This window comes from Ichthyophthirius multifiliis, assembly GCF_000220395.1.
Source record: "Ichthyophthirius multifiliis unplaced genomic scaffold scaff_1120509251395, whole genome shotgun sequence".
NCBI classification, from domain to species: domain Eukaryota; phylum Ciliophora; class Oligohymenophorea; order Hymenostomatida; genus Ichthyophthirius; species Ichthyophthirius multifiliis.
In genome coordinates this window covers 72,641-142,829 of record NW_004085915.1, presented here as the reverse complement: position 1 = coordinate 142,829, position 70,189 = coordinate 72,641, and the positions used below count along the sequence as shown (strand labels likewise).

The following is a 70,189-nucleotide window of genomic DNA, read 5'->3' as shown; positions in this document are numbered from 1 at the left end:
TATATAATATAGATTTTATATATATCTACTTTTCCATCATTATTTGTATCACTTTCTTTTAAAATTTCCTACCAAGTTTATTCGTCTAAATCTGTACCCCCCATTATCATTTATAATTCACTCTTTTCAATAAATCCGTTTCCATCCTTTTTTTGTATTATTAAAAAATAATATTTAAATAAAAAAACTTAATCAAAAATTTTAAATGCTTTTTCTATTTTATTTTTCGAGAGAAGTTTTTCTTCTTACATAGCTGCAACAATAAATTCTAATATAACAATAAAAACAAAATTTATAATATATATATATATATATACATATATATATATATATATATATATATATATATATATATATATATATATTTATGCCTGAAAAATCAACTTTTCCAGATTAATTTGCATCTATAGCTCCAAATAATTTATTTACAATTTCTTCAGCTTAAGCTCTATTTTTACAAATCGACATATAACCTTAAATTAGTTCTTTTCTTTCCAATGTTCCATCTCCATTTTAATCTAAAACTTTAAAAGCTTTCAAAAGTTCTTCTTTTTCTTATTAAGATACAATATAAGTAGCTATGAAAGTTAATATAGCATTTCTTAGTTTATTCTTTGATTAAAATTATCCTAAATTTTATAAAACTTTTGAATTTAAAGGTTATTTTGAGCATGTTTTAGTAATCCATACATCATCGTAAGCTTATTAAGCAGAAAGTCTTTTAGTAGAGTCCTTTTCAAGCATTTTTTTTATTAAAGATTTAGCTTCTTAGCTTATTTATCCCCAATCTTCGTCATCAAATGTAAAATTACCTTCTTAAACACTTTTAAATATTTCCTTTTCATTAGAACCATTAAAAGGAGGATACCCACATAATAATATATATAATATAACTCCACAAGACCAAATATCACATTTCTCATCATAGTTTTAGTTTAAGACTTCTGGTGCAATATAATAAGGCTAAATAAATAATAAAATAAATATAAATATATATATATATATATATATATATATATATATATATATATATATATATATTTATATATATACAATTAAAAATATAATTTTTTTTTACTGTCCCTAAGCGTTTTGTCATTTTTTTTGAAGAGTCAAACTTTCTCGAAGTTCCAAAGTCTATTACTTTTAAATTTGAATCTGTTTTTTTCGAATCAAAGACTAAATTTTCAGGTTTTAAATCTCTTTTTTTTAATTTTTTTGTTTTTTTTGTTTTTTTATAATTAATATTTTATAATTTAAAATATTATTTTATATTTTTTCATAATTTAATCGAATTTTTTCATAAATAATAAATATATTTATTTTATTATTAATTTTTATTTATGTTATATTTTTTAAATTATTTTTTATTTATTTTACCGATGACATATTCCTCTTTAATGACAATATAAAATTGCTGAAAGTATTTATTTCATATAATCAGCAGCTTTTTTTTTTATATATATATATATATATATATATATATTATTTTATTATTATAATAATAACCTTCTTTTTCAGAAAACTAATCCATTTATTTAATTCTTTCAAATAATTCACCTCCTGAACAATATTCTGTTATTAAATAATATAATTATTCATCTTAATACAATTCATATAATTAAATAATATTAGGATGATTTAAAGACTTTAAAATATTAACTTCAGCAAACATTTTTTCTTCTTCTTCTTTAATAATGTTATTTTTTTATATACATTTCATAGCTCTTAATAATCCTTTTTATTTTTTATTTTTATTTTAATTTTTTTTTTTAAAAAAAAAAATACCCGATTTTTTTTATTCTACTAATCTAACACATCCAAAAGCACCTTCTCCTAATAATGAACCAAATTTATACTCTTATTATATATTAGTTGTTTTTAAAGAAACAAAAATTTCGGGTCCTTGGGATAATTTACCATTTTCTTTTTTTTAAACCACATTATTATTATCTTCTGCTTAATTATTATCTTTGTATTATGAATTTGGGTTTTTTTTTACTGTTGTACAACCCATTATTATATATATTTATATATTTGTTTATATTTTTTGTTTATTATTTAATAGATTAAAAAAATTTATTTATTATTTAATTTATAGGCGTAACTATTTTCTATTTACTTATGTTTTTTTACTTTTTATTATATTTATATGAAATAGGCTTTTTAAAAAAAATATTTACCCACAATTTATATATTAATAAGTTGCTATTTAATGTAATTATAAATTAAATTAAAAATAATAAATTGTTATAAAAAAAATAAAATAGAAATTTTTTACAATATAAAAAATATTAAAATACTATTTATTGACTATTTATATTATTTATTAAAATTAAATTTATATTTATATTTATAAAATTTATATAATTATTTATATAATATTTATTTTAAAAAAGAATTATAGTTTTCATTTTTTTTTTAATTTTATATAATAAAATATTATTTACTAAATAAAGTAAAATTTTTATATTTTTAATAAAATATATTTAATTTAAAATTAAAATATATTAGCCTTTTACCTTTTATAAATTATCTATTTTTAAAATTTAAAATTAATATATATATAGAAAAATTATTTATATAATAATTTTATATTTAATTTAAAAAAAAAAAAATATTAAACTCAATACATATATCTTATTATATTTTATTTTTTTAATAAATAAAACTATATAATTTTAATTACAAAAAAAAAAATTTTTTTTTTTTTTTTTTCTTAATATCTCATTTTACATTTAATATTTTTTTTTTAATATTTCCATGAAAAGCCACATATTAATTTTCTAAATCTCTTAATAATCTATTAGTAATTTTAATACTATTAATTTACTCTTTAATTCTATCCGCATTTAAAAAAATACCTTTTTCAATAAGTTCTTCTTTGGAATTAACAAAAACTGGATTTCTATACAAATCAGAGATATTATTAAGAATTCCATCGAAATCTAGCATAATAATTTTATTTTAAATAAACCCTAAAACCCAAATAACGCATTTGAAAAATCCCTTCCACCCTTAACACATAAAAATATCCCAAATACAGCAAAGTAAATAGGAGTTCATTGCGAATTAAAAGACACTTGAAAAAAGTGTTAAAAACCAACTCGGAGCATAATAATTAACATCAACTTTTTCTTATTTAAGTTTTCTGGAAAGTTCAGGAAGGAAAATATCAATAAGCCTTTCTAATTAGTAAAAAGTCTGCTTTAAATCATCGAAATTTGTAGTAAGGATATTATAAAAATACTTATTCATAATAACTTAAAAAATTTTATATGTATCGATTTCATTTTAAATAATTATATATAGAAATCCTGCTATATAATTCATACCTTAACAATAATTTATTTATGTATTATAATATGCAAATATTCTCAAAAGACTTTATAATATACTAGAGCTTATCTTATCTTTATGTATATATATTGATCGCTTTACATCAAGGGCTATTATTTCTTCTATACTTTCGTTTATTTGGTTTGTTGCTACGTTTCTTTTCATTTCTATATAATCAATATTTAGTTTTGGGACTTTTTGTATTTATAACCATATTTGTTTCCTGTTTTTTTATAAAAAAGAGTATACTTAGTCATTTATTAGGTAGAATTTAAATATTTTATTATCTATGTATTTATTTAATTGCTTATTTATTTACATTAGTTTAAAAGGAGAATCTTATAAATGTAAAAAAGGGAGAGCTTTTTTAATCAAATATGCAATTTTTTGAATATAAAGAAAGTTTTTTTAAATAGAAATATTTTTAATGTTTTCTTTATTTTTTTTATATAATAATGAATTGTGCTCTTTTTTAGAATTTTTAATTTTAAATTTTTCTTAGTCTTTTATAAAGGCAATAACTAAACTTAGTTTAATATTTGTTTTTTTAGCTAAATTTATTATTATTTCACTTTAAAATTCTACGCTTTTAAAATTAAAGTTTATAATATATTTATTTATTTATTCCAAAGCTGCGAAACTTAAAGCCTCTTCAATATAAAAAGCATCTTCTTTACTTTATTAAATTTCTGTGTTTTTACTCTTTTTTAGTAAATCTTTTTCCTTGTTTTTTTTCTGGTAAATTATTTCTTTGAAAATAAACTGAAATAATTTCTCCCAACGGTTCATTTAATAAAATATCCCACTTTCATTTACATGAAAAGCTATATTTTCCTCAAAGGAATCATTTTTTTTTACATTTATATACGAGTACATATATTTATTAAATTATGAAAATCTTATGAATCATTTATATTATTATCAGAACTCATTAATTTTATTATTAATTGAATATATTATAAATAAAATTAAAATTATTTTCTATTCATAAAGAAATTATCTTTTTATTATAAATATTCAAATGAATAGCTCAAAAACATTTTTCTATTATTAAAATTGAGTAATAATAAGGAATTTTACTGAAAATTTTAATCTAAAAATTATTAATTTTCGAATAAAGCTTTAACTAAATTCTAAATTTAAAAATTGTTGATTTCTTTGAAATTTTCTATAGTATTATTAAATTCATTAAAATTTCCATCAGTGGTTAAAGTATCCAAATTATCTTTTATTATATAAAAAAAAAAAAATCATATATTAAAAATTATTGATAATATAAAAATATAATTGAAATATTAATAAAATTTATATATAAATATTTAAATAAAAAGTATTTATATTTATATTTAATATTAATTTATATAAATTATTTGATATTTTTATATATATAAAATAATGAATAATTATTATTATATTTTTAATTATAATTATTTAATTATCTTTTTTAAGCATTATAACTTATATTTAATAATTATATAGGTAAAATATTTTAAAATAATATTATTATTTTATATATAAAGTTAATTTTTTTTTTTCTACTAACTATCTTAATTAAAAAATATATTGATATTTTAAATTATAAAATAATAAAAATATATATATAAAATAAATATGAAATTATAATAAATATAATTAATATAAAAATATAATAATAAATATATATATTATATTTAAAAATAATATACTATTAATAATATAATTATATTATAAAAACCTTATTGATCATTTTTCTGCTAAGTTACATAAGGAATAAAAACTTCTTGATAATTTTTGATTTTTTCAATAAAAATTTATTATTAACCTTTAGTAATAAATTTAAAAATATCCTACTTTTCGTCTTAATTTATAAATTTTTTCGATTCTGATATTTTTTCTTAATAACTTTTTGTTTATTAAAATTCTTATTACTAAAAGTTTTCATAAAATTAAATTAATTTTATTATTTATTGCCTTGAAAATTATATTCGGCTTAAATCATTTGAATCAAATTTTTTAAATAAAACAGGAAATTAATCATGAAATTATTTCCATTAAATATTCATAAATTTTATATTTTTTTAGCATTCTTCCCTATTATTATCTGTTTTTTCTTTCATTCGTATTTGTTTCTTAGCTACTTTTTCTAATATTTCCTCTTTTTTTATTCCTTTTTCTACTTATAAAGCTGTTTTTAGAAAAATTTTGTTATAATTTTCTACATCTATTCTGCTTTAATAGTAATTTTCTTATGTTTGTATTAATTTTTGTCTATTTTATTCTTAATTAATTAGCATTTATTTTGCTTTATGGGATGTTTAGCGGTTGGTTTACCTAAAATTTTCTATGAAAATCTTTAAAGGGTCTATTAAATCATAACATATGTTAGATGAAAAATTTTTAAAGTTTTAAGATGACTTAAATAGTAAATTAGATAAATTTTAGTAATAAAATAATAATTCTTCATCTTCTAATTGTTATTTAGTTATTTCTTCTAAAAATTATTGTGTTACTTTTTGTAAATTTGTTGAAAATTATTCATATTATTATTAAAGTTATTCGAATAAATTACATAAAATAAAAATGTTTGAAGTACTCTACATCATACATGAATACAATTCTTTATAATAATTCCATGATTGTTCTAATATTATATTCATTTTTTGTTAGTTTATTTTTAATAAATTTAATATTTAATTTATTTAATTAATTAATTAATGAATTAAATATATATATTATAATATAAGAATATATATATATATAATAATATATATATAATATTTATATTTATTATATATATAATATTCATATTTTAATTATTTTTTTTATATTTATTTATTTATTTAGAAAAAAAAAATTAGATTATTTCTTTTAAATTAAGTATATTATAATTGATATATATATCCGATGATATTTTATAATTAATCAATATGTCCAATGTTATTTTTATAATTAAGCTTTTTCTAAAATATATTTTCCTTCTTTATATTTTTAAGATTCTTCTCTAGCAAAATCCTTTATTTTTTTATAAATTAAAAAGTTTTTTGTCTTTTTTTTATTAATTAAAATATTATAAATACATATTTCCAACCCAATATAGTATGACATTTTTTACATAAAATATCAGATACAATATGTAAGCCGCTCAATAATATTCTTTGCTCTTAGGGACCGAATTTTATATTTAAACTAAATTTTAATTATATAAATTTTTATTATATATATAATTAGTATATATACACTGAATTAAATAAATAAGCTTTTCCATGTTTTCCTTTAAATGCCTTATTTTTGTATTATTTTTATATTTATTTTTTAATTTTACTTTTGAAATTAGTTCATTATATGTTGTTAAATGTAATTAGCATGTACCACATGCAAATACTTAATTTCCTTCTAAATAATCTAAATTTATTCTTCCCATTTAATAATTTTTTCTAAAAATTAAAAATGATCTTTTTTAAAAAAATTAAATAAAAATATAATTACTATTATTTTTTATTATAAGTATAAAAATAAAATCAAAAGTTTATTTTAAATATATAAAAAAATCTATTAAAAAGTATTTAAAATATAAATAATTTTCTTTATACAATCTTTTTTTTTGTAAATTAAGAATAAATAAAAAATAAATAAATTTAATATAATTAATTAAAAAAAAATTTAAATAATTTTTAAAATTTTAAATATGTATAAATAATCAAATATAACTTTTGTATATATATTTTTTATAATTTAAATAATAAATATTAAATATAAAATGCAACTATAATTGCTACACTTATAAAAATACTAAATAATAAGAATTTAAGTATATAAAGCAATAATGAAATAGAATAAAAGAGAAATATAAATGATAGTATTAAAAAAAAAATATATTTTTTTATTTATAAAATTATATAATAAATAAATTTATATTTTTTTTCATTTATTATAATTATATTAATTTACTTTATATTTTATATTATTAAAATTAAAATTATTTTAAAAAATATTATTAAATATAAATACAAAATAATAATAATAATTAATTTATATAATGCAATAAATTTATATTTATATTATTTTTAATAAATAAGTTTTATGAAACAAATATACTATTTTTATTATACTTTTTTTATATTTTATCAAAATAATTGTTTATTTATATAATAATGTTAGTTTCATAATCTTAATCAAAATTAATTATTATCATTTTCATTTTAATTTTCTTTTTTTTTTAAATCAATTTTTTATATAATTTATATTTTTTAAAACATTTATATTTGGTTAAAGGATTATTGACAACATAATCTTAATTTTTTATCAATTATTTTGTAAATTTAGGAAACTCGAAAGAAGTAACTATAAATAAATTAAAAAAATTATAAAAACAATTTTATATATAATTAATTAGTTTACTTTTAGATTTATTTTTTGTAAGCATATTTTTAAAAGTCTCTGTTCTTTTGATTTCAGGAATCCACATTTTTTTACCATATTTTGATGTTTTTTAGGCCGTTTATAGTCTTTTAAACATTTTCTTTTTATTTTATTTTTTTATTAAAATTTATATTTTATATTTTTTTTTAAAAAAAAAACTAAATTTTTATACACTATTTTATTAATTAAGATTTTATTATCCTATATCTCTAAAATAATTAGCCATACTTTTAATATTATAATGTGCTTAAGAAATTTTATATTAATTTAAATCTGATTTTGTCTTATCTATATTCATCATTTTATTTAATAAAACTTTATTTTCATTAAAGATTCTTATATTATTTTCTAAAATTTAATAATAAATATTTTTATTTTTTTTAAAAAAAATAAAGTAAAGTTTATTACAATTTGTATATTTGTTAACTTATTTTGATAATGAATAAGAAGGTTACCAAGGTTTATTATTATCTATAGTAGGCTTTATGCTTGCTATTTTTTTTAAATGTTATCTTTATGCCTTTTTATTTATATTTATATTTTATATTTATATTTTATATATTTATATATTTATATATTTATATATTTATATATTTTATATAAATTACTTATGTTATTATTCTGTTTTAACAAACATCCTATGATAAGCAATGCATAGTATTCCACATATTATATTTTATTATTTAAATTTTAACTCTTTTTTTTTAAATATAAGTTACTTTAATTTAATTTTTTTTAATTTTATATTTTTAAATATAATTTTTATTTTATTTTCAAAAATTATATTATTAATTTATTTTTTATAATATTTTTTTGATATTATTAAATTAAATATCTTTTATTTAAAAGTTATATATTTATTCGTAAAATAAAAATAGTAAAACATAAAAATTATTAATGTTGCAAAAAATAAAAGAAAATAATAAATGATTTTGAAAGTTTTCATGATATTTAATTAGCTAAATGTTATTTAAATATTATGAGCTTTTAATAGTTATTTATTATTTTTTCTTTTACTAATTTCTATTTAATCTTTAAATATTATTTAGAAAATATTATTTGCAACTAAATTAAAATGTGGAATATCTGATTGAATTATAGAGTAAATTATAATCTCAACTCGTTCCTTTCACAACATTTAATTATATTTTATTTTTAAAAAAACTAATATATAATCAATTTTAATATTAATTTTTCATATTGTTTTTATTATAAAAAAATTTGCTTTATGTATATAAAAAATAAGTCAAAATATAAATAATTAGATAATAGAAATTTTAATAAATATTTATAAAAAAAATATATTATAAATAATTTAATAATAGAAATTTTAATAAATATTTAAAAAAAAAAAAAAAAATTGATAATTTTTTTTTTTTTAATTAAATTCTAAAATATAATTTTTTAGCTATTTTTATAAAAAAAAAAAATAATCTAATTAAAAAATGAAAAAAAATAAATAAAAAAAAACTCAAAAAAGCAAATAAACAATCAATTAACCAAATATTCTTAATGCTATAAGGGTATTAATAGCTAATATTTTTAAAGTAAATTTATTTTTTTTCATTAAAAGGGGGAATTTAACCAGACTTAAGCCTTAAAATAATACATAGATTAGAATTATTAAAATATAGAAATATATATAGCTGATAGATAAAATGAGGTAAATAAAATATAATCATTTTATTAATATTAATTTAAAGAAAACAGTATTACTTAATATTTTGAAATCAGAAATAAAAAAGCAAAATAATTATATATTAATTAGAACTTTAGAATTTAAAAATAAACAAATTTTGTCCTTTGTTTTTATTCAAAAAAATAGAATAAGAAAAATTTACATATGAAGGGCCTGTTTAATCAGTTTAATAAATAAACTAATATTGCATATCTCAAAAACAAGAGAAAAATAGTATAGATTTTGATCCCATTGTAAATTAAGGTAATATTTTATTTTAAAAAGGCGAAAAAATTACACTTGATAAAAAAACAAAGGAGATATCGAAATTAAATTGACTTTTGTTTTATTTTTTTAAAAAAAATAAAAAAAATTTCGAGTTAAATAATTAAATTTTTATAATAAATATATAAAATATTTCTATATAATATATATATTTTTTTTTTTTGTAATTTATTTATTTACACTCTTTTTTTTTTAATTTTATACTAGTCATATCAGTTTTAACTATTTGACCTTTACTACTATATTTTTTTATTTATAAATAAAGCTTTTTAAAAATTATAATTGCTTTTTGTTTTCATATGTTCACTTATAAGATTTTTAATAAATATGATTATAAGATTTATTTATAAGAAAAATACTCATTTTTATTTATAATGATTAATTTTATATTCTTTTTAATATTTATTAAAGTATATAGAATTTATTATTTTCGGCTTTTTATAATTCTTAAAAAATTCCCGTTAATTTTTCTATGGGTTTTTGGTATATAAATTTTTCTTTTAGGATTTATTAAGTAATTCTTTTAATTTAATTACTTTAAGAATTATTTTATTGGTTTGTTAAATAATTATCTTTAAATTAATTGACATTATCATCACTGTAAGATATGCTTTCTTTAATTCTAATTAAAATTTTATATATAATTATTAATAATTGTATTAAATATAATATTTAAACTTTAGTATTTTTTTTTATATATTTATAAAATAATACTATTTTTTTATTATATTTTAATTTTTAATTATAGCAAAATATATTTAAGGTTTTTATTATATATATCGAATATTTTATAAAGCTTTGTTTACAAAATTATTACATAAAATATTATTGTATTTTAAGAGATATAATATATATAAATTATATTTGTATTTTATTTAGATTGTATGAATTATTGTTTTTATTATTATATTATTTTTATTAGTTATTTTATCTATTTATTCTTTTATATTTTATTTTTTTTAATAATATTAACTATTCTTCTTTTACTTTTTTTTCGATTTTAGTCTTTAGTTATTTTACTAATTTGAACATTTTTTATATATACTTCATCTAATTAAAATAAAGAAAACATAACATATTGTTTTTTTTTATTTACATTTGAATATTTAATTTATAAAAAATCTTTAAAAAGTATTTAATATATAAAAATTATATTAATTAATTATTTTTTATTATATTTTTATTTTATATATATACATAATAAATATAAAATAAAATTATTTATATAATATTAATTAATTTTAATTTATTTTTAAATATTAAAAATATATATATTTCTTAAACAACATATATATATATATATATTTATAAAAAAAAAAAACTAATATATTAAAAATAAAATAAAAGCAAAAGAAATTTTTCATTATATTTTCAAGCTTTACTGCCCTAATGAAATTTAATCATTTTATTAAATTTAAGAAGAATATTATTAGAAATTATTCTTATCATTTACTTCAAATTCATTTTCAAATTTATCATATTCATCAGTCAATTTAGTAATTTTCTACTTTTAAATAAAGTAATACAAAATAAGGAAAAATAAGAGTACGAAACCTATACTAAATCCAATAAAAAAAGCTTAAACATCTGATTCAAAGAATTATTTTCCAATAGAAACAACTATATTGACAAATTTAATACATATTTTTTCAACAGAAATATCACAAGTATTTGATATATACATGACTTTATAATTATTATTTCTTTCATCTGAAAAATCAGTAATATTTTATTTCAAAGTACAAACCATTTATACATTATTTTTTATAGTTTAAAAAACCTATATAGAATTAGAGGTAAGAGTCCAAATTATATTTTCGTTTTTTTCATCTATTAAAAAATCTTGTAAATTTTATATTTCAAATTAAAAAGTTTTATAAATATTCTTTATTTGTGACAAAGGAATATTTCTATATAATATATATATATTATCCTCTGCCTAATAAATTAAATGGTTTTATGAAAAATTCATTTTTTCAACTAAATATGGAGCATCTTCGTTAAAACTAATATTATTTCCATTAAAAATTTCATAAATATAATTTTTTTGGTTATAAATTCCTTAAATAACCATATAATTTTCATTATATTTATTAGATTTTTTGAATGTAATGCCCCCCTAAAATTAATTAAAGATCAATAAGGCCACTAAAACTTGATTTTATTCTGCATTTATTAACTTTTCGATATTATATTTTAAAATAAACTAATTTTAATCCATCAAAAAGATGTCCTATTAATCTATTTATATTGAGTTTAATTTTTATATATTTTAAAAAGATAATTCTTTAAAAATTTAAGGTTTTATTTCGTTTTTTTGATTTTTTATATTTATTATAGTTAAATTATTTTTCGAATTAATAAAGTAAAAAAAGTTATTTTAATAAACAAAATCAATGTATTTTTCCTCGTTATTATTGCTAATTTGATATAGTGTTTTATCAATAAAATTTTAATTTAAAATTTTTATTATCATTATTTATTAATTGTTACAAATTATATATATATAATCCTCTTCTAAGAATGATCTTAAATATTCTTAGCAATAATTTTAGGTGAAAATCCCTTCAGTAGAAGATAGAGGATTTATTTCATTTTGATTTGTTTAAAAAGCGTTTAATTTCCCGTTAATATAATCAGTAGTATATATATAGTCATTGTATTAGAAAATATTGTTCTTATATTAATTTTCTTATAAAGTTATATTTAAGGGGTTTATATATTGTTTAATGGGAACAAATCTGGCTGTTTATTATTTAATTTCACATTAAGAGTCATATTAAGTATCATTTTTTTAATCGTCTTATTATATTTTAGCGTATAAAACGTCTTTGGAAAAACCAAATATTTATTTTACATCTGGATGATCTTTATTTAGTTAAATTAAATATTATTCTTATATTTACTAAATATATATATAGAGTTATATAAATATAAGTAAGTATAAAATTATTTTATAATACTTATGTAGATTAAATTAATATAAATATTATTGTTATAAAAAATTGTTAAAAGATTAACATTTTTTATTTTATTTTCTTGACTTTAATTTATTATTATTTTAATTTAATATGTATTATTATATTTAAATATATAAACATAAAAATATAATATACTTCTGTATAAAAAATATTAATATTATATTACAGAAGTAATTTTAAAAATACTCATAATATAATTAAAAAAAAAATTAATAAAACATTTAAATATTATATAAAAGAAATTATTATGTATAATATAAAAAATACATTATATATATAAATATATATATATGTATAAATATATATATATATATTTTATATACACATATTTTTTATTTATTTTTTATATTAAAAATTTAATATATTTGTTTAATAATTTAATATATTTAAATAATTATTTTGTTTTCTATTAATTTAATAAAATGTTTATCTTTAATTTTAAATTTAATTATTTATTTTCTATATATATATATTTTTTATTAAACATTATATTTATTTTATTAAAAAATAAATAAATTAATTTTAACTTTTTTTTATTTCAATTAAAAACTTAAGATTTATTATTTTCATTATCTTTAATATAAATCTAGCAGTTTTTCATCATTTTTTTTAATTTAAAATTAGAATTTTCTTTTTTCATAATTATATCTTTTGATATCTTTATTTAGAACATTATTTTAATATTATAATTATTTTATTGTTTTCTAACTATTAATTATATCATCCCTTAATTTTCAACTTCATCAATAATCTATAATTTTCATCATAATTTAATTTATATTTATTATTATTATATTTAATTTAATCTAATTCATTTTTATAATCATTTATAATTTTCAAACATTTTAAATAACATAAATTTCTGAATTTTTTAAACCTTTCAAAAACTTCTAAAATGCTTTAATTTTATTTTTAAATTTCCTCAAAATCATTTATTCTATCCAAATCATTATCTTATTATAAGGTTATACTTTCACATTCGCTTTATTTTCTTGAATCTGTTTTTTTTATACTCATTAGTAATTAATCTAAGTTTTTTATTTTAGTATATTATTATTATTTAACTTATTTTTTCTATATTTTTCTCTTAATAATTTACTTTTTTATTATTATTGTGATTATTATATCTACTAAGATTATAATATTTATATTTAATTATTTTTTATGGCTTCAATATTTAATAGAATTTCATTAATAACTTAATATAAAATTAAAAATATATTGTATTTATATATGTATTATAAATATATTTATTAATTATTTACTTTTATCTCCTTATAAAGTATTGACAATAGTATTTTTAATATAATTAAACTCTTCTTCTTTAATAATATGTAACATATTATTAAATTACAAATTTTCTTTTTATTTAAAAGTATTAAAATTTTTAAGTTCATTTTATGTTGAATTGTAGTTTTTTTTATAATTTGTTAATTTTGTATATTTATTTCAAATTTGTTTTTTCTTTTGTTAAACCTTTTTTAGTTTAAAATATAATCGACAAGTTTTTTTAAATATTATTCAAAATAAATTTATTTAAATTATTTTTATGTTAATTATGAAAAAACTATATTTTATATTAAAAATTCCAAAAAATTTATCTTTTTTTAAAGTATTAAATTATTCTGTTTTTTTTCAATAACTTAGTTTTCTAAATTTAATGAATTTTCCTCAGTTTTTTAAAAAACATAGTTATATTGTTTTTCTAATAAATCGATTAAATTTAAGTTCATTTTGTTTACTTTTTGATATAAATCATCTTTTATTATCATTATTGCGTTTTCTTTATCGATTGTTTTAAACGAATAGGAATTTTACATTAATTTTTATGTAAATTCTGATAAATAACTTAATATATTTAATGTATTTAAATTGTTTTTTTTCATCTATTTTTGTTGTTGTTGTTAAGTATTAAAATATAATATTATTTTACATTTTTCTATTTTTGCCATTTTTCAATTTATTTATTTTCTTAATCATAAAATTAAATACCTTCTTAATATAAAAGTTTTAATAAACAAAAAGCATAAATAGATAATTCTTTTATAATCTTATTATTTATTTAATAATAGAAAAAAACAAAAAATTATAAAAAATAAAATATACCAAGTTTTCATCTTCTTAAGTATAAAAATCTAGTAAGTTTTAATTCAAGTTAACTTCTTTGCCTATAATATTCTAAGAGTTTTCTATTTTAGATTAAAATCCATTAATATTATTCAAAAACTCTTTTTATTATTATCCATTAACGAATTCAAAAGGGAGAATATTAAACATTTTAACCATACAAATCTCTTTAATAATGTATTTTCTAATTTCTAACTTGATTAATTTAACAAACATTCTTTCATATTTAAATGGATTATCTTCAAAGACAAAATTTTTCCTTAAAAAATCATTTACCCGGCTTTAAATTTTATTATTTTAAATAGATAATTCTGTAATTCTTGATTATTAAATATCGACAAGTCCTTTTTCCAAAATATTGACATATTTCATAAAATACTAAAAATAATGTCTATTAGGATTTAAAATAGCCACTGTGGAATATAAATTATCCTCCATTTATATTTTTTTATCAAAAAAAATGAGATTTATTAAACTCATGTACTTAGAGTTTTATTTATAAATCTATTCTTCTTAATTTTTTTCTTCTTTACAAAATAGGTTTTTTCCTTCTTTGAAAAAAACGTTTTTCCCTAAAAGAATTTCCCCGTTTTCGAAAAAAGCCAGTTTTTTTATTTATTAAAAATTTAAGTTTAAAATCAGAATTCTTAATTAATTTAAAAAATTAAAATCTTCTTTTAAACGTGATTCGTTTAGTTAGCTTATTAATAAATATAAAATACTCAAATAATACCTAGTTTGCATTTTTTCTAAATAGCCAACAATCGCCTCATTGATGTCGGCAATGTTTTAGTTTGTTTTTAATCTTAGAACATTTGTGTTTATATTATTTATTAAAATTCTTAAAGACTCCATTTATCTTTTTATTGTAAGTTAATTCCTTTTAAAAATAGGAACTTCATGACTTTATCCGTCATTATTTTCGTTTATTATTCTTATTTTACATACTTCGAATCCTAAATATCCATGGTTAAAATATATAGTATCTAAAACATTCGATTCTAGAAAGCATTCAAAAGTTTTAAAAGTTATTAAGTTTATTAAACTTCCTAAAACTTTCCATAGAGCAAACATTTGGGACTTTTTTAAATATATTAACTATTTATGTGTAAAAAATTGTCGTTTTCTAAATCCTTTTAATGTTTCACTCCCCTATATTTTATTTATTTGTTTAAATAAAAAAAATATATATATATATATATATTTTAAAAAAAATTGTATTTTTTTATTAAACTAAAAATAAAAATAATTGTATAAACCAATAATAAAATTATGTATTTTTTTTTTTTTTTAAATATTTTTTTTGTTTAAAAAATAAATAAAATAAAAATATTTTTTATATTTTTTTTTTGTTACTTTATTCACTTATACATATATATTAGGTGCTATTAAAGGAATTTCTTATTAGTATTTTTTCAATTATTATTATAACCAACTTTTACCACCTGAAAAATGGCTTTTTTCGTATGCATTATCTTCATCGTCTGAATATTCATCACTACTATCATTTTATTATTCATTTTCTTTACATATGTACTTTTTATTATTTAATTAATTTGTGCATTTATATATATATATTAACTTTATTCATTCCATATGTTTCTATTATTTATTCAAAATCATCATGCTATATATTAATGATTTATTCAATAGACGGAATACAATAAATTTTATAGATATTTCCTTTTTATTTGGTTTATTTATAAAAATAAAATATAATTTAAATACCTAGACTATCAAAAAAAAAAGTTCTTTAATATTTTTCATTTTCTAATTATTCTTTTTGTTAATTATTTTAAAATATATGTGCGTCATCTTCATTTTAGATATTATTTGAGATAGTACTTTCATATAAAAAGTCAGGTGGAGTGTTTGGTGTAAATTAAAAGAATTAATCTTCAAAAGGAAGTTTTTTGGAAAATCTTTCAAGATAATTTCTCGAATGTATAGTTTAAATTTTTAATGCGTTATATTAAATTTCCCTTTTTAATCTTATATTAAATATTTGGATTAAATTTAAATTTTATTTTATATCTTATTATTATTTAATATGATCTATATATATTCTAGTTTATTCCGAAATTAATTTTTTAATCGAAAAAATATTCTAAAAATACATATAATTATTACTATATTAAATTTTCATACAAAAATTTTCAGGATTTTTTTCATTTAAAATTGATTCGGCATATAAATTATTCAAAATTATTGAGTTTTGGGTCAATTGGCAACATAAAATTAGAAATTCTAAATTTAAAATATAAGTTTTTATGTTTTTTTATTAAATTATTAAATTTATCCAATTTTCAAAAAGCAAAATCTCCTTTGAGAATTTAATTAAGTCGTAATCTAATAAAAAAACTAGCCAATTATTATCTTTTTCGCCTATTTCTTTTAATTAGAAATTAAATTAAATTGATTATTCTTTATATAATTAAATTAAATAGGATAATCCGAATAAAAAATTGAAATATTTTTTCCTTAATTTCATAAACTCGAGCATCGAAAAAGTATCAAATTAAAGACTTTATTATTCTTGTTTAGAATATCTTTAATCAATATATATTTTTACTTTATTTATAATCAAATCGTAGTTTTCGGGGTTGTCTAAAATAAAATCTTTCTAAATAAATTTAAAACAGATTAAATCTTTCAAAAATTCAAAACCTTCGTTATGGTATATATATTTTTTAGTCTCTGATAATAGTTCTTTAAAAAAACTATTTTCGCATTATAATATTTCTAATTAATTTGGCTATGGATGTGTATTACATGTTTATATTATACATTGTAATTTCTTACGATTTTGTTCTATATTTATTACTAGTTTTGCTAAACTAGACATATAAAACATTATTTTTTTCTAGTTTTTGGAATTCCTATATACAAATTTAAATTTAAAATAAAATAAATAAAAATGTATATATATATATATATATATATATTTACATATATATATATATTTATTTACTTTAGAATATATTAAAAACGTGAGAATTCATCAGTTGGATCTGGATTTAATTTTTATTTAACATAAAAGAGGTTATCTTCTTCTTTTGATAAATCAATAAGAAGTTCATTAATAACAATATTAAAAAGTTTAAGATTTTCGATTTCGTAATGATAATAAATAAAGATATTATTATCAAAAATATTAAATCTAACTCTTTTTGACATGATATTGGAAATAAATAAAATTAGTTAATCTCTTAAATCCGGATAGTATGTATTTTTAAGAACTAAATGAATATTCATTAATAATTTTACTTTAAAAAATTAAAATTATGCTTCAAAATTTAAAACTTAATCAATTAAAGCTTCTCTATCGAAATTATCTTTTAAAATTGCGTTTATTTAATCAGTTTAATTAACTTCATGTTTGATTTAAAAATGAAGGTAAAAAGCACATTATTTATTTATTATTTCTATTAATTCATGAAAGTCATGTAAAGAAGCGTCATATATTATTTTTATGTTATTATGATCGTATATTTAAATTAATTCGTTTTCTATTTTTATATTCTCATCTTCATATAGGCAATTAACATCCTCTTTCTTATTATTTTTAATATTATTAGTGTCTTTTTTGAATTCTTATGTCATATTTCCCATTTTGGGTAATATAGGATTTGTATGTGAATATTATTTATCAAATTAATATTTAAAAAACTTGTCATTTTATTAAAGAAGGGGTATTGAGGCATCAAAAGTGCTTTTTTCTTCCTTTTTTTAGGTTTTGATGATTTCTTCAGTGACATGCTCTATATATAATATGTTAATGTTTTTTTATAAACATCTAAAATAATTTAAATAGGAAATTAATTTAATAATTGACTATCTGGAATTTAAAATAAGCAAATATAAGTATCTCTAATAATATTAAAAAAAATCATCAGTTTATTATTAGTGATATAAGTTTAATATTTTATCTTTCAATACTGAAACATCTTTTTACATTTTTCTATTTATTTATTCCTTTTTATTTGATAAAAGAAATTTTATCCAAACGTTTATTAATGAATCTTAGTATTAATCTAATATAATATCTTATTCTTTTGTGTTATTATCTTTTTACTATAATATTTAAAGTTTTCCTACCCTTTATATATATATTTATATATATAAATATCTTTTTAAATATTTATATATATATATATATAACTTTTTATAAATAAATAATTTTGGTTTTATTTATATATAAATATTTTATAATTTATATATATATATATATATATATATACATATATATTTATATAATAACCATTATTTGCATGATATTATGTATTTTATTGCTTTATTTATTTTTCTTTTTCGGTTTTTTATATTATTTCATGAGCTTATTCATAAAAATTTAGTTTTTTATTTTATTATATTAAATTTTATTATACTTCATTATTTTTTAAAGGTTTTTTATATTCATAAAATTATAAATATTTTTCATTTTATTCTTCTATTTATTAATCGAAAAATTTATCAATTGCAAACAAAAAATTAGTACCATAATCTGCATTAATATCTTCATATATATTCAATTTTTATGCTAATTATTATAAATTTAATTTTATTAAATCATTATTATTTGGTATTTCGTATTTTTATTTAAGATTATACATAGTATTTAATAATTAAGCAATATTTTCATTCTCATCTTATTTTTTTGCTTTTTTTATTATATTTTAAAGTTGAATCTTATATGGTAAATAGTCATTTATGAGTCTTATTTTTTTAATTTTTCTATTACAAAAATGCTAGTTTACATATTCATTAAAATACCTTTTTAAATGCGAATTTTCTAAATAAGTGAAGTTATTTTATTTTTTTTAAAAAAAATTTTCTATTATAATTTTTTCTGTACAAACTACGGAAAGTTCAGGTAAATGTCTTTTTTCTTCTTAAATATTCTTAAAGAATTACTCAGATTTTAATTTCTTTAAAATATTCTCAATTTCAGAAATTGCCTTTTCAGTTTATTTTAATTACTTTTATATTTATTAAGATTTTTAAGTATATTCCTTAATATTATAAGTAAAAAGAGTATAATATTCCATTTATAACTCCTTATATACAAAATTAAGCATATTTACTCTTTATTCATACCATTTTATTAATGCATCACGGATTTATTCATTTTCATTGTTTAGTTTTAATACTTCTTTATATCCATCTTCTAGTATATCAGGATATTGTTTTATGTTTTTTTCTACACTGTACTTCAATTCATGCATTAATTTATATATAGTTTAAGATCTTAATATTTCTTGGTTCTTTAAATTATGATTAAAAAATGTTTTTTTATTTTTATAGATTATATCTTATAAATTAGTTTATGATGAAGATTTATTTTGGTTTATTTCTTTTATGTTTTATTCATATAGTGTGTATTTTTAATTATATAAAATTTTTAAATCATTAATTTATTTATCTTAATTGCTTATTTATTATATTATTTATCTAGATATGGATTTTATATCTATTTATGTTTAAAATTTTTAACCTTTATTTATATTTTAGTTATGTTATATTATTGAAGATAATATTTCCATTTTATTTTTATTTATTATATTTTTAAGGTTTATTTTAAAAGAAAGAAAAAAAAAAAAAATAAAAAATGAAAAATATTTTCTGTTAATATTTATAAATATATATATATATATATATTTATTTTTCTTAAATATTTTTTTTATAGTATATATATATATAAATTAAATTAATATTTTGTATATTTTACTTATATTTTTTTTTTTATATTTAAAATTATTCAAAAACTTAATAATAACTTATTCATATTTTTATAAAGAAAAATATTGATATATCTTAATCCATATCTGTTAAAAAAATACTAAATATACACCTTCTTAAAGTCTTTTGAAAGTTATTTATTCACATTTATTCATATGTAGCGTTTAAAAATAAAATAAATTTATTATTCTTTTAGTTTTCAATAACAATCTAAATCAATTCTTTTAAAATTTCTCCTTGTAACGTCTAGTTTTTATAAAACTTAGGCTCTATATATCACATTTTGTACTATTTTTAATTTATATTGGATTTTAAAATAAGCTAATCAGCATCTTTTAAAAATCAAAATAAAGTTCGGAAATATAATTTATATTTAAATAAATTACAACACCCTTATTGTTTTAATCAAAAATTTATTATAAAGAATATAAATAAACTATATAAAGATAAAAATTGTAAGTTATAATATTGAAAATAAATAAATAAAAAGAATATGAATATGCCTTAAAGATTTTAAAATAAAATTACTTAGTTTTATTATTCGAAAATAATTATAAAAAAAAAAAATTGTTTTAAAAAAAATATGAATAAGTTTACAAAGAAAATTTATTTATATGTGTATAAAACATTTTTTTAAATAATTTTTTTTTGTTTAACTTAATAAATTTTATGTTGTAAAAATATTTAGAAATAAATTTATATAAAAAACTAAATTTAAAAATAAACATAAAAATATAATGATAATAATATTAATTTATAAATGATAATAATAAAATTTAAAATAAATATATATTAAATAAAGATTAAAGAAAAAAAAAGATAAAAAATATAGTTTTAAAAGTAAAAACTTATAAAATATAATAATAAATATATATGTAAAAATATATAAATATAAAATAATATATAAATAAATAAAAAATATATAATATATATATTTATATTTATATATATTTATATATATAATATAATATATTTTTTTTTTATATATATATACTTAAATATAATTTTTGTATAATAACATATGTATAATTTATTTTATATATTACTAATTAATATATATTTTTTTAATAAATTTTTTAAAAATTATTAATATATATATAAATAAAATATAAAATATAAAAAATATTTATAATTAGATATTTTAATAAAATACATATTATTAATATGTTTACTTTTTATACTTTTTATATTATTTTTTATAATTTATATATTTTTTTTTTCTAGTTTTTTATTAAATATATTTTTACAAAAAATTTATTATTTAATTATTATTATTATATTAAATTATATTTATTTATTTTATTATATAATTTTTTACAATGAATATATTAATTATTAATATTAAAATATATATTAACTAATTAATTAATAATTATATATATATATATCATATTGTTTATTTTTATTTTTTATAAAATTTATTTTGCATCAACTTTTTTATTTTATTTTTATAATAGTAAAATGTATACAAAATTATTAAAGATAATAAAATTTTAATTTTTTTTTATATATTTATTTATATATAATATAAATAAAATAATTTATAAATATTTTTTTTTATTAAATTTATCAATTTCCATAATATATATTAAATTTTTTATATCTTTTCTTGTATTATTTTTTATTATAAATTTTTATTTATTTAATTAATTTTATAAATGTTTTTTTTATTATTATCAATAATTAATTTTTTATTTTATTTACATTAAATAAAAATTATAATATATTTTATCTAAAATAAATTTTATTCTTTTTACTGGATTAAATTTATTATTTTTAATTATTTTTTTATTAAAATAATCTTTTAAATTTTTAATATACACTACAAAAAAAAAAAAAATTGATAATGTATATAATTTCATTAAAAATTCTTTTTTTTATATTAATTATCATATTACATTAAACCTAAACATAATGTCCGCAGTAATACTGCGCCTTATGTTCTTCTTCATTGTCAACCTGTTTATAATGTGAAGAAAATTTATCTTTGACAGATTTAGGTTATTGTGAATCTAAAATATGCAAAATAAATTAATATTATACAAAATAGAAAACATGTTAAAAAACCTGTCAATAAGGTGAAATCGCAAATTATTTTTTTTAATACTGCGAATAAAAATAATAATGTGACACAAGTTTCAAAACAGGCCAAATTACTTTTAAATTAGAGACGTCAGAAAGAATTATTCCTGATTTATAAAGGTTTTATTACATTCATGCGGGTCTTATTTAAATAGACGTGCGAGATTTGGAGACTTTTGAATTATTATCGACTATTTAAGTTCGAATGAGTACAATTACATCTGTTTAATATTTATAGAAGAGTGGTATTTTATTACTTTCAAATTTAAATGGGGAAATCGAGATTTGGTATATCCCGGAAAGTAAGTTAATTGGCAATATGAAGCTCGGAAATAAAGAAAACACCACTATATTTTATTTAGAGTAAAAAAACACACTTTTTTACACTGATTTTTTCGGTTATATAAACGTCATAGAGAACTTCCTTTCTTAAAAAATCCTTTTTTTTTTTCAAAACACATACACTGAGCCAAAAAAGCTTAGTTTTAAAGTCGAAAACAACATAATTAGATATTCTTACAATTTAAAAAAAAACTCAATTATATTATCTGGCGATAGACTAGAATTAATAGAGATTTCATTCACTGATTACTCAGTTTTATTTTAAAATAGTCTATAATAAGACCAGTAGGCTAATGGAGCATAAACACAAAGACCAATAACGGGTGAAGGAATAGTTATTTTTGCGGCTATAATAGGCAGTAATTTCCGATTATATGTAAGCAAGACTTAAAAAATGAGTTCTAGTTTAAATTTAGGTACTATTATTTAAGCCATGAGTGTTATAAATGAAAATATTATGATTAGAGTGGGCAATGTATTGAAATTTTTTCAAATTGATTTCGAATCGGTTACTTTGTTGGAAGTTTATGCTTTTTAGACTACTTTATTAAATTGGTTTATTTTTAATAATAATAATGGAATTTTGTTATATTTTTCAAGTGCTAGTAGTCTTTTTGCACAAGTCTATGAAATAGATTAGTAGAAATTATTTACTTCGGAAATGTTTAAGCTTAAATATACAATTGATACAAGCAGTTTTACGATTTTTAATACTGGTTTGTAATATGATTGGTAGAGGGATATACTTATTTGTAAATAATAGAATAAGTAACTAGGGTTTTAAGTCGTGGATGTGAAAAGTAATAGAATATTGTTCATTTTTAAAAGACTTTAGTAAGTTTATACACCTAAAATTACAACTTTTAGTGTTCAAAGGAGTTGGGAATTGAAATCTATTTATTTTGTAATGGTTAAATAGCAGCTTTATTTGTTAAATGAGGTAAAAGGGTTTACTGTTCAAGAAGTTTCGGCTGATTTAGGGACTGCTGCAGTTGATTATACACAAATTGTACTTAGTTTGGTACAGACTTAGTCTTTTTGGGTGACTGCGAATGCTATTGAGAACTTCAGTGTATTAAATAAGAAAGATTTAAGCATTTTTTCTTAAGTAAAAACCACAGGGATATTATTTAAAATGTGGAAGAATTTATTAACATTCAATAAATAATAATCTAATTATTGGTTTTTGCGCAAATTTCTGTAAATTTAGTTGATTTAAATAACAATAATAATATATTGAGGAAATATACACATATAGTAACTGAATTCGTCTTTAATTTATAAAATAGTTTTATAGTCTGTGATATTTTATGTACTTCTTATTCTAAAGAAAATAATGATTTAGTATTATTTAAGACTTTTAAGCCCGTTTCTTCCGTATTTACTGTTTTTCCAAAGGCTTATAGTACTTTAGTTATTTAATTTATTTAAAATAGATTTAGTATTATATAGGGGAACTAGATTAGCTATTTAGATGATAAACTAAATATAGTTTTCTAATAAAATCTAGTAAATTAAGCAGGGACTGTTTTCAGAATCGCGGCTATTGATGAAAATACACTTATGTTAATCTGCCAAGATTGTATTTAGGGCGTAAATTTTAATTTATATGTATATACTAGAAGTACTGTTTCTAACTTTGGATTAAGTTATAATGTAATAGATTTATACTATTTGAATAATTTAGCATTTATTTTACTTGAGAATATAGGAAATAAGTATTTTATTAATTAATATATGTTTAGTCCGAATTTTAGCAAGGTTTTTTTATAAATGAGTTATAAAAGGGAATATTCAGACAAACCTTTTAATTTATAATTTGATTTGAGAAGTAATACATTCTTTTTTGAAAGTAGAACTAATGATTTTTCGGATTAGGGTTTATTAAATATAGGAGAAGTATATATGTTTATATATATATATATAAATATATATATATATATATATATATATATATATATTTAAAAAAGTATTATTTAATGAAAGCTTAATTTAATGAAAGATATTATACTATATTAAGTTAATAAAGTTAAAATAATATATTAAGGGTAGTATATGATGATTTGAATTTAAATCAAATAATAATTCGTTAATAAACAATAGAATTCCATAATTTCTACGATAAAACAACTAAATAACTTTAAATTTAAAATATATAAGACGCCTATATAGACAATATGTTAAAAATATGTATTTTTTTAACCAAAAACACTTTAATAGAGAATAACTTATAAATTCTCCATTTAAAAAGTTACCAAATAATAAAAACTTACACTATAAAAACTCCCATAACAAATATTTTGCCCATAAATTAAACTGTTCTTCCTAATATAATAATCCTATATGGAATAAACGATAAGAATTTCTGGACATGTAAATATACTGCAATAGATATAATGTGTATATAAACAATAATCCCTGAAATTTTAATATCTATACAAACACATAAATAACTATAAATCATAACCACAACAAATAATCATTTTATATATTCAGTACTTTAATAAGGACAAGTAATTTAACTTTTAATAACAGAAAACTTAGCTTCTTAAAAGAATTTTTTCGTGATAAAACTTTTCGATTTTCTAGTCTTTTAATAATTCTAGAAATAAACAACTGGATCTATACTTTATACTACATATAGTTACGATGATATAGGAATAAGGAAATAAAATACAGCAAAAATAAATTGTTTAATTATATAGATTTTGGAGATTTTTATAATAGAAAATAATGATTGGGGTATACTTTTAATATGTCCTGATACAATGCTTTTAATTGATAAAATGCTGTTAGTTTTAAAAGAGTATGCTTTAGTTGATTTCTAGGTTTAAAAAGCAGCATATTTTTAAGATAAAAACCTTATTTTATTGATTTCAAGACTTTTTAATTAGATTGGATAGTTGTAGATCTTCGATATGAATTTGTAAACGTAAACTTTGAGGATTAATTTGAGCGAAAACCCAATGATGGGGTTTTTGTATGATGATGATGAGAAAGTCTTCTATGTATATAATACTAGTAGGTAGGTATATAGACTGGATTTTACTTAAAGTAATTAAATTGATATTGTTAGGGGTAGAATGGAGGTGGAAGTATAAAATAACGGGGCTATTTAGTCTAATAGTAACATTTATCTAGATAAATAATTGAATAGTTTAATCGTTTATGATATTGATAGCGTCTATAAGTGGAATTTATACTGTTTTTTAGGATCTGGATTTTAGATTAATGTGGGTTATATGTATAAATATTATAGTATATTCTAGGAAAATAAAAACTAGAGCATTTTATTTATAGATTTATAGAATTATTTATGGTAATTTGTAAATAATTAATAGAAATATATAATGTTTTTAGATTCTATGACAAAACTATTCGATTATAATGATAAATACTACATTATTTTTTGCGAATAACATATATATATATTAGATATAAATAATTTTAGTGTAGTCTTGAAATATTAATAAAAAATAAGAATAGCTTTGAAATTAAACGAAAATAATTTCGTATATAGTAATGAATAAAATGTCGTTTTTTTAATTGATCTGAGTTTAGGTATTTCAAATTTAAATGGCTTTTTGAAAAATAATCATAGAATTTTAATTGATTCTATTTAATAATTAATTGTGTCTATGGAAATGTTAAATAATTAGGAATTCTTAATTTCAGATAGATAAGGTAGTTCTATTAAAATAAATATCTAATAATAATAAAATAATAATTAAATCATAAATGAAAAAATATTAACTGTTAATAAAATTTATTTAATTAATTCTTAGTATTTTTTAATAGAATAAAAAGCTATATTTGTATACGATTCATAGTTTCATTTAGTATTTTAAAATAGTTTTGGTAATTTAAGTGAAAGAGTTTTGGTAGAAAGCTCAGTTTACGATAGTTTATATAATAATATCTTCGTTCATTTCCAGTTTTTGGATCATGTTTATGTTTTTAATACATTAAATATATAAGAGTAGTTTAGAATAGTAGGATGTAATAGTAATTTATATATTAATTTTTTATTAATTGATAATTATGTGTTAATTTATTCGAGGTTTTAAATAAATTTTCATTTAAGAAGTGATCTTACTTTTAAATTTTCATTTAGGAAAATTTACATAGTTAACAAAATAATTAATTTATTGCTTGTATAATAATAAATTTTAATTATAATATAATAAAACTAAGTTAATATTTTAACTTTCTCAGAATTCAAACTAATAAAAACAATTAATATAACATAAGCAACAGTATATAATTCAGAAATAGATGTAATTTATAAAAAATATGTTTAAAATAAAGAAAATATAATTATATAAATATATATATATATATATATATATATAATTTTATATATATTTGTATAATTAACATATATATATTAAATAGATTAATGGTAATTTTAATATTAAAGGAGTAGGAAAAGAAGGATTTTTTAATGAATATATTAATAATAGTAACTCATGTTTTTATAAATTTGATTTAATAAAGAGTTAATTATAATTAAGATCAAAATATAATAAAATATCTATATAGAAAACAAAATTTTATTATTTAGATTTATAATTAGATTCATTTATAAATGATTAATTACTAGTTTTGAGTGATTTTTAAACTGATTTTTCTAATAATTTATCTTTGTAATATACTACTCAAACAACTGAAAATTAACTTTTATATTTGAAAAATGAATTTTTTATAAATCTTAAATTATAAAAATTAACTTTATAAAATTTTAAATTTAAACTAAAAGACAATTTAGACAATATTAAATTTTCTGATGATACTTAAAGTATTTTCATTGATTAAATTTTGATAGATTCAGATACTTTAAATAATGTTTCTTTTAAAATTTACAATAAAAAAACTCTTAAAATTAATAATTTGGTTATTGTCGGAATTACCTTAAAGAATAGTATTTTTTTTGATATTTTTGACATTCATACTGTTTAATTTTCCAATATAAACATAAATAATTGCATTATTTACGATTCAGTGCTTTTTTAATTATAATAAATATAAAATATAACCATAGATGAACTATATATATAAAATTCTACAATAGAATTAGGTAGAAATCCCTTAATTTGGCTTAAAGATATATAAATTTTGTAATTTTCTAATTTCCATATATAAGACATAAAGCAAAACAAAGAATAAATTCAGAGTTTTTTAAAAATAAGAAATTTATAAACCAAAGAATTAAAAATAATTGAATAAACAGACGATTTTTTCAACGAAAATACCAATCATGTGATTTACATATAGAAAATTTTGAATGTAAATATATAAAAAATGACCTTTAAATAATGCTAGAACATTTCCTTTATAAAATGTGTTTAATATATATAAATAGGTAATATGCTTTAAAAAATAGACAATTCTGAAATATATATAGAATCCTTTTTTTGTGATAATAATGTGACTTTATACTCTATTATATATATACAGGCTAGAAAAATATCAATAAATAAATTAATTTCAAATAATAACTCATGTTTTATTTGCCATGGAAGCGTCATATATATTATTTAATCTTCCGAAATTCTTATCCAATCTTCCACTTTTATCAATAATAATGCTATAAATGGAGGTGCTATATATATTACTAAGTGTATTAAAGGAAATAACCTTATATAAGAAAGTTCTTTAAATAATAATTCATGTGTAGGCAGTGGAGGTGCTATATTGATAAAATAATGTAACTTAGTACTTAAATAATGCTCTTTTTTGAATAATAAAGCATCTATAGGAGGTGCTATTAGATATTTTGATTTAGTTCCTTAATTTATAGGGGAAATATAAAAAGAAGTGACTTTCAAGAATAACCAATGCGAGATTTTCGGGAAGAATTACGGGTCGTATCTAAAGGGGGCATTTATTAATAATGTGAATTTACTGGAAGAGTCTTTTAATTAATAAGAGGGAATTTTAAGCCTTTATGAAATCAAAAATTTTAAGAGTGGTTCGAATTTAGAACTTATATTCGATTTAATAGATGAAGAAGGGGAAAAAGTAAAGATTAATTTAACTAAAATGTTCTTAAATTAAGAATATCCTTAGAGTATAAACGAGGAGTTTTCGAAGTTTTATCTATAGATATAGGGAGATAGTTAGAAAATATTCATTGAGGGAAATAATATATTAAAAATAAATGATTTTATTGATAAAATATAGAAAATAAAAATCTCGAATATTAATATTATCTCCTAACCTAATTAAAATGGTAAAATATATATCAGTACAAATAATAACTTCCAGATTCCTTCCTATTTATTATTAAAATCAACTAATAATAATAATTAATTATCTTCATAAAATATACTTACTTAAAAATTCGTGATTTAAATCAATATGTATTTCAGGAAATGTATATAAGGAGAAATCTACTAAAATATTACATAAACTAAATAAATTTGCTATTAATGTCTTTCCGGTTCTTATTCATTAATTGAACCCTTAAATAATGTCAAATAAGAATGCAAATAATGTCCTTTTGATAAAGCTAGAGAATGTGCAAACAATACTATTGTTTTAAAAGATGGATATTGGAGATTAGGAAATGATTATGATTTAATTGATTACTGTGAAAATAAACCCGAAAACTGTCTTCCATAAGAACCAAATTAATGTTTATTAGGACACATAGGACCTTTATGTGAATAATGTGATGTTTTAGGTATTAATTTATATAAATATATATAAATATATATAAATAATATAAATATATATATATATATATATATATATATATATAAAGGTGAAAAATGGGATATTTCTTATTCTAGTACAGGTGATTATGATTGTGCTCCGTGTAATGATTATTTCCGAACTTATGCAAGATGGGTGTTATTATTTTTAGGTTTAAACTTTTATGTATTAATTACTTTATAGATATTCTTTATGATCTACCAAAAGAAAGCTACAGTATACTATTTACGTCAAATGGGCATGATAAGTTTCGGTAATAGTGCATAAAGAGACTAATCATCTACTTATTTAAAGTTTTTGATGAGTTATGTATTAATATAGAATAATATAAATAAATTTCGTTTTGATTTCGTATTTTTAAATATAACTGGTTTTTTAGGAGAACCAGTAGGTAATTTAAACAACGCAAGTGATTGTTAAATTTTCAAATATTAAAATAAACTATTAGTGAAGGCCGTAGTAAGTTTCTTACTTCCCATAATCGCCTATTTGTGGATTTGTATAGTTTATTGTATAAACGCTTTTGTTTAAAAGAAAAATTCATTAACTTGGAAAATACTGATGATGAAGCTATATACTTTATTTTTATTTTCTTTTACTTTATTTTAGCCTAGTATGGTATAATTTATAATAAAAACAATCTCTTGTAGAAATATAGCCGGAATAAAATATGTAACTGCCGATATTACATTGTAATGTTATAATTAAGAACATTTTTTAGTCTTAATAGTATGCTCTATAGGCTTTTTTTTCTGGATTGCAGTTGTACCTTATTACATATATAAATGTTTAAGAAATATTAAAAACATGAATTTAATACACATTCAATATAAATATGGCTTTTTCTACCTCGAATATAAATAAAAATGTATATATTGGGAAATAGTGAAATTATATATGAGAATTCTCATTGTTTCCTGCTCTAATATACTTACGGAATAACCAGTGACTTAGTTTTTGGCTATAGGGTTAGTTTTTTTTACCTATTATGTGCTTATTACTATAAACTAGCCTTATGAAACCCAACATATGAATTAAGTGGATAAGTTTATTATTATTTCTTGTTATAGTTAATTGTTTTTTAACTCTCTTTTGAAAGATATTGGAGAGAAATATGTAGGTAGTTATGATATGGCAATTAAATTGATTATTGTAGTTATTAATATGATTACTTTTGTGTATCTTTTTAGTACAATTTTATTGTAAAAATTGGCTTTTATTAAACTTAATTTTAATAGATTTAGGGTTCTTATTATAAAGTGTCCTTGTTTGAAAAATATGGAATTTTTGAAGTAAAATAAGGATGAAAAAAAGGGCTTTAGAAGGCTTAAATTGTGGAAAATATTAAGCGATAATTTACAGAATGCAATCCAAGAGTGTTAGAAGGTCAGATTTATGTAAATTTAGAGCAATTATATAGAAAGACAGGAAAAGATTATTAATTAAAGGTCAGTGTATTTGTAATAGTAGTCGAAATATCACTAAAGTAAGTAAAAATTATTAAAAGAAATTATTTCTTCGGAACAATAAATGATTAATTAGAAAATTAAGAATAAAAATACTTAACTTAATACTTAGGCGGAAAATAATTAATTAAGGCCATCTCATAGTCCTTTTTAGGACGCTACAATGAATGATTGTATAGTTAAGAATATGCAATTTACTAAAAGAAATAATGATAAAAAATTTTAAATATAAAAATTAATAGATTTTAAAAAAACTCCAGAAATATCTTTTAATAATAACATTTGTGATGAATAAGATAAATTAAGTAAAATGTAATTTTAATAAAGAAAAACTAGAGACACAATAATACTGAATTCATAAATTAATAATATGGAATAAAGTAGTGGTAATGAAAGTTAAGTTGATAATGATGAAAAAATCAATGGAGTTCAAATTAATTTAAATAATTATAATTACCCTGAAAATATACTTAAACCTATATCAAAGAAATGATTTGTTTATTTTAACATTTATTTAATATATAAATATATTCTACATATATTTTATACAATGTTATTGTATTTTTTTGGTAAGATTTTTTTAAAAAAATTATTCAAGTTAATATAGCAAAAAACAAATTTAAATGAATGTAATTTATAAAATTAAATATAAAAAAAAGATACAAAAAATTATAATAATAAATAATTTATAAAAAATATTAATAAAAATAATTAGTATGAAAAATATAAATTAATATATAAATATATATATATATATATGTTATATATATTTATATATATATATTCATATAGATTTTATTTAAAAATATTATATATTAAAATATCTTTTTTTAAATTACAAAATTTTTATTTAATATAAATAGTTATATAAAATTAAAATTATTTTTTTAATTATATTTATTAAATATTCCTAAAAAATTAATAATATTTATATTTTATATATTCATCAATTTTTAAATATTTTTATTTATTTAATTTTTTTTATTTATTTATATATATATATATATATTTTCGAAATATATAAACTTTATTTTATATATTTCGAAAAAATACAATAATAATTATTTTAATATATAAAAAAAAAATATTAAAAAGAACATAAAAAAAAATGAAAAAAATAGTTTAAAATAATAATTTAATAAATTTGGTTTATTTTTTATTTTTTTAAATTAATAAAAAATAATTATTTGGTTTTATTATAATAAATAAAAAGATGAAGATAAAAGATTAAATACACAAGAATTAATTAAATTATTAGAAATGACATTTCATTCATAAAATAATAACATCAATCATTAACCAGAAGAACGTATTTTTAAAGAATTACAAAAAAACTTTGAATTAACAGTATATAACTTAATATAAATAATAAATGAAAATAATGCAAATATTAATAATTAAGGTTATAAAAATAATATATATATAACATACTTAATATTTATATATATGTATATATATAGAATAAATAAAAGTAGCTGCAGCATTATAATTAGGATAAATACATAATATATTAGATAAGAATTATTTATGTGAATAAAAATAATTGACAATAATTGAAAATATAATGCAATTACTATTAAATAATAATATATCAATATATTTAAAATATCATATATGCAAATCATTATCAAATATATTAAATTATCAAAAAGGTTATTTTTATTTATTATAAAAAAAAAACAATAAAAAAATAAGAATCTTTTATTTTAAGTTTATGTGAAAAAATAAAAATTAATTAAGAAATTTAAAATTAAGATGTTTAAATTAATTCTTTGTTTTATTTTTAAGTTATTTTATAATCTGAAATTTCTAAATAAATATATGATTATTTAATTAATTAACTTTTTAAATACTTACTTAATATTGGAGACTTTTTAACATAAAGTTGTAAAATTTATTTAAATTAATATGCTTAATAAGTAAATTTATTAAAAGAAAAAAATAATATTCTATTTTTTTTCTCTTTAGATAGATTAATTACACGAATAAGAAAAAAAAGAAAAATAAAATGATGAAGAAGATGATGTTTTTACTGAAAAATCACTCGACAGATTTAAATTGTCGGCAGCAGTTTAATTAAGGATATTATCTTATATAGAAATATGGTGTTAAATATTTCATATTTTAATAGTTTCGGGAAATAAATTAAATTATTTAAAGGATTAATACAGTATTTAATATTTTTTAAATAATACTTAGTTTATGTAAATTTTAAATTAAATTATTTAATAAAAACTGTTTGTATAAGAATAAATATAAAATTGTGTAATTTCTTTTTGTACCTAATATGAACTTGATAATATTTTAAATAATAATTTAATTTTGTGTTTAAAAATTGTGTAAAATTTGATTAATACTTATTTATTTTTTTAAAAAGATTCATTTTTTGACGAAATATCTGATAATTTAGTTTTTATTTAATTCTTAAGGTTAATATTTATTTATATATATATTTTTTTAAATAAAATGGATTTTATCATATATTTTATTTAATATAAATAAAAAAAATAGAAATTTATTATAATAGTTATTAATTTCATTAAATTAGTTAGATATTTTTTTATTAAATTATAAAGATTTTTATAACGAATATAAAATACAATTAGTCAAATGCTAAATATTAAAGCTATTAAAAAAGTCTTTGGCAATATACAAATTTTAAAAATTCTTTTACGATGAAAGACTAAATATTATTTTTCATTATATAACACCTTAAATGATTTATGATTCTTTAGAAAAAGAAGATTTTGAAAAATTGCCTTTAAATTATATGTAAAATTTACATGAGTTCCTTTTATAATAAGACAAATCAAATTTAAAAATAAACGCTTCTTTATTTTTTTAATAATTCTGTAAATATATAGACGGAGCATTATATTTTTTCACTTAATTTTTCTTAGAATTATTCCATTAATCAGTTTGTAGATAATAAAATTTAGATATATATTAAGTAAATATAAATGATATATATATATATATATATATATATATATATATATATATATATATATATATATATATATGAATTTTAATATATATAAATAAAGACATTAAATATAGCTTAAAATTCCCATTTTATATAAAATTATGATATAGAATAATAATAATATGCTTCATTAATATCTCTAATATGTTTACGAAAACAAATAAGAAAAAGGCCTGATTTAATGTATTTAATATCAAATTTTTTCGAATAAATTATCGAAATATTAAAAAAAAACGAAAACTAAATTAGTGAATTTATAAAAGGCCAATTTCTTTTATTATTTACTTTTTTATAAGACAGTTCTTATATAAATTAAAAACAATCACTTTATTAAGATTTTTTGAATCAACTTGTTATTTCTATGGACCATCAAAAAGTAAAAAATAAAGGACTAATTGTCCTTTCGTAAAAATGTGTATATGATATTATTAAAAATAAACAAAATAAACCTGTGATAAGAATTTATTCAAAGATTTTGTTCCATTAAATGATTAGTTAAATTTACGCAAATCAAGATTCGATATTTTTTGAATGCTTGAATATTATTATTTATTTTTTTAAAGAAGATATTTTTTTAGACTAGAAAGATATAGGGTCCACTATAGAACTTCTTGTTGGAAAAATTATAAGTATTGAAGAATAGGAAACTATTAAAAGCAAAATCCATATGGATGGAATTAAATTTCCTTTAAAAATACTTTAGGTAATTACTAAATGGAATTTTTTAAATTCAGAAAGCAAACTTATTATTACTATGAAACTTATTCCTTTATATAATTTACTTTAATAAGGAAAAAAAATTAATTATATGGAAGAAATTTTAAAGATATTTATTAATTAAATTGAAATTTGTAAAAACGATGTTAGTTGTCTGTATTTGTAAAATTTAGACTCTCTTTAAAATGTTTATAATCAAGAAAAAATTATCACATATGAAATATTTAAAGTTATTTATAATATTATTAAATATTTTCCAGATTTATTAGTTTAAAATAATTTATATTATTTAAATAAAGTAATAATTTAATCAAATATATTACTTGTTCTGATTTTTTTTTTAATTTTTTTATAATTTTTTCATTTTTTTTTTTTTTTTTTTACAATAAAATAAAAAAAAAGAACAATAAAATAAAAAAATATCAGAATAAGTCATAAAAACATAATTATATTTTTTTTTTATTTTTTTAGTTTCTTTTTATATGCAAATTAGGAATTTAAACTGATTCTAGATTTAGTACTTGCTTTAATAAATCTTTAGGGGCATTACTTACACATATATTAATAGATAATTATATTTAATATATAGATGATTAGGAATAAATTAATATTTTACAAGTTGTTATATAATAATTAAAAAATTATTAAAATAGTTCATTTTTTATAGCAAGGTTTTTTTATTAAATTAAAAGAATATGTTTATATTATCCATTAAATTATTATAGATTAATAGAAGTAATCTTTAATATTTCTTAAATTTAATTTAAAAGGACATATTAAATATTAGAAAAAGAAAACATAATAAATAAATAGTAAATATATATATATATATAAATATATATATATATATATATATATATATATATATATATATATATATATATATATATTTATAATGTATTATTATAATAAAGTTTTAATTATATAACTTCAGATATAAGAATTTTCTAAGAGTAATATGATAAGAAATTTTATGTTTTTGGAGTTTGTAATTTGCTTTTGAATTTTTAAGATATTTAAATGACATAAAATATATTTAATTGTTTATTTAATAATTTGATAGAAATATTAATTTTAATTGAAAAAGAATATCAAATACTTCATTAAAATTAAAATGTAAAATATGAAAAAAAGATAAAAGAAAAACATTAGTATTTCTCCAGTTCTGATTTGTCTAATTATGATGATGAAAGCTAAGATAGTGATGAAAGTATTGAAATAAAAATAAAAAAGATGAAAAAATGTAAAATACTTAGTTTATGGAAGATTTTTAAGATTAATAAATAAATAATATAATAATAAATAAAAAAAAGATAAATAGTCTAACTTATAAAGAGATATTCCTGAAATGTATGACAATATTGGAGAATTTTAAGAATTATAAAGATATACACAAAACTATTAAGAAAATTTACATAAAGAAAATACTGATTATTAAAAATTGTAAAACAAAGAGTTTGAATCATTAGAGTCTCTAGAAGATTTTTAAAAGAAAAAGTTTATTTTTAATTTAATTTTTATGATATATATAATTAAAAAAATATATGTATAGAAAGCATCTGAAAGTGTAAATATTATAAATAGTAATTTTAAACAAATAGATGAGTTTCAAATATTTAAACAGATGGTTAATTACTTTAGAGAAAATTAAATATAAATCTATTTAAATTATATAAATATTATTGATAATTTTAAAAACGATTAATTACATAATATTTTAAAAACTAAAATAATCTATTCTAAAGAAAATTAATAATAATTAATTAGAAAAATTGTTAAAAGAATAAATAAAAAAAATTGATAATGTTTTTTTTTTTTAAATAATAAAAAAAATATTAATAATAATTATATATAAAAAAATAAATATTATTAATCATAGCAGTATTTTATATAATATATAAACTTATTTTTTAAGTTATATATTATAATAAAAAAATACTTTATTATTTATTATAATTTTTTATTATATAATTAAAATAATATGTATATTTAAATATATAATAGACAAAAAAAAACAATAATAAAAATATTTATATAATTTTAAATTATATTAGATATTAATTTATAAAATTAATAAATATTTTTTTTAAAAAAAAAAAATATTAATTTTATAATTAATATCTAATATATTTAAATATATAATAAAATTGTGATATTAATAATTTAAATAATATTTCTAAAAATGTTAATATTAAATAAATTAAATTTTAAATAAAATATATTAAAAATATATTTAAACAAACAAACAAAATAATATAAAAGTGAAATAAGTTGGTTTTTATTAAAAATAGTTCTTGAACAAATGCTTTTAACTTTTTTTTTTAATTTTTAATTTTTATGGGATATTTTTTTGAATATATTTCATCTTTAAAAACTTTATTTTCTATCTTTAATTTTAATTAATTAAAAAAAAATATATTATTCAATCTAAACAAAATATATATATATATATATATATATATATATATATATATATATAATAATATTTTTTTTATAAGAAGCTATTTAAATTTATATATTTAAAAAACCGAATTAAATAAAAAAAATATACGTAGATAAAAATAATATTATATTATTTTTATATTATATAATTAGATAAAATAAAATAAAAAATATAAAATTCTTTATAGAAAATTTATATTTACAAATTATATATATATATTTTTTTTCTTAATATAATAAATAAAAATAATCAATTTTATATTATATTAGTTTTTTCTTTAATTTAATTTTATATTTATAATATTTTTTTATTAATTAATTAAAGATAATCAACATTAATTTATATTTTTTATAAAATAAATTTATTTTATGGATTTCTTTGTCATGAAAAGTGTCATAATTTTTTTTTAATATAAATATAATTTTATATTAATATTTTAATTTAAATAGACCGTTTTTTTACATAAAAAAATTTCTTATTTTTTTCAACACTTTTATTTAAAACTTTATCAAAACCTTTTATGATAAATCCCTTAATACAATTTTTTAATTCCATATAATATTCTTAAAACATATTTATATCTAGCACAATTATTAAAATTATTAATTTTAATATTATTTTATATAGTTTAAGAAACAATACAATATAAATAATATTTAATCAAATTAACATATTATAGCTATTCTTCTATTTAATCATAACTATTATTGGAAAAATCATTTCCAAATATTTATAGATGTAAATCTATATCCCTATAGCTTTTTTAAAAAACATCAATAGCCTTTTAATTTATTTACAAAAAAAGCACATTGTAATGATAATGGCAGAAATAATATTTTTTTGAATTAACTTTTTTGCATTTCTTAAAGGATTCTATTTTTATTTTATTTAAGATTCTAGTTATATCCTTTTAAATAAATAAAGGGATTTAATAAGAATCTAAATTTTCTAAAGAAAGCATTTTCACTATATAATGCATAAACATTCTGTTTAGATTATGAAACTCAGGAGTTTTTCGTTATTATTATTAACCTGATTATTAGCTTTTATATTTTTTATGATAAATAAACATCTAAACATAATTCTAATTAGGTAAGCAATTTTTAATTTAATTACTTATAAACTTAAATATTTAGGTTTTTTTTAATTTTTAACTATTTATTAATTTAGATGTAACTTCTATTAAATTTTAAGGTTCGATTTAATTAGTTTATATTATCTTATCTAGATTTAAGTAATTATTTTCAAAGCATTCTATAATGTTTCCGAAGTTTTTTATAAATAATTCTTTATCTTTATCCTCAAGGTAAAATTTTTTTTAATTATAAATATAAGTTCTAAAGTAAAAATTGTTCTGTTAAATAATTAGTTTCTCAATGTCTTTATATATTAATTGATTCCTATTCAAAATTAGATCTTGATATTATTATATAATTCTAAATGTAGATCTTAATTAATTAGGATTATTTTCATTATTTCTACAAATAACTTCTATATTTTTAGATTATTAATTTTCTTTTGAATTAATTTTCTATATTTTTTTTTATATTTTTTTTATAAGTATAGAAATTTAATTATATATTTTTAATAAAAATTATAACCTTTATTTAGGCGTATTTAAAGTTTAATTAAGTTTTTTAAGGATATTGTAATGTTAATTGTATTTGATTTTCTTTGTAATTTTAAGTATTATGTTGTTTCATTTTATATAATTAGAATATTTTTATATTAATAAAAAAACTTATATTAAAATTATATAATTAATATTATAATTATACAATTATTATTAATATTATTTTCATGTGAAAATTAAAAATTATTTTATATATTTAATTTAGAAAAAAAAAAAAAAATTTTTTCCTCAATATTATTTTTAAATTTATTTGAAAATATTTTATTAATATTATTTTAAATTTTTATTTTGGCAATATAATTACAATAAATAAACAAATATATTGAATTCAAGAATTTATATTATGTTCTGTTTAAATATAAAAAATATTTAATAAAAATTATTATAATCATTATTTTCTTTCAATAGAAATTCGAATATATTTAAAATATTGATAATTTTAATTAATATTTTTATATTTTTTTTTTTTTTAAAATAAATAAATATTAATTTAAAAGATAAAAAATAATTTAAATGTGAAAATATAAATATATGCATATAAAATTATAATATATTTTGTTTTAAATATAACTATAAAATTATTTTAATTCGTATACTTATTTAAAAATAAATCAGAAATAAAATATTTATTTAAATAAAAATATATGGCTTTAATTAATTTTTAGTATATTCAAAATAAATAAAATTAAAATTAAAAAACATATTTATTAAACCATATTATAATTAAAAATAAAAATAAATTAAAATTAGATTAAAAATTTTGTAACAAACATATTTATACTTTAATTTTAACATTTATTTTTTATATTTTATGTATTATCTTTGAAAAACACAAAAAAAATAAAAAAAAGCGAGAAAAAACGGATTATAGACTTTTTTTGTTATTATGTTTATAAAAAAATTAAAGAAAAAATAAAAAAGCATTGCTTTAAAAAAAAATATTTTATATAATTTTTAAAATAAGAAAATTAAAAGTATTTTCTATTTAATTTCTGAAAAATATATCTTTTTTAAAAATAAATAAATATAAAATAGTAAATATAGTTATAGAAATATTTTATTAAAATATAATTTAATAAAATTTTAATAATACACTACTTACAATTAAATAAGTCATAATATATAATCAAAAATTTTTATAATCCTTTTTAAAGATATATAATTTAGTCTATTTTAACAACAAAATAACATTTTATAAAAATTTTACCAAAAATAATATGTTTCAAAATATAATACAAAATTTATTTTATTTTTTTTAATTTTATTTATAAGTTTTATTATAAAAAAATAAAAAAATATTATTAATATTTAATCAATAAGCATCTTTGATTATTTAATAAGCTTCAATAAAAATGTTTTTTTTATTATTCATTACATCCATAACTTTAACTCCACTATAAATTTATGATAATAAATCCTCTAATTTACAAACACCATCAATAAACCTAAAAATAATAATATTATATTATTTTAATAATAAAATATAACCCATATTAAAAAGCATGATTTGAATCAAAAGTTTAATGCTCGATAAGATTTTAATTTATTTATTAATTATTTAATTTTAAAAGATCGAATTTATTAGCTCTATTTTTAATTATTTCGCTTCTTAATTCATATTCTCTTTGTAATAGAATTTTTTTATACCATTCTATATCTTCTTATTTTAACATTTCGTATTGATTAAATTTTACTTTATTTTAACCTTAGTATAAATATTAACTTTTATTTATATTTGGTCTAATAACTTTTTAAATCTTAAAATATTATATGTAAATGAAAGATCTCCTAAAACAGAAAATTAACCTTTTTTTTAAAAAAAAATAAACAAATTAATGAAATAAACAAACAAAAAACCTGCAAAGCATTTACTTCCAGATGTTAAAATAAAATTTGCACTATTTAAGCATATATCTTAAGCAAATGTATAAATAGGAGCACTTATTTATATTATAAAATATGATTTATTATAAATTAAATAATATAAAAAATTTAGAATTTGATAAAAATTAATATATTAAAACTTTAATATATAATTTCATAATCTAGATAAAAATTTATATATATATATATAATAATATTTATATATTTATTTTTAAATATATATTTACTTTGTTTAACTTTAGAACTATTTTAGCGCTTGTGAAATATTTTTTGATTATATTAATGATCCTGTATTATATTTTTTATTTAGCATAATTTTTTTTTCTTAATTTACCTCCCTTTGAATTTATGGATACTGCGATCAATTATACATTATAAAAACTCATTATATTTAATGCTTCAAATAATTTTCTAGTCCTTTTGTTAATTTTATATTAAATCTTATTTATTTTTTACATATTTTATTCTATATTACCATATAATTTAACGTGAACAACTCTTAATAATTTTTCTAACATTTAAAATTATTATTATATTTTTGTAATTTTTTGTATTTATTATAATTTAAAATAATAAAAACTAATATATAATAGATATTTTAAAATATTATAATCTATTATTATTTTTTATCTTTTTTTATATTTCTTATAATCATATTTTCATTCTGATACATTTTATAAGTAAAAAAAATTAACATTAATTTTAAAAAAAAACAAATTTAATAAATTTTTCCTCATAAAATTACTATTTATATATATTATAATTTTTTTTTTTTAAAAAAAAAATAAAAAAAATTAAAAAAAAAAAAAAAAATAATAAAATAAAAAATAAATGGTTATAAAAATAATATATATGTATAAAAATATATATATATATAAAAATAGGATACAAAAAAATAGATAAATACACTTTTAATGCTTCTTAATTATTAGGTTAAGGCTCTTTTGGCAAAGTTTTTAAAGGAAAAAACAACGAGAATAATTAATTAGTAGCAATAAAAATGATCGAAAAAAAGACTATATAAAATGACGAATACTTGATGAACGGTTTATTTTCTGAAATAAAAATAATGAAAAAACTAAAAAGCCCTAATGTAGTAGAATTAGTGGATGTATTAGAAACTTCAAACAATTACTATATAATATAGGAATTTTGTGATGGAGGAGATTTAAGATAAAGTCTTAAAAAACAAAAATCTTTTTCAGAACAGGATGCAGTTAATATTTTAAAAGACCTTCTTACGGGCTTTATTGAGTTATTAAAAAATGGGGTTATACATAGGGATATGAAACCGGAGAATATACTTGTTAAAGGAAATACATATAAATTAGCTGATTTCGGATTTTCAAAAACAGTAGATAATTTTTAAAGGCAAATGCTTACTTCATTAGTAGGTACACCTTTATATATGTCACCTTAAATATTGAAATAAGAAAAATATGTAAATTTTGATTTTTTTATTATTTTATTATTTTTTCTTTATTTTTTTTTATTTTTTATTTTTTTTTATTTTTTTTATTTTTTTATTTTTTTTATTTTTTTATTTTTTTTCAAAAAATAAAATATTATTTATATGATGTATTTTTATTTATTTAAAAGACTGCTAAAAGCGATTTATGGTCAATTGGATTTATTTTTTATGAAATGCTTTATGGAAAAACACCTTATACAGCAAATTCTTAATATTAATTAGTAAAAAATATAGAAACTAAGCCTTTAGAATTTCCTAATGAATTTAATGTATCTGAATTATCGAAAAACTTTATAAGGAAATGTTTATAAATAGATGAAGTAGATAGAATCGAATGGACAGATGTATACTAAAATCCCTTATTTTAGGACTATTATATATAATTTACAAGCCAAATAGGGCAAATGAAAGATAAAGCAAAATACATAATAAATGAATTAAGATAGACTATATATAAAAACAAAATTGATTTAGTAACTTTATTTTAAAAATATGATTTTTCCAAAGATTCGAAACTTGAAATTAATGAATTTTCGAAATTGATGCAAAGTATTGACAAGACTTTAGAAAGAAGCGAAATCGAATATATTTTTAATAAATTTGATGATGATAAAGATAATACTATTTCATTTGAGGAATTTACAAAATGGCTTTCTAATAATTCAGTTAATATGACAGTAGTATTACCTGATAAAGACAAAATACAAAGGTAATTTTTTATTAAAAAGATAAAATAATAATATATTAATAAATCTAAAAATGTATATATATTAATTTAGAAAAAAATATAAAAATATATATAAATATATATAAATATATATAAATATATATATATTATATCATTTAATCATTTAAATATATATATTAGATAATAAACTAGTACTGATATACAATCTATGAATAATAGTGCAGTTTTATAATAATAATTATTATAATAATAATAACAATAATAATAACAATAATAATAATAATAATTTTGGTTATAATTAATAGATAAATCAATAATAATATAATTAACAATAATATTTGAATTAATTACAATAAGCTAATGCTTTAGTTTCTAGTGGAAATATAGCTTAAAGAGCTAATTATGCGATTTAAAAATTACATTATGCAATTATAAAATACAAAATTAATTTAGAATAGTTATTTAGCAAATATGATAAATCTCATGATTAAGCCTTATGCTTTACTGAATTTTCTGTTTTGCTAAAAAGAGTAGATCCGGAACTTAATACTGAAGAATTAAATTTTGTTTTTACTATTTTTGATAAAAACGGAGATAAAGAAATCACATTTGCGGAATTTTATGAAACTTTATAACAAATTTCGAATAAATCTTATTCTTATCCATAATAAAATGACTAGTATTTTTTTTTATATATATATATATATATATATCTTAAAAAAAGTAACAATTATTAATAATAAATTAAAAATTAAACTTACAATAATTAATAAGGATATTAATAATATTAATAAGGATAATATAATTCATATAATACGCATACGCCTTAAAATAATTAAATATATTATTAATAATAAGGTTATAATAGTTAATAATACAATAATAAATAAAATTGGTGAATTTATATTTATATTTTTTTATTTATATTTTAAATGCATTTTTATTTTTTTCTTTTATTTATTTTTTGTTTTTTAAAAAAAAATAAAATTAATATTTATTTTTTTTACTTTTTCTACTGGAAAATTCTATTTGTTGCTTATTATATATTTTTTAAGAAAGCTATTATTTTTAACTTTTATATATAAAAAAATAATAATAAATAAAAAAAAATATACTAATTTATTAAAAAGCATATAAAATTGATATTTTTTGTTAAATAAAAAAAAAATGTCATTTTTTAATTTAGAAGTAAAAGAAATAAATAATAATTAAACAAAAATTTGGTAAAAATTTTCTGATCAAAATAACTGTATAAAAGATATATTATTATAGGACGTATTTTTCAAAAAATCAAAAAAAAATTAAAATAATAAAGAATATTTGATTATATTAGATTAAAACGATAATATATATTATAAAAAAAACGAATAAATAGAAGGTTATTTTCCTTTAAAATGTTGTTTTTTGGAATTCATAAAATAACAAAATGAAATAGAAAATAATTCTGAAGAAAAATGCGGTTTTTTATTTAAATAAAATAATCAAGAACTAAAAATATATACAAACAATTAATAAATATTTATAAATTGGAAAAAAATATTAACCTAAAAAACAATTTTATTAACTTTTCATGATGATTATTTAGTAACAAAAATGATAGGAAAAGGATCATCTTCAAAGGTATATTTAGGTACAAAAAAGGAAAACGGATAGTAGTATGCAATTAAATGTTTTAACAAAAAAAACTCGACAATTCTTCTTTTGGAAAACAAGCATTAATAAATGAAATGGAAATAATGCGAAAAGTAAATAATCCGTATATTATTAAATTATATGAAGTATATGAAAGCTAAAATTCGATTTATTTTATATTAGAAAGTTTAATTGGAGGCGAATTAATGGAAAGATTAAAAAAATATACTTCTATAAAAGAATATGATATTTAATAAATTATGAAAAATCTTTTAATTGGAATAGAACATTTACATTCTATTGGAATTATGCATAGAGATCTTAAACCATAGAATTTATTACTTAGGTGTAAAACTAATAATTATGGAATTGTTTTGGCGGATTTGGGATTAGCGACTTATTAAAAGAATGAGAATTAATTCCTTAAGAGATGTGGAACGCCTGGTTATATAGCACCTGAGGTATTAAAATATAAGGTAATTTTTTTATTTATATATTTATTATAGAGCCATATATATATAAATTAATATAAAAGAATTTTTTATTTTTATAATTTTTTTTTTTTAATTAATTAAAATAAATATTTAATTTTCTATTAAATAAAAAATATAAATAAATATGTAAAATTATAATAAATAAATAAATAAATAAATAAATAACTAAAAACATTAATTAAAATATTTAATAAGAATAACAATATTATAGGTGAAAACTTTTCTTTTTTTTTTTAAAAAAAAATAAAATATAATTTATATTAATTAATTTAAAAATTTATTTATTTAAAATATAGGATAATGACCCCATATATGGATTAAAATGTGACATATTTTCTGCAGGAATTATATTTTATTTACTTTTGACCGGAAAAGTTCCTTTTTAAGCCTAAAACTATAAAAATGTAATAACTTTAAACAAATTTTGTTAAATAAACTACGATATTCTTGAATTAAAAAATGTGTCTTAATTAGCCTTAGACTTACTTTAAAAAATGCTTTAGCCAGATCCTAATTGGCGAATAAGTGCTTCTGAATGTCTATAGCATTCTTTTTTTAATAAGAATATAATAATATTAGTTCATCACTTCCTAACTTAGACAACTTGATAAAATATCAATAGAATAAAGAAATAGAATAAAATAATAAAATACATTAGTTTGATTCTTAAGAAATAATACTATCCCCTAAATTAAATAAATTAAAAACCAATTTTAGCTATTAATTTGGAAGTTCTAACTATTTGGATACTCCTTTATCTTACGAAAAACAAAAAACTTTAAAAATTGATCTTTCGCAGTTAAAAGCATAAAATTAAATTGATAAAAATAAAGAATAAAAAAAATGAATAAAATAAATATTAAAAACTTAATATTAAAATGCAAATAAAATTTAAAACGAATAACAATTATTTAAAAAGATTATTGTATTTATCAATATTTTTATTTTATGTTTTAAATGTTTTAAATATATATAGTAAACCTTTAAGTAACCTTTTTTGTATTATTTATGTATTGTGTAAGTAAAATGAAAATAATAAGAAAAAAAAATATAAATTATAAAACAAAAATTTATAAATAAAAAAATGTATAAATGTATAAATATATAAATATATATATATATATATATATTTAATTTTTTTAAAAAATAAATTTTAATTTATAAAATATATATTTAATTTTTATAAATATAATTATTTTTTTAACTTATTATATAAAATAAAATAAAATATAAATAAAATAAAATAAAATATATATTGTATATTTAAAAAAAAGAAAATTATATTTATTTTTAATATATATATATAATATTTTTCTTTTGATTATAATAAAAATGAAAACAAATTAAAAATTAAGAAATAAGTTTTAATATATTTTTTTTCAACATAATTAAACTATATTTTATAAACAATATTTTTTTTATAAATTTAAAAGTATATATATAAATTTATGAATATATATTTTTTATAATATTAAAAATTTTTATGTTTTTAATAATATAAATTAAAAAATAATATTTATAATTTTTTTTTTATAATTATTTTTTATTTTTTTCATACTATTTTAAAATAATAATTAAATATTATATATTTTAATATATATTAAATTATTGAAATAAAATTTATTAAAAATATAATAAATTATTTATTATCTTTATAAAGACATTTAAATTTATTTAAAAATTATTATTATTATAAATTATAAATTTTATTTTATATCTTTTTTATTTTTGTAAATTTTTGCATTAAATTCTCTTTATTTTAATATAAATATATGTTTCTTTAACCTATTTTTTATAATTTATATTTAAATTTGATAGAATCTTTTTTTTATTATTTAATAAAATTAAAAATAAAATATTTTGATATATTGGATAATTATATATATTTCTTATATAAAATATATTTAAAGATATTTTTTAAAAAATTAGTCTATTTTATATATTAATATTAAAGAATATATATATATAAAATAAGAATTTATAATTTATATTTAATATATTTCTAAAATAATATATTTATAATATAAAAATATTTATATAAATATATTTTTTATTAATTTTATATCAAACAATTATTGAATTTTTATTTTTATTAAATAAATTCTTATTTTTTATTTAATTGAACTAATTAAAATAAATAAATATATTTTAATTATTATTAATATCAAATAATTAATTTATTTAATTATTAAAATTTTATATATTTATATTTTTTTAAATTAAATAAATAATAATATTGAAAATAATATTTATATAAATATACTATCATTTAAATTAATACTATAAAATTCTTAGATTAAATTAAATATTATAATTTATATAAAAATACATAGAAAAAAAATATTTATTATATAAACAAAAAAATATTAATAATATAATCAAAATCCAAAAATTAAAAAAATTATAAAATTATAAATTTAAAAATAAAATATTTATTTAAATTTTTTATATATTTATAAGAAAATTATATATAAATAATTAATATAAAATTAAGTATATTCATTTAGTATATATTTTTATATATAAAAATAATTATATTTATATTTACTTATTTAATATTTATATATAATTAAAAATTTCATTTATTTTCTTAAGACTACTATTCTTATTATATTCTTATTTCATCAATATCTATTCTATCATCAGGCAATTTTTCATCGTAATCCTCGATATTTTTTTATTTTCCTTAAAGGACTTCATTTTATTTAAAGTAGCTTTATGCGACTGCCATTTAACCTTGACTATTACTATTTCCATAAAAACTATCACTCATTTCTTTCTATTAGTGTTTATTTAAATCTTAAAACTCTTTTTCTATTTTGAAAACACTATCATCGCATAAACAGGCTGAAACAAAAAATTTTTCAAATATAAAATTCTCACAAAAATAACTGCATTTTTTTTCTATCTTTAAAATATTCGATTTATATGGTTTAAAAATCATTCCAGAAAAAAATTTATATTCAATAAAAGAAACACTGAAAATTCCTAAAATATGTAAACCAGGAAAACTCAACAAAAAGCCTATTCCAAGTATTAAAATTAAATGTATTTTTCCTATCCTAATACCCTATAACTATACTATATTATTAATGAATATAGATACTATATCGATTAAAATAACCATCCATATACCTTAATATATAGGATTTAATTCAATTTACAAGCCTTTTAGTAATAAAGTGCTTATTTTGAAATATATAATATTTATTATTTACAAAAGAACTGCTTTTAAAAATAGGTGTACTATATATGTGATTGTTCCAAGTATATTTTCAATTACTGTAGATTAGAATATTAGTAAATGTATAGAAAAAAATAATTCATAGATGTTATTATGAGATAAATATGATGTAAAAAATACCCAAAAGTTTTTTTTTGGAATATATTTTGGTAATTTATATCTAATTAAAGGTTTTTTTAATAATTTTGTTAGATTATATATATTGAGATTATTGTAAGGTTTAAAAACAAACTTGTTATTGAGAATGGATTTCTTAAGTAATATAATTTTTTTATACATGGAATGTTTTTTAGTTTATTTGTTATTATTTAACACATGATTTTTTATTTTAATTTAACAATTTTTTTTATTAAATTATTTATATAAATAGTATTTTTTTTATTAATTATATAAATTACTAAATATTAAAAATAGTAAATATATATAATGATAATTCATTTTTTTTTGAATTATTGCTATTTTTAATATGATTAACTGCTATTTTCGTCATCTTCGAAATTTTAATCTTTATCGATATTATAATAACATTTTCTTATATTATTATTTTTATCATTCTCTTTTTATTAGTTTTCTTAATTGTTTTTATAGTCGTTAGAGACTTAAGATTTATTTAATTTAAGAATTTTTCTTTTTTCTTTTCCATTTTCAAAAAAAGACATAGAAAAATTTTATATATCATGTAAAATCTATTATTCTAATGTCAAATTATTTTAATATGCTCTTTTTCTTAGACTTTTTCTATAGGGCTGTTTTTCATACTTAACATGATTCTAATGCACGTTTGCTCCCATTTCATGAGCTATTTTTTTATTATGAATTGGATTATAGGAATATTTTAATAAAAGATGTAAAAACTATTTATATTAGTCTTCTGACCATTTAACTCGATTTTAATTGTCATATATATATTCTCTTTATTTTAATGTTAAAGGATGATTTATATGTTCTTATAATTATTATAAAATTATGTCTAATTATTCCTATATATAATTATAACTATATAAAAAATGAATATATATATATATATATATATTTATATATATTTATATAAATATTTATATTTATATGTATTTATATTTATTTGTATTTTATAATTTTTTATACCATAATTATATTTTAATATATATATATATATATTCATATATTCATATATTTTTATATTTATATATTCATACATTTATTTATTCATATATTCTTTTATATTCATATATTCTTATATTCATATATTCATATATTCATATATTTATATATTTATTTATTCATATATTCATATATTTATATATTCATATATTCATATATTCATATATTCATATATTAATATATTCATATATTCATATATTCATATATTCATATATTCATATATTCATATATACATATAATCATATATTTATATATTCATATATTCATATATTCATATTATCATATATTCAAATATTCATATATTCATATATATATATATATTTTCATTTATTCATATATTCATATATAAATATATGAATATATTCATATATTCATATAATTATATTTTTATATATTCATTTATTCATATATTCGTATATTCATATATTTATATATTTATATATTCATATTTCTTATTTTTATATTTTATTTTACTTTTGTAGTTTTCGACTCTATTAATTTTTTTTCTTTTATTTAATTATTTAATTATATGTATTTATCTAACTTTTTTTCATAATTATCGACAAAACCTTCATAATGTTATATATAATGTTATATTAATTCTTATTTATTAATTTCGAATAAATCAATATTTTCAATATCGTCAATTATATTTGAATAATTTATTTTGTTTTGTTTTATTCTTTTACTAGTTTGTTGTCTTTCTTCTATTTATTAGTTTAAAAATTTATCGTCTTTTTCTTAAATATTAAACAAATAATATATAAAAAATTATCCTAATTTTATTGTATTAAAAATGAGATTTTTTTCTCTTTTTAAAATTTCTTAAGAAGAAGAAAAATAGTCAATTAAATTAAATTTCTTTTTATTTTATATATAAAAAAAAATGAATTATTTTATATTACTTATTCTTAAGCACAAAATGATATAAATAAATTTATTATTTTATTTATTTATTAATTTTTATCTTATTTATTTTTCTTATTTTTTAAATATGTACTTAGATTTTATTATTGTTTTATTTATTATTATTCAATATCCAATTGACTATTTTCATTATCTAAATTTTCATTAATACAGTCATATTATTATTAATTATTTTTAATAATATCTAAAATTTTTATATTAAATAAATTTTTCTTGATCTAGGTTTTTTCTAAACTAAATTTTCACTTAAAAGTAATTAAAAAATAAAATTTTATAATCTAAATTTAATACTATCATGTAATTAGATATTTTATTTCTATCAAAAAAAGAAATTAAATATATATATATATATATATTATATATATTTATTATATATATTTTTTTTTCTTATATATCTTATTTTTTTAAAAAAAAATTTAATCATTAAAACATTTTATAACAAAAAATTGAATTAACAATATTTTTTTTTTTTATCATTTTATTTTTTATAAATAATAAATTATAGTAAATCTTAAATATAAATTAATAAGTTATATATATATCATATTTTACTTTTTTTATAATATCTAAAGTAAATTAAAAAATCATTGGAAATAAATAAAAATCAATTTTAGGATTTTTAAAGAATTTGTCTGATGTAATAATATTTTTCCCTTGAAAGATTTATAAATATGTTTATTCTTATATATTTTCATCAACTAATTTATTATTTTTTAGATTATTATTTTTTTTATTATTATAATTATTTTCAGATTATTATTATTATTATTCATTATTATTATTATTTAAATAAAGACTATTCGGCCTTATTTTTTTTATTTTTTCTAAAAAAGGACCTTAATTATTTTTAAAATTATTATTTTTAATAAATAAAGTTTCTTTATAATCTTCTGGATATTAAGCATTTTTTACAAAATTATATTTTTTTTTTATTTCATTTGTTTAATTTATATATTCATTATAAATTTTACATGCATTTGTAACTTTTTCTTACTTTTTTTTTTTTTTTTTTTTTTAAATTAAAAAAAATTAAAAAAAATACTTCTTCTTCATTATAATCAGTTTCTTAATTTTTTTTTTGGCTGTTTTTATTCATATTTTCTTGTTCTTCGAATTCTTTTAAGTCTTTATTAGGATTTTCTTATATCCATTTATGTTTTCTAATTGCAATTGCTTCATTTATTTTAACTTGTTTTTAAATTTGTGAATTTCTAAGCCAAAACTAAGGACTTTCTCTTATATATGTGATGACATAATTTTGTAATTAAACTACATTATCTATATAAACTTCATGTAGTGAAGTTTCTATTAAAAATGTTTATAATACATGGTCTTCGAGAGTGGCTTTTTCCTCATCAGTGAGTAATTTTTTAACTGATTAGAAAAAATTGGATAAATAATTAGTATTTAATACTATCTAAGACTTATTTAAATCGAATTTTATTGTTTAAAATAAATTTTTGTTTAAAAATGGCTCATCTATTCTAAATCCATTTATCGTTTAAATTTATTATCGTGAATTCATATTTTTTTTGTTATATATATTAATATTATTATAATAGTTATAAATAAATTTAATATAAATTTTATTAAAATTTAAATTTAATTTTAGTTTAATTATTTTTTTATTTAAATAAAAAATAAAATAAAAAATTTGTCTATTTAGATATTTTATAAAAATATTTTCATACATTAATAGGATATTTATCTAAAGGTTTTAACCACCATTCAGAAAATCTTAAGTTTATTTTTAAAAATAATAATAATAATAATAATTAATATATAATTTATTAAAATAAAAATACTTTTATCTTTCTATATATCCGTTTCCATTATCTAATATTTTGGCAGCTAAACCTCTTAAAACATCAAAATATTTAAAATGATATGACAAATCATCAGAAAGAGCCATTTAAGTTAATTAAAATTTATCACATAATTCTCCTAATTTTTCTTCAGGTATAGTTTCCTTATAAATATAAAACAATTTAAAATATAAATATAAAAAAAAAAAAATTAAAATATAATATAAATATAAAATAAATATATTTTATTTTTTATACTTTTCCTACTGAAAAAGAATACCAAAAATGATTTATTTAATCTTATGTTTTTATTTATTCGCCTATTTTTTTCTTAAAATGTAAATAATCGTTTTTCTTGAAAAATCTCATAGCATTTACATTTGGCCATCTTTCTAATTTTTATAAAGAAATTGTTGATTCTATTGGTCCTATATTAATTTTCTTTATAAAAAAAATATATATGTATAAATATACCATTATGATATGTTAATTTACAACCTTTTGCTTTCCATTCTCTTCTACAACAAGTCCATCTTGGTCTAATTGCATTTGCATGTATAGTTTTATTATCTTAATTCTATATTAATGTAGCTATAGATTACAAGCTTTCTCCTAATCTTTTTACACTTCCAAAATCAAAATATCCAGGATGGTAATTGCAAGTTTTTTATTTAATTTTCATGTCTGTATTTTTATCAATTTCTTTAAATCTCATATTTTTTTCTTCGCAACCCCAATTCATACATATTCTTATTTCATTCTCATGTGCTTTTCTTTCTTCTTCTAATTATGTTTTTTCAGTTACATAAGGCTTTTAATTTTATATTATATTATATTTATATATATATAAATAAATATGTAATTTTTTATATATATTAATTTATTTATTTTTAACAGTATATTATTCATAAAGTCTATATATACTAGATTTTAAAGCAGTTTTATCAAATCTTTCAATTTCTGTATTTCTAACTATACCTGGATTCTTTTTTTTTAAAAATGAATAATTTTTATAATAATAATCTTAATAAAATTACTTTTAAAGGTTTCTCTACAAAATATATTTTCGCTTTTACATCAGGCCAAACAGCACATTAATGCTCTTAAGTATAACAGCCTTCAGCTGTTTAAGAACACTGATTGCAACAAGTCCAATAACCAGAATCTTTGTTCCTATTTTCTATCTTAAAATAACCTCTATGAAATTTACATTATTCAGAATCTTATTCTGTATAGTTTTTACCACAAGCAGAATCTGGATGACCTGTTTCAGGGTTAATATCACCTAAAATTTTTAAAAAGAAATATAAATAAATATATATACGTATATTTATACATATATATATATATTTTAATAATTTATATATATATATATATAAATTTATTTATAACATTTTTATACTTTCAAAAATTTTGTTATAAATTATTTTAATAATTATCTATCTAATATATATATATTTATAATTTTTACCATGATTTATACATAATCTAATAATTTTTCTTTCTGTTTATCCGTTATGATAACCTATTTTACATCCTTTATTTAAATTTTTAATTTTATCAACATATACAATTTTTTAATAAATTTATATATATAAATATATATTATACCTTTAGATTCCCATTTTCCTCTACAACATACCCAACTTTATGGCCATAATCCATGGCTTGAGCCTAAATCAAAAACTCCAGGATGATACTAACATTTTTTATTTGCTTAATTAATATCACTTTTATATATATAAGTTTATCCACATCCCCAATTTTTGCATATCATTACAGTTCCAGCCGATATTTCTTAATCTTTTTTTTTATCATCATTTTGCTTTTTCTATCTTTCCATTACGGAAATAGGAAAATCATGCGCATTTATAGATTTTTTAGGATATAAATCATTAAAACTTTAAAAATATAACTCTTAAGCTTTTTACATTTAAGTAGAATCGCCGTATCCTTAACTAAGTAAAATTAAACCATCATAAACCTTAATTAATTAAAAAATTTATATTTATATACAAATGTATATATATATATATATATATATATATATATATATATATATATATTTTTATATATGCATTTATATATATATTTTATATCTTTATAATTTTATATATATTTGCCCTTAACATTCTTTAATCAAAGTAAGCTAGAAAAGAAGCTATACTTTCATTTTTTCTAAAAAGCCATATTCTTCCTTATTAATCTCTCATTTCTTCAGGTCCAACTCCTCTTATATATACTTCAAATGCTTCCAATTATTATGGGTTTTCATAATTTCCTATAATTTCTATATTTTCAAAAACGGTATTTAATAATATTCCTAAAAGATTAAACTTTTCACAAAAATCAGCTTCTTCATGTCTAGTGGAAATTTAATGTGATTCGCACTATGTGCATTTATTTATTACTACTTGAAATTTTCCTTGATTCCAGTTTGAGCATAAAACAGGATAATTTTCTTGATTTTCGAATTTTTATGTTGTCGTTAATAAATAAGTAGATTGAATATCATCTAAAGGTCTATAAGTGGAAACCGTTTCCTGTTTAAAAGATTTAACATTTTTTAAAGGAACGCATATTATTTATAATTTATAATAAGCATAAATATTTTGTGTATCTTCATTTTCTGTATTTTAGTATATTTTATATTGTTGATCTTATTCTATTTATAATTCGATTCCAATTATTTTCTTGTTTTCATTTTATTCGATTATTAATTAAAGGTTATCTTGTTGTTCAGATATTTCTTATTATTTTATTTATTATAATTGAGTGTTTTTTCTTTATAAATTTTAGTTTTCTATATGTTTATTTTATTTTAATTAAAAGAACAAATAAAAAATATATATATTACCTTATTAATTGACACTAATAGAATCTCTTTATTTATTAATTGATATAGTCATTGTTTTTTTTTCGTTATTCTATATCTTATATTTTGTCAACCATAGATTCTTATAATATAGTATGTTATTTATGTAATTTATTATAACTTATAAATTATAGAGAACCGAAAGGAAATATATTAATTTTTTATAAATTAGTGACTATTTTTAAATTTTATAAATTAAGAATTCCTTTATTTTCAACAAAAGCCGAAAATCCTAAAAGCTATTCGTTTTTTTCTTTATTTAGGAAAAAACAGAACTTATATAATAAAGGGTCTGGAATTTCATAAAAAGTATCTACATATATAACATCTTTATTTTCCTAATGTTCGTAAATAACACCAAAAGCGCAATTATTATTTAAAAGAATATTTAAATCTTCTTATTAGAAATAATTTGAGTTGGAATAAGTACATAACATTTTGAATATTTCTTCAAGTTCTTTTTCTTTTTTTTCCATTTACAATATATTAAATGTAAAATGTTAAAATTATTCTAAATAACATTTTTATATTCTTCCTTTACATATACTTTTAAATATTTTACTTATTTTATTTTCATTTACATATTTTTCTAGTCTCTATATAAAATTATTATAATAATCTATGTGTTAGATACCTTTTAAAGGAGGAAATGAAACATAAAAACCATTTATCTAATAAAAATTCGATTCGATTTAAATATTTTTATCCCTATATTTCAACATTTTTTATAAATGGTGAAAACTACTATATAAAAAATCTTTTTTTTAATTATTTTTTCTAAATTCGTTCTATGTAGAGGCCCATTCTCTTTTTTCTCGTTCTATTTCTTATTCTTTAAAATGAGGATTAATTTTACATTATTCCTTTACGAGGATTATTCTTCCTAGTTTAGCGTAGTGTCGCGAAGAATTTAAAGAAATTAATCGTAAACTATTCCTATTATTTTTAATATTTAATTTTATTAATTTTCTAATTTTTATTCATATCTTTATTTTTTAATTATATATTTTTAATATTAATATTTATTACTTGTATTTTCTTATACAATTACACTTTTTTGCTAAATTTTCCAATTATAATAAATTTATCTATATTTATATTAAAAATATGTATAATAATAAATTTATATATATTATATTATATATATATATATTTATATATATATATATATATATATTAAACTATACATCAATTTTCATATATTTTAATATTCTAAGAAATCTTGTAGATTCAACAATATAAAAAGGTGATATGTCTTAATAATCAATTAAATTAGTCGAGAGTAGTAAATGTAAAGAGAAAAAAGGTATCTTAGTTCCTATTCCGTCATCAACAGGCGGAGACATACACTATAATGTGTTAAATATAAACTTGTAATTTAATGAGATTTATTTTGCTAATTTTAAAATAGTTTAATGTTTTGTAAAAAATTCGTTAAGTTATTATATTTCTTTAAAATTATTATTTCCATAAACTGAATACTCTTATGTTTTATTTTATATAGGAAATCCAATTATTGTATGATTTTTTTATAAAATTAATGGAACTTAATGCAAATTTTATTATATTTAATTTTATTTTTAAATCTATATTTAAAATTCATATTCATATATTATATCTATTGTTTTTTTTTAATTATTCGAAATCATTTTTTTTTTTTAAATTTCTTAAATTAATTCTAAAGAAAATGCCTTTATTCCATAAGATACGTCAATTAATTATCCTTTAAATAATAAAAAAGTATTTTCAGCTCCCAAAAATATATTTCCTGTAGGCAAATTAATGCCATTTAAAATAGAAACCTTTATTATATTTATTTATATTGTATTTTATATATTTATTTTTTGAAAAAAATACATATAATTTTTTATACTTATCCTTAAAATCTATCATTTATAAATAAAGATAGACTATATGTAGGTTATGTATCTATATATATCAAATCATATATAACAAAAATGTTATATTAGGTATTTAATTTTATAGAGTTTTATGAAAAAAAGTATTCATGTTATAAATTTCTGCTATTTTATATATATATATATATATATATATATATATATATATATATATATATATATATATATTTAATATTCATAAATATATATATAAGAATACTAGAATGTAATACATAATTTTAATGTTTATTAATCAATACTTAATTGAAGTTGTTTTTAATTTTTATAACCAATTTAAAAAATATGTATTAAATTTAAACTTTCTTTTATTAATAATTTTTTTTTAAAATAAATAATATCCTTGTTTTAATTACCATTACTTTGATAATTTTAATCTAATTTATTTACATTTAAAGTAAAACATATTGAAAAAACATCAATATTTTGATAAAACTTTTCATTCATTCTTAGTATTTTCTTTAAATATTAATATATTATGGCTTATATTTTTTATAAAATTAAAATTCATTTTACTGTACTTGATGATTTTATTCATTAAATTCTTCAAATGATGTTATTTAATATATCCAGCTTTAAATATCTTGAATTTTTTATTATTAAATGATTTATATTTCATTTAAATATGTTTAAGGTTAATCATTTTTATTATACATACTTTATATATATATATATTTATTTATATATAAATAAAAGTGTAAATTAAATATATATTTTTTTTTAAAGTTAAATATAAATTTATCTAATTTAATTTAAATTTATAATAAATCAATTAAAACTATTTAATATATTTAATATTTTAATCAATACTTTAATAGTTTATATTTTTTAATCAAAATTTTTATAAAAAAATAAAAAATAATATATTTTTGTTATATATACAAAATTTAAAAATAATAAAATAAAAAAAAACTCATATTAAAAAAATTAATATACATATTGTTTAATTATTTTTTGAAGAAGATTAAATAGAATAAAAAAAAAACAACAACAAATAAATATACTCTTTTTTATTTTTTATTTTTTTAATACTATATATTTAATAATTTTATAAAATCATTTCTTTTTTTATAATTCTTATTATCTTTTAATATTTGCATTATATATTCTTGCAATATTGACTTCACAAGTAGTAATTTAATCTTTTAAAAAATTTAAATCTTCTTCCTTTTTTTGTTTTTTTTTTTAAAAAAATAAAAAATTAAAAGAAACTAATAAAAATTTTACAAAAGTATTAAAATTTCCAGTAGCATTTTCAAGATTTTTTTTAAGTAATTAAGTAGCCTCATCGTAAGAAAATTCTACCATAACGTTAGCACCTAACCATAATGCTTCTCTTTAAACATCTTTTTTAATTTAAGCTTTAGTCCAAATAGTATCGGTTAGGAGAAAATCAACATGCATATCACTATCTCTTTATTATAAAAAGTTAACTATTTCTATTGCTTCTTCTATTTCTGGAATTTTAGATTACATGCTTTCTTTTTATTTAAGGATTTACATTTCCATCATTTTGTATTTGCTAATTTTTTTTGTTTTTTTTTGTTTTTTTGTTTTTTACTTATAAACTTCTTGTAGGCTTTGCATTACTTTCTCAACTTAATATTTTACACATATTTAATCTATATTTTCCTTTTTTTTATTTATTTAAAGTTTGTTTTTGTTTGTTTATTTGTTTGATTTTACAAGAAATATTGCTTAAGGAATTTTCCTTGGATTTTATGAATTATCAGTAGTTGTTAATTAGGGTATATCTGCCATTATTAGTTTTGATTTTTTAGTTTTTTAGATTTTAGTTTTAATTTTTTTTTATATTTATAGGCTTTTATTATAAATTAAAAATATCTTTTAATTATTAGTATTTTTTTAAATTTAATTTATTTATTTTTTTTTAAAAAAAATATGTATATATTTATATATATATAAAATAAAATATTATAAGTATAAGTATTTAATTTTTAATTTAAATAATAAATTTGTTATATAAGATATATATAATAATCTAATTTGATAATTATTTTTTGAATTGATATTAAATATTTTATTTATATATAATATTTTTAATTAAAAAATTAATAAAATTTATTTACTGGAGAATTTTGTATAATGTTTTAATTATATATTAAATAAATATAATAAAAATATGAAATATAATTTTTCATAATATTAATTTTTATAAAAGTAAAACTTATTAATATTTAGATATATATTTATATAATATATATTTTTTATTATAATAAAAAAATAATTAGCTTATATAATTAAAAAAAATAAAAAATTTTATTATATAAGAACAATAAATTATTATTTTTATATATATATACATATGGTATATTTTGATAATATATATTTTTTTTATTTATATTGTATTTTATGTTAAAATTTATTTATATATGGAAATTTTTTAACTATTTTTTAATTTTCTTATATATTTTCTTTATTATTTCCATATACTATAATAATCGGATATAATTTTGTGGAGTATCTCTAAATTTTCTTTTTAAAATTATTTATTTTATTAATTAAAGTTATTATTTACTTTTGAAATGTTATTATTTTTTAGACTCAAACTTTTATTAAAATAATTATTATTTTCATATTTAAAATTATATATTTTCTTTAGAACTTTTCTGATTTTATCAAAACTTTTATAAATAAAAAAAAGGCTTTCTTTTTTTTACTTTAAATAATAATATATATAAAATCTAGTTGTGGTTTTTAATATTGTTTATATCCCTTTCTATTTTAAATCGTTAACGTTTAATTCAAATGTATAATTATCTATTCAAAGTTCTTCAATAGATAATTATTCTTGATATTTAAATTTATCAAGGAATTTGTTATAAATATAGTAGTTTATATATTAATTTTTTATATATAAATAAAATATATATATTTTAATATTTTATAATTATTGAAAATAAAAATAAATATATATTAATTGAAATGATTTTTATATTAAATAGATTTATATTACTTTAAATTTTATAAATAAAATATTTTATAAATTAAATATTATAATAAGTATTTATATTTACTTAATTAATAATTATTAATATTTATAATATTTAATTAATATTATATAAAAATAATTAAAAAATATTTAGACAGATATAATTTTTTATATAATAATACCTAATAATAAATATTAAATAATAGATAAAAATATATTATAATATATAATAATAAAAATATACTCAATAATTTTGTAAATAAACATTATAAAAAAAAAAAAAAACATATAATATAATTTAGATTAAGATAAAAAATATGGGAAACTGTTGTTTAGTTAGAGAAAAATAATTAAAGATTCCAACTTAGAAATATTTAATAACTTAATAAAAATCATATTAATATTCTTATAATAATAATAGTAACAATTAAGAAAAATAACTATATACAATACAATCATTAAGTTCATAAAATTATATGTAAATAAATGAAAACATAACAACAACCAATATGAACAATAAAGAAGAATGTTAAGAATCAAATTAAATAATAAATACATCAATAAGGAATGATTCATTTCAAGAAAAAATAAAAAATCTAATAAAAAATAATAATAAGAAGAAATAGATGAATATATTAATAATAATATTTAAAATAATAATGAATAATATATATAAAATTTACAAGATAATTTTTAGTTTGAAGAAGAAATATAAAAAAATGAAGAAATATAAATTTCATTTAATTAAACTGAAAAAGAAGTAGATTCTTTTTTAGAAGAAATGTCATCTTTATTAAAAAACTAAAAAAAATAAAATGAAAATCAATAAAATATAAATTCTACAGATTCATATTAAATTTAATAAAATGAGAAAATAAAGGAAATTGATTAATAATAATATATATAAAATATATATTAGATAAAAATTTTAAATTCTTAATAAATCACTCCATCTCCTAAAAAAACAGAAGACACATTTGAATATTCACTAAAAAAATAATTTAAAAATAGTGAAGAATTTAGAGACAGTGTATAATAAATTGACGATGAAATAAGAAGGGCATAAAAAAGAAGTATAATTAAATAATTTAATTAGTCTATTATTTGTTCTTGTCCGTATTATTAAAACATATAACAAAATGTAAGAAAAAATGAGGATTTTGCAAATTAGGGAATTTTATCAATTGACTCGGCTACTTTAAATTCATAAGGAAGTGCCACAGATAAAATAGGAAGGAGATCGGCTTCTAAATATAGGAATTCTAAAAAAAGTAATGGATTTGAAGGAAGTTAGTACAAAGAGTTTTTAGCAAATAATTTAATATATGTTCCTGAAGAAAATATATAAAAAAATATTGAAATTTGAATTTATTTTTTATTTAGGTTAAAAAGTATTTTATAAAAATATCTATCTAATTTATTATAATTATAATATATAATTTTATTTTTAATATAAATTTAAATAAATCTTTAAAAAAAAAAATTAAAAAAACGCGCAATGATAAATGAAAATAAAATAAAAGATATATAAATATATAAATATATTAATATATAAATATATAAATATATAAATATATAAATATATTTTCATTTTAAAAATATATATACATTTTTTTTAATTTTATAAAAATTAAAAATATAAATTTATTTTTAAAAAAAAAATATAAATTTTTTTTTTTTTAAAAAAAAATGATATCACTAATTATGTTTTTTTTTTTTAATTATATAATTAAAAATATATATTAAAAAAATATAAAATAAAAAAAAAAAAAAAATTAATAACAATTTCAAATTTAAAACAATAATATTCATTTTAAAAAATGCAAAAAAAAAAATAATGTTTTTATGAATGTTTGCAACTTTCAAAAGAATGCACAAAAGATTAAATAAAATAATAATATAAAAAATTAGCATTAGTATATTTACTTTTTATTAATTTAATGACTTAAATATTTAATTTTTATAAATAAATAATTTTAGTAATATCATCCTGATAAAAATAGAGATAATTCAAATATAGCAAAAATTAAATTTTAAGAAATATCAGAAGCATATACAGGTTTTTTTATTTATAAAAATTTATTAATAAAAAACATTTATATTATATATATATAATAAAAAGTTTTAAGTGATGATAAAAAGAGAGAGATTTACGATAAATATGGCGTAATAGATGAATCGGAAATAGGATTTGATTATAATTAATTTATGGAAGAATTTGATTTTACTGAAATGTTTGATATGATGATGGGAAAAGATGTATTAATTATAAAATAAAAAAATATTAAATAAATATATATATATATATATATATTTATATATATATATATATATATATATATATATATATATATATATTTATATATTTATTTATACTATTATGTAGATTGATATATTTTTTAAAGAATTTGATAATTTCACTAAAACAGGAAGAAGATAAAATAAATTTACAAAAAGAAGAATGAAGATTCCTCTTTCTGAATTATTTTCATTTGTATTTTTTTTTTTATTATATTAAAATAGTATTTTTTTTTTAGAAATCTATGTCAAATTAATTTTCTGGCAAATAAAAAAAATCTTAAAAAAATGACGAAAATTGTAATCTATAAAATGAATTTTTTGTTAATAGTTTTTTATTATATTATAAAAAAAAAAAATTAGAATGGTAAACAGATTCAGAAGAAGATTAATAAAATTAAAATGATGATGAATGGGAATCAGAAGAAGAAGATTTTAATAAATAGAATAAAAATAAAAAAAAAATATATTTAATTTTGGAGGATTTGATTTTGATCCTTTTGAAATGATGAAAGATATGGATTCTATGGATTAAGATGAATTTTAATTAGTTGATAAATTTATTGAAGAAAATACAAAATAAATTAAGAGTAATTGATTTTTATTTATTAAATAATTTTAATTTTATTTTTGATTTTTTAAAGAAAATAAATAATTATGTTTATTTTGTAATAAATAATTTGATTCTGATGATATTCCTGAGCATTTTATGGTAAAACATGAAGGATAATTTGATAAATTTATTGAAAAATGTAAACTTTTTATGTAAAAAAATTTTTATTATTTTTTTAATAGAAGAAAAATAAAAAATACTAAACCAAAATAATAAAAAAACTATAAAAAAATGAGAGAGTACAAAAAAAAAAAAAAGTATATTAATTAAAAAAAAAAAAAAATTATAATTCATATTTTATTTTTGTATGGTTTTATTTCTTATTTATAAAAAACACATATTTAATAATAAAAAAAATATTTAAAAGACTATTTTTTTATTAATTATAATAATATACTATATTAATTTAATAAAATAATATTTTTTTTTTTAAAATTTAATTTATAAAAAAAAAAAATATATAAAAAAGCATACATAAAAAAAAAAAAACAATTATATAAATATTTTTGTTATAGACTAAAAAAAATGTCAATTTCAAAAATAAATGAATAGCAAAAACTAATAAAAATAGACTAAAATAAAAATATTGACATAAATCTAACAAAAATTGAAAATAATTTAACCCCGAAATCAAGAAAAGGAAGAAATCAAACGAATGAAAACGATTAAATACTAAAAAATATAGATAAGAAAAATAATTTAAATTCCAATATAAATAAAGAAAATATGAATAGTATAGAAGATTCATAATCTTTAATTTCTAAAGAATCAAGAATAAGAAGTGAAACAATAAATTCTTCTGAAATTAAAAAATAACAGAAAACAAAAAGACACAAAAAATAAAAAAAAACTAAACTCGAATAATAAAATATGATTATAGATGACTATTTAATAGCAAATTAATAAGGGCGAAATGTACTCCATAGAGCATGTTTGGAATAAAATAGTTAATTAATAAACGAAATAATAGATGACTATATAAAAATATACTCTTAATTGAGTTATTCATAATAATAGAAATATAAAAATATATAAAATTATATTAATACGGAAGATGCTTTTTAAAATACAGCAATTATTCTTTGCTGTTTATAATAAAATTAAGATTCTTTCAAAAATAGGATTTAATGTATTAGAATTTTGGTCTCAAAAGAGGCTAGAATTAATTAGAGAAATCCAAGGACGCTTTGGACTGCTTTACATTGGTCAGCTTATTATTTAGATTATTAAAGTGTTAGTTTTTTATTATAGAATGGGGCTTTTGCTTGTTTTCCGGATTATATAGGATAGTACCCTATAGACATGGCAGGAATTTCAGGGAATGTGAAGATTAAAAATAATAATTTACAAAAGGAATAGAATTAAAATGCAAGGGATGTGATTGATATTATTATTTAGAATTTAAACTATAAAATCTAAGATTTGGAGGATAAAGAAAATGAATAGCTAAAGGATTTATAAGATATAGAAAAAAAGTAAAATGTGGATTTTAATAATAAATAGTATTAATTGGACGAAGAAAAGTATTTAAAAACTCCTTTACTTAAATATAGACTTTTATTTTGGGCAGTTTATTATTAAATTGATAAAAATAAAATAGAAAAACTTTGCAATTTTTAAAGGACTTATATTATGTATAAAATGTATGGATTTTAATATATTATTAGTTAAGTTTTTTTATTAATTTTTAATAAAATAAAAAAATAGGTAATCTATGTAATAAATGACTAGTTTACATGCAGCAGCAAAAAAATGTGAAGGGAAAAATATATATATAATGGAATATTTATTAGATAAAATAAATAAGAAATAAAAATTTAATTAATAATAGAAATAATTATTATAAGGAATAAATGAAAAAAAAAAAGTAAAAAAATAAAAATTCAATATTAAAGAAAATTCCATTTTATGTTTGTTAGAAATGGAAAAACTTTTATATTCAAAAACATTCTTAAAAGAAATTAAATTATTTGGAAAATGGGAGAGATAATTTTTACATAATTAACTATTAATAGGAACTTACAAATAATATAATTATTTAAATTAGTAAATAAAATAAAATTTATTAAATTTTATATATGAATATATATATATGTATATTATATATATATATATATATATATATATTTATATTTATATCAATATTATTTATTATACATATATATATATACATTAATATATTTAAATATAGAAAGGATTTATATGGAAATACTGCTCTTCATTTAGCTTCTATAAATGGAAATGTTGAAGCAGCTGAATTATTATTAAAATAAGGTGCTGATATGGAATCTGAAAATAAAGAAGGATGGCGTCCTCGTGAACTAATATAATTCGATAATATAAAACAGTTTTACGAAAAAAAATTTAACAACAAGAAGGTTAAAATGATAATCATTTGAGATAAATGAACTAGATTTTATAATAATGTTTAACAAAATACAAACTAGACAAAATAGAAATCCGAAATAAATAAAGAACTAATGATTTGTATAAATTCGCAACAAAATTATCGCTTCCAGATTATGTTATAGTATTTAACTTAGATGAAGATTCTAGAAAATATAAAGAAGAATCAAATACTATTAACTTTTGGATAAGTATGATAAACAGTTCAAATTTTAATGTATTTTTATCATAATCTGTGGATAAAACTAAATATTACGCTATGATAGGTATGTAATCTGAATAATTAGAATATGCTTGTAAAGATAATAAAGTAAATATAAATACAAATATAAATATAAATATATATATATATATATATATATATATATATATAATATATAATATATATATATATATATTATATATCATATTTTTTATTATATATTTAATTACCCAAAAAAATATAGATATAAATAAAATTAATAGATTCTTATGATTATGAACCTTTTGATCCTGATCAAAAGAAACTTTTTGAACCTTTCCGTTCTAAATAAAGACAGTAAATAATTGAGGCTTCATTATAGAAAGTTGTAAATCTACGAGATTTAAAAAGCTAGAAAATTGTTTAATAATTTTATTAAATGCATACTTATGGAGGTATATATAGGATTAAATTCTAATGGATATATGATACTAAATGGTACTTACCTTAGCCTTTAAATCAAATGGATGATTATTTATTGGAAGGAAAAAGCTAAAATTTTACTTCTGTGACTATTTTGAGACAGTATTTTGGTGAAAAAATTGCTTTTTTTTTTGGGTGGAAAAGCTTTTTAACTTGCTTTACAGTTTTTATAGCTTTCCCAGGGTTAGGGATATAGATATACGAGTTTATTACAGGATAATATGATTTTTTTTTGATTCCCTTTTGGGTGTTTTATGTTATGTTATGGAGCACTTTTATTGTGGAGTTTTGGAAAAGGAAAACTTCTGAAATTAATTATAGATGGGGTACACTGGAATAAATGAATACTGAATTAGATGTCGATAAATAAATAAGAAGCGATTTTATTGGAGATGAATGTATTTCTTTAGAGACTGGAGGTTTAACTAAACACTAGGAAAAAGCAAAAACTGTAATCGTATTATTAATTTCAATACCTTTTTTGCTTATTTTAATGGCTTGTATAGTATTTATTTTCCTCTCAGTATAAGAATTTAAGAATAAAAATCCAAATACTTTGGCTAATCAAACCATTGCGGGAGTTCTATAGGGTGTAGGGATTTAAGTTCTGAATTATATATATGTTTTTGTGGCAAAATTATTTGTAGAATATGAAAATCATAAATATGATGAATAATATGAAAGATCTATTATTTATAAAATTATGGCATTTAAGTTTATAAATAGTTATTTTTCTTTATATTATGTAGCTTTTGTAGATAAAAAATCAACTTTTGAGACTTTATTTTAGATGCTATTACCTATAATGTTAGTTAAATAAGTAATATAATTATATATATGTTTAAAATAAATATATATTTACATTTGTGAATATATATTATTTATGATTTCTTATATATATATATTAATTTTAAATTTTTGTATAATTTATATTTTTACATTTTTTTAGTTTAATTATATGATTTTATCTGTTTGGATACCAAAATATATATAGAACTCTAAAGAAAAAAAATATTTTAAAAAAGTAGATGAATAAATTTATTAATAAAATTTAATATAAACAAATTTCAGTGAATTTTTTGATGATAATTCTATGAATGATAAATAGGATATAATAGAGTAATTTTGGCATTAAGAAAATGGTTTAAAAATGAAAACTTTATTTAGAAACATAATATAATTACCTAATTAAAGTTAAGATGACAAAAATGCTTAATCTGAAAAGAAAATTAATTATATAAATAATATAGATATTGATTCTGTAGAATTAAATGCTCTAAGAGTCGATTTTACAGATACTGTGAGCTTATATGCAGACTCTTTTATTGATATAGGCTATATAACTTTATTTGCATCAGCTTTCCCTATTGGACCTATGATTTCGCTTTTGATGAATACTTTAGAAATTAATAATAGACTTATTGTATTGTTAGATATTTATAAAAGACCTAAATTTGAAAAATGTACAGGAATTAACGATTGGATGTATATATGGGAAGGATTATCTGTTATATCTGTGGTAAATATTTATATATATAAATATATATATATATATATATATATATATATATATATATATATATATATATATATATATATATATATATATATATATAATATATATAAAGTATATTTATTTTGTTTTTTGATAAGTTTTCTAATATAGCATTAATGTATGTAAAGGACGAGTCTTTAATAAAAATTTTATTTGATGAAGATTAATTGAGTGGCGTTTAACTAGAATAATATAAAGTTTGGACTTATTTAGTAGTAGGAATAGTAATATTTGGTTTAAAATATATGTTTTAAGTAGTTATTTAAGATAAGCCTAAATGGATTTTAGATGAGGAAGAAAAAGAAAACTATTTGAAATAATAATAGGAAATTGCAAACGAGAAAATAAGATCAAAAGAAATGTAAGAATTAAAATTGTAAAGAAAAAAACTTATTTAAGAAAAAGAAGAAAAAGAGAAAAAATTTAAAATCTTTAATATGAAAAAAACTGAATAGTATAAACTTTTATAATAAGAATGTGAATACTATAAAAAAAATTGCCCTTAAAAATTAGTAGATTTCGATTCTGTTTTTTTAAATAATTAGTAAGATTTTACATCCAAAAGCAATAAAGTTCTTATTAAAAACTAATATTTTCTTAGTAATGATAAATTAAAGTCAGAATTTTATGTAAAAAGACTTAGTGTACTTAAAAATACTTTCGTTAATATTGAAAGGGAATTACTTAATATTAGATTGAAATAAATTATTTATATGAGTAAATAACCTATTGTTATTTGTAAAGAATGTAGTTTAAATTCTGCAGTTTTGGAATGTTTGAATTGCTCTAATAGATGTTTTTGTTAAGAATGTTTTGATAGTTTTCATAATGATATAAAAGAAAATTATCATTCGGTCAATCTTGTTAATATAAAATATTAAAATTTAGATTTGTAAGGATATTGCATTCTGGAAAATAATAATGAAGAAATCTAAAGTTTTATTTAATGGAAAAAATTCGAGTAGTTTTGTTTACCAACCTTTGAAAAAAGTAGCTTCCATAGTTAATTAAGTGATATATTTAATCTTTTTTAAAACGAGTATATTAAAAATAATGGAATAGAAGATCCAAATTAATAAATTAATATTAATTCGATTTTTAAAATTTAGTAAAAATAAGGATATAAGAGTGAATTCTTTAAATAATAAAATGAAGAAGTTTAAAAAATTATTGAAATGGAAGAATTTAATGTAGAAGATAAATTGTTTTTGAATAGAATTGCTTTCCTTACTTTTAAAAGATATGAATATGCTAACTATTAGAATTTTCTATCTTTTTGTAAACATTTATAAGTAGTTTATTTTACATATATAATTTAATTAAAAAAATAAATATATTAATGCAAAAAATTAAATATTTAAATAAATTTTTATATAAATATATATATATTTATATAGGAAGGAAATTTTTAAAGAAAAATGCTTTTACTTTTAGATTTTTTAGATTTAAATGAAAATAAATAAATTTTATTTGATGAAATATGCAATTTTTGTTACTCTAGTTTTATGTAAAATATAGACTTCAAAATTGGTATTTAAAATATTTTATAAGAATTATTTGAAGATTAAAATAAAATTGATAAATTAACTATTGGTAAAAAGATATTGTTTGAAGTTTAAGAAAACTCATAGATTTATATGTTTTTGGTATAACTTATGTAATCTAAAATATGATTTTTTTATTTTTTAAAAGATATTAATTTTATATATATATATATATATTAAAAAAAATATATTGATTTGTTTAAAAAAAATAAAATTTTGTTTAACTAAAAAATCTAGTGAATATTTATTTAATTTTAAATTTTTGTTAAAATTAAATTTTAAAGGAAATTAATATATTCTTTAAATTAAAAAAATATAAAGAATCAATATAAAAAAATAATTTGAATTAGAATTTATTAAAAAGAAAGTCATTTTTATTAGTAAAAAAATTATATAAATTTAATCAAAATTTAAAATGTGTTTATTTTTATTAAATTTATCTTATAAATAAATTAAAAAATATATTTTAATTAATATAATATAATAATTTAAATTTATATTTATTGCTTCTAATATAATAATTTCCTTTATAAATATATATAATATAATATTATTTTTATATATTATAAATTTTTTTTTAATATTATAAAAGATTAGAAAACGCAATAATATATTTTTTGATACATAAATTTATTAAAATAATACTTTTGTTATATATTAATTAAATTAATTAATAAAAAACATTTTTTTTATTCAATATAAACTATTTAATTTTAAAAAAATTTATTCATTTAAGATATTTTTATTAATAAGAATTATAATAAAGCCAAATTATTTTTAAAGATAAATATAAATTATTTATATAAATTTTAAAATGCGTAAAAGAAGTGGAGCCCTACATAGTACATCACATGAAGATTATTTAAAAGTATTAAAAATACAATATTTTAGTTTATAATAATAAATCATGTATTTATCAATATTATTTTTAAAATAAAATAAAATTAAAATACATAAATTATAGCTTGCGGAATAATCACAAAAATAAAATGATTTATTTTATAATAGTAATTCAAGTAATAACCAATAATATAATATTATTACAAAAAAAAAACCTGTATATGAATTGCTTTAGTTTATAGATTTATAGGTTAGTTTTTATATGCAATTTATATAAATTTATTGTAAAAAAAAACAAAAAAAACAA

At 15.9% G+C, this 70,189-nt stretch overlaps 9 protein-coding genes across 9 annotated transcripts in view, besides 144 other annotated features; 5 read left to right on the top strand and 4 right to left on the bottom strand. All coding sequences in view use genetic code 6, as the record gives it.

Annotated features, from left to right (window-relative positions):
* The window catches only part of IMG5_195110 (protein kinase domain protein), a gene marked incomplete at its 5' end in the record, with an annotated part of 2,274 nt that extends 257 nt beyond the window's left edge, over positions 1-2,017 (bottom strand). Inside the window, 6 exons of the mRNA XM_004024368.1 lie at positions 30-146; positions 189-268; positions 372-963; positions 1,079-1,202; positions 1,381-1,447; positions 1,510-2,017. Of these exons, the coding sequence (XP_004024417.1) occupies positions 30-146; positions 189-268; positions 372-963; positions 1,079-1,202; positions 1,381-1,447; positions 1,510-2,017 (1,488 nt within the window). The remainder of the gene's footprint in view (positions 1-29; positions 147-188; positions 269-371; positions 964-1,078; positions 1,203-1,380; positions 1,448-1,509) is intronic.
* Positions 294-365: a microsatellite.
* Positions 984-1,052: a microsatellite.
* Positions 1,204-1,237: a microsatellite.
* Positions 1,315-1,375: a microsatellite.
* Positions 1,458-1,486: a microsatellite.
* Positions 1,740-1,775: a microsatellite.
* Positions 2,018-2,323: 306 nt separating the features above from the next.
* Positions 2,324-2,393: a microsatellite.
* Positions 2,337-2,393: a microsatellite.
* Positions 2,340-2,389: a microsatellite.
* A 66-nt stretch (positions 2,394-2,459) lies between the features above and the next one.
* Positions 2,460-2,512: a microsatellite.
* A 1,798-nt stretch (positions 2,513-4,310) lies between these two features.
* Positions 4,311-4,353: a microsatellite.
* Positions 4,354-4,593: 240 nt separating this feature from the next.
* Positions 4,594-4,645: a microsatellite.
* Positions 4,646-4,922: 277 nt separating this feature from the next.
* Positions 4,923-5,008: a microsatellite.
* Positions 4,923-5,052: a microsatellite.
* Positions 4,926-4,991: a microsatellite.
* Positions 4,958-5,049: a microsatellite.
* Positions 4,960-5,052: a microsatellite.
* A 989-nt stretch (positions 5,053-6,041) lies between these two features.
* Positions 6,042-6,120: a microsatellite.
* Positions 6,083-6,128: a microsatellite.
* A 72-nt stretch (positions 6,129-6,200) lies between these two features.
* Positions 6,201-6,271: a microsatellite.
* IMG5_195100 (hypothetical protein) lies at positions 6,241-6,739 on the bottom strand (the record flags this gene model as incomplete). Its single annotated transcript, XM_004024367.1, has 4 exons — positions 6,241-6,330; positions 6,396-6,504; positions 6,556-6,599; positions 6,641-6,739. The coding sequence occupies 4 exons, from the start codon at positions 6,737-6,739 to the stop codon at positions 6,241-6,243; spliced, it is 342 nt and encodes a 113-aa protein (XP_004024416.1).
* Positions 6,506-6,537: a microsatellite.
* An 803-nt stretch (positions 6,740-7,542) lies between the features above and the next one.
* Positions 7,543-7,582: a microsatellite.
* A 244-nt stretch (positions 7,583-7,826) lies between these two features.
* Positions 7,827-7,885: a microsatellite.
* Positions 7,886-8,262: 377 nt separating this feature from the next.
* Positions 8,263-8,329: a microsatellite.
* Positions 8,273-8,339: a microsatellite.
* A 117-nt stretch (positions 8,340-8,456) lies between these two features.
* Positions 8,457-8,501: a microsatellite.
* A 488-nt stretch (positions 8,502-8,989) lies between these two features.
* Positions 8,990-9,090: a microsatellite.
* Positions 8,991-9,082: a microsatellite.
* Positions 9,091-9,796: 706 nt separating the features above from the next.
* Positions 9,797-9,851: a microsatellite.
* Positions 9,852-10,590: 739 nt separating this feature from the next.
* Positions 10,591-10,631: a microsatellite.
* Positions 10,632-12,744: 2,113 nt separating this feature from the next.
* Positions 12,745-12,788: a microsatellite.
* Positions 12,745-12,789: a microsatellite.
* Positions 12,790-12,950: 161 nt separating this feature from the next.
* Positions 12,951-12,991: a microsatellite.
* Positions 12,951-12,995: a microsatellite.
* A 34-nt stretch (positions 12,996-13,029) lies between these two features.
* Positions 13,030-13,069: a microsatellite.
* A 4,659-nt stretch (positions 13,070-17,728) lies between these two features.
* Positions 17,729-17,771: a microsatellite.
* Positions 17,736-17,779: a microsatellite.
* A 1,129-nt stretch (positions 17,780-18,908) lies between these two features.
* Positions 18,909-18,978: a microsatellite.
* Positions 18,911-18,968: a microsatellite.
* Positions 18,979-19,000: 22 nt separating the features above from the next.
* Positions 19,001-19,064: a microsatellite.
* A 2,219-nt stretch (positions 19,065-21,283) lies between these two features.
* Positions 21,284-21,343: a microsatellite.
* Positions 21,344-21,387: 44 nt separating this feature from the next.
* Positions 21,388-21,496: a microsatellite.
* Positions 21,397-21,481: a microsatellite.
* Positions 21,400-21,472: a microsatellite.
* Positions 21,403-21,520: a microsatellite.
* Positions 21,521-21,719: 199 nt separating this feature from the next.
* Positions 21,720-21,766: a microsatellite.
* Positions 21,729-21,780: a microsatellite.
* Positions 21,781-21,799: 19 nt separating this feature from the next.
* Positions 21,800-21,855: a microsatellite.
* A 3,016-nt stretch (positions 21,856-24,871) lies between these two features.
* Positions 24,872-24,932: a microsatellite.
* Positions 24,933-24,937: 5 nt separating this feature from the next.
* Positions 24,938-24,980: a microsatellite.
* A 2,309-nt stretch (positions 24,981-27,289) lies between these two features.
* Positions 27,290-27,336: a microsatellite.
* Positions 27,308-27,346: a microsatellite.
* A 1,985-nt stretch (positions 27,347-29,331) lies between these two features.
* On the top strand, positions 29,332-30,721 carry IMG5_195090 (hypothetical protein; the record flags this gene model as incomplete). Its single annotated transcript, XM_004024366.1, has 4 exons — positions 29,332-29,656; positions 29,738-29,791; positions 30,347-30,380; positions 30,700-30,721. 4 exons carry the CDS (start codon positions 29,332-29,334, stop codon positions 30,719-30,721), a joined length of 435 nt encoding a protein of 144 aa, XP_004024415.1.
* Positions 29,666-29,730: a microsatellite.
* Positions 29,666-29,734: a microsatellite.
* A 1,096-nt stretch (positions 30,722-31,817) lies between the features above and the next one.
* Positions 31,818-31,883: a microsatellite.
* Positions 31,827-31,868: a microsatellite.
* Positions 31,884-31,887: 4 nt separating the features above from the next.
* Positions 31,888-31,938: a microsatellite.
* A 168-nt stretch (positions 31,939-32,106) lies between these two features.
* Positions 32,107-32,151: a microsatellite.
* Positions 32,114-32,142: a microsatellite.
* Positions 32,152-33,666: 1,515 nt separating the features above from the next.
* Positions 33,667-33,705: a microsatellite.
* A 412-nt stretch (positions 33,706-34,117) lies between these two features.
* Positions 34,118-34,177: a microsatellite.
* Positions 34,178-35,241: 1,064 nt separating this feature from the next.
* Positions 35,242-35,288: a microsatellite.
* A 385-nt stretch (positions 35,289-35,673) lies between these two features.
* Positions 35,674-35,752: a microsatellite.
* Positions 35,753-36,892: 1,140 nt separating this feature from the next.
* Positions 36,893-36,977: a microsatellite.
* Positions 36,978-37,293: 316 nt separating this feature from the next.
* Positions 37,294-37,336: a microsatellite.
* Positions 37,337-37,546: 210 nt separating this feature from the next.
* Positions 37,547-37,620: a microsatellite.
* A 1,207-nt stretch (positions 37,621-38,827) lies between these two features.
* Positions 38,828-38,856: a microsatellite.
* Positions 38,857-39,041: 185 nt separating this feature from the next.
* Positions 39,042-39,096: a microsatellite.
* Positions 39,044-39,096: a microsatellite.
* Positions 39,097-39,413: 317 nt separating this feature from the next.
* Positions 39,414-39,460: a microsatellite.
* A 2,130-nt stretch (positions 39,461-41,590) lies between these two features.
* Positions 41,591-41,649: a microsatellite.
* Positions 41,593-41,645: a microsatellite.
* Positions 41,594-41,650: a microsatellite.
* Positions 41,596-41,645: a microsatellite.
* A 3-nt stretch (positions 41,651-41,653) lies between the features above and the next one.
* Positions 41,654-41,700: a microsatellite.
* Positions 41,663-41,697: a microsatellite.
* A 3-nt stretch (positions 41,701-41,703) lies between the features above and the next one.
* On the top strand, positions 41,704-43,875 carry IMG5_195080 (protein kinase domain protein; the record flags this gene model as incomplete). Its single annotated transcript, XM_004024365.1, has 3 exons — positions 41,704-42,258; positions 42,417-42,997; positions 43,353-43,875. Exons 1-3 carry the CDS (start codon positions 41,818-41,820, stop codon positions 43,873-43,875), a joined length of 1,545 nt encoding a protein of 514 aa, XP_004024414.1. The 5' UTR covers positions 41,704-41,817.
* Positions 42,263-42,358: a microsatellite.
* Positions 42,264-42,367: a microsatellite.
* Positions 42,264-42,368: a microsatellite.
* Positions 42,270-42,368: a microsatellite.
* Positions 43,074-43,120: a microsatellite.
* Positions 43,082-43,128: a microsatellite.
* Positions 43,205-43,263: a microsatellite.
* A 368-nt stretch (positions 43,876-44,243) lies between the features above and the next one.
* IMG5_195070 (protein kinase domain protein) lies at positions 44,244-46,016 on the top strand. Its single transcript, XM_004024364.1, has 2 exons — positions 44,244-45,084; positions 45,399-46,016. The coding sequence occupies exons 1-2, from the start codon at positions 44,644-44,646 to the stop codon at positions 45,708-45,710; spliced, it is 753 nt and encodes a 250-aa protein (XP_004024413.1). The 5' UTR covers positions 44,244-44,643; the 3' UTR covers positions 45,711-46,016.
* Positions 45,144-45,174: a microsatellite.
* Positions 45,183-45,262: a microsatellite.
* Positions 45,205-45,272: a microsatellite.
* Positions 45,910-45,960: a microsatellite.
* A 134-nt stretch (positions 46,017-46,150) lies between the features above and the next one.
* Positions 46,151-46,232: a microsatellite.
* Positions 46,198-46,232: a microsatellite.
* An 82-nt stretch (positions 46,233-46,314) lies between these two features.
* Positions 46,315-46,353: a microsatellite.
* Positions 46,315-46,355: a microsatellite.
* Positions 46,356-46,521: 166 nt separating this feature from the next.
* Positions 46,522-46,562: a microsatellite.
* Positions 46,563-46,617: 55 nt separating this feature from the next.
* Positions 46,618-46,647: a microsatellite.
* A 582-nt stretch (positions 46,648-47,229) lies between these two features.
* Positions 47,230-47,297: a microsatellite.
* A 139-nt stretch (positions 47,298-47,436) lies between these two features.
* Positions 47,437-47,486: a microsatellite.
* Positions 47,487-49,357: 1,871 nt separating this feature from the next.
* Positions 49,358-49,929: a microsatellite.
* Positions 49,359-49,935: a microsatellite.
* Positions 49,365-49,435: a microsatellite.
* Positions 49,478-49,935: a microsatellite.
* Positions 49,936-50,158: 223 nt separating this feature from the next.
* Positions 50,159-50,207: a microsatellite.
* Positions 50,208-50,421: 214 nt separating this feature from the next.
* Positions 50,422-50,477: a microsatellite.
* Positions 50,478-50,749: 272 nt separating this feature from the next.
* Positions 50,750-50,791: a microsatellite.
* Positions 50,757-50,793: a microsatellite.
* Positions 50,782-50,819: a microsatellite.
* A 297-nt stretch (positions 50,820-51,116) lies between these two features.
* Positions 51,117-51,153: a microsatellite.
* Positions 51,117-51,196: a microsatellite.
* Positions 51,131-51,199: a microsatellite.
* Positions 51,169-51,199: a microsatellite.
* Positions 51,200-52,098: 899 nt separating this feature from the next.
* IMG5_195060 (hypothetical protein) lies at positions 52,099-56,986 on the bottom strand (the record flags this gene model as incomplete). The annotated part of the gene is made up of 11 exons (XM_004024363.1): positions 52,099-52,150; positions 52,219-52,382; positions 52,477-52,646; positions 52,693-53,203; positions 53,256-53,503; positions 53,690-53,755; positions 53,830-54,202; positions 54,342-54,761; positions 55,950-56,029; positions 56,123-56,181; positions 56,967-56,986. The coding sequence occupies 11 exons, from the start codon at positions 56,984-56,986 to the stop codon at positions 52,099-52,101; spliced, it is 2,163 nt and encodes a 720-aa protein (XP_004024412.1).
* Positions 52,385-52,453: a microsatellite.
* Positions 52,386-52,461: a microsatellite.
* Positions 52,405-52,461: a microsatellite.
* Positions 53,523-53,596: a microsatellite.
* Positions 54,222-54,317: a microsatellite.
* Positions 54,240-54,310: a microsatellite.
* Positions 56,184-56,273: a microsatellite.
* Positions 56,218-56,270: a microsatellite.
* Positions 56,897-56,937: a microsatellite.
* Positions 56,987-57,123: 137 nt separating the features above from the next.
* Positions 57,124-57,204: a microsatellite.
* Positions 57,205-57,653: 449 nt separating this feature from the next.
* Positions 57,654-57,697: a microsatellite.
* Positions 57,698-58,065: 368 nt separating this feature from the next.
* On the bottom strand, positions 58,066-58,801 carry IMG5_195050 (von hippel-lindau binding protein 1, putative; the record flags this gene model as incomplete). The annotated part of the gene is made up of 4 exons (XM_004024362.1): positions 58,696-58,801; positions 58,571-58,641; positions 58,237-58,531; positions 58,066-58,176 (listed from the first exon to the last, which is right to left on the bottom strand). Exons 1-4 carry the CDS (start codon positions 58,768-58,770, stop codon positions 58,066-58,068), a joined length of 552 nt encoding a protein of 183 aa, XP_004024411.1. The 5' UTR covers positions 58,771-58,801.
* Positions 58,536-58,561: a microsatellite.
* Positions 58,802-59,866: 1,065 nt separating the features above from the next.
* Positions 59,867-59,952: a microsatellite.
* Positions 59,953-59,991: 39 nt separating this feature from the next.
* Positions 59,992-60,026: a microsatellite.
* Positions 60,016-60,095: a microsatellite.
* Positions 60,051-60,089: a microsatellite.
* A 36-nt stretch (positions 60,096-60,131) lies between the features above and the next one.
* Positions 60,132-60,197: a microsatellite.
* A 394-nt stretch (positions 60,198-60,591) lies between these two features.
* Positions 60,592-60,637: a microsatellite.
* An 848-nt stretch (positions 60,638-61,485) lies between these two features.
* Positions 61,486-61,547: a microsatellite.
* Positions 61,548-61,594: 47 nt separating this feature from the next.
* Positions 61,595-61,649: a microsatellite.
* A 35-nt stretch (positions 61,650-61,684) lies between these two features.
* Positions 61,685-61,718: a microsatellite.
* Positions 61,694-61,728: a microsatellite.
* Positions 61,729-62,254: 526 nt separating this feature from the next.
* Positions 62,255-62,328: a microsatellite.
* Positions 62,258-62,342: a microsatellite.
* Positions 62,343-63,599: 1,257 nt separating this feature from the next.
* Positions 63,600-65,427, top strand: IMG5_195040 (hypothetical protein; the record flags this gene model as incomplete). Its single annotated transcript, XM_004024361.1, has 3 exons — positions 63,600-64,516; positions 64,581-64,919; positions 65,065-65,427. 3 exons carry the CDS (start codon positions 63,600-63,602, stop codon positions 65,270-65,272), a joined length of 1,464 nt encoding a protein of 487 aa, XP_004024410.1. The 3' UTR covers positions 65,273-65,427.
* Positions 64,947-65,043: a microsatellite.
* Positions 64,947-65,054: a microsatellite.
* Positions 65,428-65,472: 45 nt separating the features above from the next.
* On the top strand, positions 65,473-69,171 carry IMG5_195030 (transmembrane protein 16k, putative; the record flags this gene model as incomplete). Its single annotated transcript, XM_004024360.1, has 4 exons — positions 65,473-65,589; positions 65,726-66,763; positions 66,893-67,462; positions 67,597-69,171. 4 exons carry the CDS (start codon positions 65,473-65,475, stop codon positions 69,169-69,171), a joined length of 3,300 nt encoding a protein of 1,099 aa, XP_004024409.1.
* Positions 65,591-65,677: a microsatellite.
* Positions 65,591-65,684: a microsatellite.
* Positions 65,594-65,684: a microsatellite.
* Positions 65,606-65,689: a microsatellite.
* Positions 65,606-65,704: a microsatellite.
* Positions 65,619-65,705: a microsatellite.
* Positions 67,467-67,568: a microsatellite.
* Positions 68,812-68,864: a microsatellite.
* A 47-nt stretch (positions 69,172-69,218) lies between the features above and the next one.
* Positions 69,219-69,266: a microsatellite.
* Positions 69,267-69,576: 310 nt separating this feature from the next.
* Positions 69,577-69,632: a microsatellite.
* Between the last annotated feature and the right edge of the window lie 557 nt (positions 69,633-70,189).